At 43.0% G+C, this 72,089-nt stretch overlaps 1 protein-coding gene and 1 pseudogene across 1 annotated transcript; one reads left to right on the top strand and one right to left on the bottom strand.

Moving 5' to 3' along the window:
- Positions 1–25,281: 25,281 nt before the first annotated feature.
- Positions 25,282–25,911, bottom strand: LOC102141598 (peptidyl-prolyl cis-trans isomerase FKBP1A). Its single transcript, XM_045392963.3, has one exon. The coding sequence runs from the start codon at positions 25,854–25,856 to the stop codon at positions 25,530–25,532; it is 327 nt and encodes a 108-aa protein (XP_045248898.2). The 5' UTR covers positions 25,857–25,911; the 3' UTR covers positions 25,282–25,529.
- A 24,130-nt stretch (positions 25,912–50,041) lies between these two features.
- Positions 50,042–51,711, top strand: LOC123573484 (uncharacterized protein C11orf24 pseudogene; annotated as a pseudogene).
- Positions 51,712–72,089: the final 20,378 nt, after the last annotated feature.

Genomic DNA, 72,089 nt, shown 5'->3' on the forward strand with positions numbered 1-72,089 from the left:
TGGAAAGCCCGTCAATGCTTCTGGCCGCCATCTTGGCTTAGCAGTAAAGTAAGGGAGCTCAGATATTGGAAAAGATGGAGGATGCCTGGAAGACTTCCTCCTCACCCATCGTGTAATCCCGTATCACCACAATGAAAAATTCTGCTGCAGGCTAACCATTTCCTTTATTTCCCTACACATTTCTCCCTGCCGAGGCACATTTTCCTTTGGAACTAAGTTTACTCTCACTGAGCTGGAGCTCACTATTGAGACTTCATGATTTGAACTCACCAGTGGGTAGATAGTAATAATTCTCTGCATATCTAGAGCTGTGCTTATGTGGAAGTCTGCTATAGACAAGTTACATGAATGAAGTTAAAAATAAACTTTTTGCAGTTCCTGGGTCCACCACATTTTCCCCAGAAAATGTTTCTATTTTTCCTTCCCATTTATCCAAATGTAGAATAGAATCACACTTGTCTTCTGTGTATCAGCTAGGGTGAAACAGATTCCTATCTCATAAAGTTTTTTTTGAGACATAGCATATATACAATGAGGAGCACAGATTTCAGTGAAATTTTGTACAACACATGCACACACAGAAGGGTATATACTTGACCTCCCAGATCAAAATGTAAAATATTTCCAACATCCCAGAAGCTTCCTAATGCTTTTGAGTGCTCCTTCCCTGTTAATAGCAACTGTTTCCCCAGACAAAATGACTTTAATGGTTTCTGTCAGTGTGGATGAATTTTGTCTGTTCTTGAAATGCATATAAATGGAATCATAGAGTATATGCTTGAGATATATATGTGTGCGTGTGTGTGTGTGTATATATATATATCTATTTTTTTCCCCTGCCATTATTTGTAAATTTTTTCTGTCAATTTATTGTGTGTGACTATTGTGAGCCTGGATTTATTATTTATTTACTTATTCCTTTATTTTTCTTTCTTTCATTGAGTGCCTCTATGGCCTAACTAGCAAGGACAACATTATTGATATCATTAGTAGTGCTATATTTAGACTTATGCCTGTCATCTTATTTAGTAGTTTTTATTTATCATGTTTTTTTCTTTCCTTTCCTCTTTTAGATTGATTGTGTTTTCTTTATTCCTTGTTCCTTTTTACAAAAAGGAGTTTCCCTTTTAAATTTTAAAGTTTTATGTTGACTTTCCAACAAATGTGTTAACCGTTTATTTATTCATCATTACTTTTTGCATCCCATACTTTCTTTTGGCTTTAATTTTTTTTTTTTTTTTTTTTTTGCTGATGTCCGTAATTGAGTAGTTCTTTAACTGATAATCTATAACTAGTAAACTCTCTAAATCTTTGTATGTCTGAAAATGCCTTCATTTTCTTTCAGGTTTGAATGATACTTTAGCTGGTATAGAATTCTAATTCAAAAAATAATTTTCTTCTCTTTTTGAAAAATAAAATTTTATGTTTCCTAGAACACATTATCTCTGATTAAAAAAATCAACTGTCATTCTAATTGTCTTTCTTAAAAAATACTTCCTTAACTCTTTAGTAATTTTTATAATTTTTGTGTGTGTGTTTTGAAGTTTCAACATTATGTGTTCACATGAGAAATTTGTTATTTATTCAGCACACAACACAGATATTCTCTCAATTTGAGAATACTTGTCATTCTTTAACTCTGGAATATACTCAGCTATTTGAACATTATTTCTTTTCCATCCTCTCCTTTGAAACATGTAAGAGCTTTTCAGTATAGACTCTTGGTCTCCTCTCTCCATCTCTATGCTACATTCTGGGTGATTTTCTCAAATTTATCTTCAAAGTGAATAATTTTCTTTTAGAGGGCATCGAGTCAATTGTTCCACTTTGTCCATTTATGTTTGTATATCAACATATTGGGCATATGGCTTGGACTTCCCTCTCTATGTATGAGTTAAAACCTCAGCCTCCAGTGGTTAAAGCTGTTTTTAAGTTTTTACACCCCATGAGCCATTATGTTTCAACTCTTGTTCTGGCTTTGAGATCTCACTTTATTTCCAGAAGCTTCAATGTATTAGATATCTATTTAAGCTGATAATAGTTCAGAATTTATTGGTGTTTGAAATGGTAGAGTAGATATTTCTCTGTCAGTCCAGTTTGCCAGCCATATTGACTGAAAGTGTGTAAGTGAGTGTGTGTGTAGAGTTAAGACACCAGGAAGGTAGCAATGGAACCAGAGAATGGTTTGGATATAGAAGCCAGGAGAGGAAACAGCTTCGAGGAGACACTATGATCATTGGTTGCCATTAAGGGGAACAAAACGGAAAAATTAATGAAGACTAGATGTGAACACCGGGTGAGTGACCCAGAGAGTGCTGGCTCATCTGGCTGCAGGAGCAAGAGGGAATGGTGGTGGGGAAATTGAAGCAGTGGAGTCTATACCTCCTAGTTGAAAGTTTGATAGTGACATGAAGGAAAGAATTACAATGATCATTTCAGGTAACATTGGATTGTATGGATTTGTCTTTCGGAGTAAGGGAGACCTCAAACTAGAGCCAATAATCCGCTTCCCCATCTGGCTATCCTATCTGTCTAGCCTTATCACTCCTATTCTTCTAATCATCCGACTTTTGTTTTTGTTTCCTCTATAGAAAAGTAATGTTTCTTTTTCATTTGATAAGTTCTTCCAGCCCAGGGTGGCTTTCACAAAACCTTCTTTTCTAGAATCTCCTTGAGCCTCATGGTTTGAATTTGGCCTCATTAACCCGAGAGTTCTGATTTTGAGTCTGGGTCTTATCTTCTTGGTGAGGTAGATAGATGTGATTGATTGGGGTAAAGGCAAATTCAATCATATCAAAGCTAAGGAAGTGCCACAGTAAAATGAGACCATAAACAATAGGAGGAGTAGGGGTGAGGGGAGATGGGGAGTTGTAGTAGAGTAACAGATGGAAGTGAAGAAAGAGGGCGGGGAAGAGGGAAAGGGCAGGAAGAGGAGAGACAGAAGTGAGAGAGGAGAGGGCATGGCTATGGTTGATTAATTGAAGAAGGTGATTGCAGAACTCATTACACTTGAACTTCTGAGAGGCTACTGAGATATCCTCTTCCCAGTCCAACCTACTGTCAGTCATTCACCTTCACCTTTGGTGTATCTAGTTGTTGTGCCCTTCAAGTGAATCTTTTCAAACTAAATGTAGCTGGTGTTTGCGGGAGTATAACGCTTGCAGCGTTCCCTCAGCCAGAAGAAATCCTCACTTCCAAATATAGGAATTGCCCTTAATTTTCTCTTTCTTGGACTGAGAGCCCCTGGGTTTATATTTCCTCCCTGATATTGCTCCTTGGTGGTTTCACCCTTGAGGTTTTATTGGGTAATCCTCCCGCAAGGCTCTTAAATTGACTCACTTTGAAACATTTTAGTTGAGTTGTAATGCCCTCCAAGTGCAAACTGAGTTGAGTGAGCAGAATGAATGTTGATGTGGTTGTTGAGAGAAGTGGCTATAGGAGTGGAGGTGGGACAAGTTCTCTGAGCTGAGAACAGCCTTTACAACCAGGTCCTTGAGCAGAAATAGTGGTAGAAGCCCAGTTGGTGGTCAAAATCCTTAGTTACAGCTAAGCTGCAGAAAACGGAGACCAGCAAAACAACTGAGCAGCTCTCCTAAGCTGCTGGTCTCACAGACAGCCTAGTCAATATTAAAACAAGAAAGAATAAAGCTGAACACTGTGGAGAACAACCTCAGTAAAGCTTTTTAGTAATTGAAGTTGGACGGAAGCACTAAAATCACTCTGAAAATCTTCCAAAATTAATTAACTGCTTGGCTGAAACTAACAAAGAGAAAGCTTGAGAGGAGGGACTCCATGTGTCTGTCTACTCATGCTGGTAGACTTTAAAAGGCAGACTCAAAAGAAACTGAGGGTCCAGAATAGTAGGGTAGATAGAACTGAGCTGGTGTCCCTACTGCCCAATGTTAGCCTTCGTTTGGGTTGGGCTCCTACTGTAGAGCCCTGCCAAAGAAGAGATGTGCTTGTTGAAATCACCACTTGCTGCTTCAGACCTTGCTAGGAGTCGCCTCCTTCAGGAAGCCTTCTTTGTCCCCCGCATGCACCCCTTCCCCAATCCCACCATACGTGGGTTGGGCTATAGCTATCCCCTGCGTTCCCATGTGTCCTGTGCATACGTCCGTTATGGCACAAATCACTTTGTGCTGTGATTGGTTGTTCTCCTGTCAATCTTTGCCAATTAACCATACGCTTCTTTGTGAGGAGGTATATCTTAGCTGTCCGTATACTCTAGCTTCTATCCCATGGTTCATCTTGTAATAGTGCTCAATGTGTTTGGAACTGAATTGACATTAGAAACCTATTGAGATGATGTTTTGGGAGGTTGAGATGGGAGGATCACTTGAGGTCAGGAGTTTGAGATCAGCCTGGGCAACATAGCAAGACCCTGTCTCTACAAATAATTTTAAAAAACTAGTTGGGCATGGTGGTGCACACCTGTAGTCCCAGCTACTCGGGAGGCTGAGGTGGGAGGACTGCCTGAGCCCAGGAGCTTGAGACTGCAGTGAGCTATGAGATGTTTACATGGTTTATTTTGGTATTATTGTATTATTGTAATTAGTTGCCACAAAAGCCCCTAAAGGCGGGAACTGGTTGTGCACTGCGTGTATTTTAATGCTGCTTAACACATTGTCTATTACTGCCTTAATGAGCATCTGGGCTCACTAGAACCCACAAGCTGAGCAGGTGTTAGTATTTCCAAAGCTAACCAAAAACCCTGGCACAGCAATGAGGTGCAAGCTCTGCTTGTCTCTGCTTCCTTGCAACTGGGCTGCAAGTGGCTCGAACTCAGTTAGACTGGAGCTCTTCAGTAAGGGTTTCTCATTTGGGGTTTACCCCGAATAGCTCCACTCTGGGAATCTAGGTATTGTAAAAATAGAACACCGGGGGGATTTGAATTTACCATTACACAAAGAGTTCTTGGGGAGTTTTTCGTTTTTGTTTTTGTTGTTTGTTTTTTCCCTTGCCAAAATGTTCTTTCTCTCAGAAGATCTGCAAGGTGAGGATTCTCAGCAGAGGTGAGCAGTCATGGGGATCGTGGGCTCCACAGTCTCACACAGCCCCCGTGCTGGGCAGGCACACCCCACACAAGCAACGCCTGCCATTCTCTCTGGCCACCACCTGTCTTCTTTCTTTTCTTTTCTTTTTTCTTTTCTTTTATTTCTTCTTTCCTCCTTCTTTCTTTTCATTTTTCTTTCATCTTTCTGAAAGGGTCTCACTCTGTCGCCCAGCCTGGTCTCGAACTCCTGGGTTCAAGCGATCCTCCTGCCTCAGCCAACCAAGTCACTGGGATTACAGGTATGAGCCACTGTGCCTGGCTACACCCTTCTTTCTTGATTATTTTAATCCACTGGGGGGAAAAAGTGAGTCTGGCTGAGAAGAGGTCACATTTGAAGCTTATCAGCAGCTAACACCTTATACTTATCAGTTAGTGCTCAGCTAGGATGAGTCAATGATCTGGAAGGAGGCTGCCCAGGGATGGGCAGGGTGACAAGTAGAAACTGCAGAGAGATGGGAAGTGCCGAAGATACACCACCTCTGCTTTAATGATTATGTGATTTTATGACTCCTCAAAATTACTTCATAATGTTTTGGTATATGTGCCCCACGCTGCCAACTTCTTCCCTTGAAGACTGGAGAGCAGGGTCGCCTCAATTCCCTGAGGATCCTTTCTCTTTGCAGAGACAAGGAACTGGGACTACAAACAAACAAATAAATAAATGAAATAAGCCAGGACAGATGGGCTACAGTTGCCAGATGAAACACAGGACACCTAGTTAAATCTGAATTTTAGATAAATAATGAACTATTACTTTTTAGTGTAAGCATGTCTCAAATGTTGACTAGGACATACTACATTTAAAATTTTTGTGTTGTGGCCAGGTGCAGTAGCTCACTCCTATAATCCCAACACTTTGGGAAGCCGAGGAGGGTGGATCACTTGAGGCCAGAAGTTTGAGACCAGCCTGGGCAACATGGAGAGACCTCGTCCCTACGAAAAATACAAAAGTTAGCTGAGTGTGGTAATGCATGCCTGTAGTCCCAGCTACTTAGGAGGCTGAGGTGGGAGAATCACCTGAGCCCAGGAGGTTGAGGCTGCTGCAGTGAGCTATGATCTTAGCCACTGCACTGCAGCCTGAGTGACAGAGAAAGACCTCATCTAAAAAAAAAACACATTATTTATTGTTATATGAATACACTCAGTGCTACTAAACTATAATACAGTTAAAAGTGGCTAAGATGGTTAAAAAAAAAAAAAATCTGGGAGTCTAATTTAACTGAGTGTCCTGTATTTTTATTTGCTAAATCTGGCAACTCTAAAATGAGGGCTAAGAACTTTCCTTCCCTTTTCCCTTCACTCCAAGTGAAGGTGTGACCTTAAGGTAGGTGTGACCGTAAGAATTCTTCTGGGCTCAGAAATTCAACTCCTGAGGCTTCTCCTGACGTGACTTGAGGTACAGACAGTCTGGGATGAAGGACGGGGTTCCACATGCAGAGCCTCACTCCTTCCTGGGAGAGGACTGGTTAGGATGCCACATAGGAACCCCAGGTTTCAGGGGCCCACTGACTGCCCTCCAGGGAGGGAAGAGACCGAGTCCCAGGTACCAAAAATCCTGCAAGACAGGCCCTGACAGAAGTCAGAAATCAATGGGCCTAATATGCCTGTCATCACTTCATCTCGCACTGATGGTCACACCCAGGTCTTTCAGCGGCAAAGACGTGCCTCGGTGCACTCGACTGTAAGCGAAGTCAATTCCACCTATAAAAATCTATATTTACCAAAAATACCATAGTGAGTGATTATTTTATCCTGTTGGCAACAAGATGATCATAGGCTTTCTTTACTTATTAAGCTCCCCTCATGCATTTAACATAAGATTCCATTTGGAAGGAGAAAAAAAGAAGGATTGGCCAGGGGCTTGCAAAAGCAAGTTATTCCTGTATGAGGGACGGGCCACTGGCAGATATCTTCAGGGAGCAGGGACAACAGGTGTGCGTGTGGCAGGTTTGGTGGGTGTGTGAAGAGTGGCTGCACAGAAGCAAGTCACTTCCCCAGGAGGTTTGCAGAGCCAGTCTCATTATGTTCTAGGCGCACTGCAAACCTGTAAGGTCAGGCTGCTGTCTGCTTCCATTTGCAATGTCCCCCCTCCCCTGGCTATGGTGGGAAGAAGTCGGAGAAATGCTGACGATGACGTGGAGAGCAGTGAGGGTGAGGGAGCTCCTGTGGCGGAGAGGAGTAATTTGCTCTGGCCAAGGAGTGCCTTGGACCGATGGATGGGAGCAGCCGGTGGAAGCCTGTGCGAGCACTGCTCATGAAACTGCCATTCAGTTGGCATTTGGTGATGGTCTGATAGTGCAGGGTGCTAAGTTGGTTAGGAGGAGAAAAATAATGAGGCCGGGCATGGTGGCTCACGCCTGTAATCCCAGCACTTTGGGAGGTTGCAGCAGAAGGATCGCCAGAGCCCAGGAGTTCAAGACCAGACTGGGCACCATGGTGAAAACATTTCTATTTTAAAAAGAAAGAAAGAAAAATAATGAAAAGAGTAACAATAGCCATAACAACAGACAAAATCTTATCTTCTTATCTTCCAGGTAATGAGTTGAATTGTGTCCCCCAAAATAAGATTTGTTGAAGTCCTAAGCTTCAGTACTTCAAAATATGACTATTTAAAAATAGGGTTGTTGTTAAAAAGTGAACATGAAAAGAGATTTCTCAAAAGAAGACATTCATGCAGTCGACAAACATATGGAAAAAACCTCAGCATCACTGATCATTAGAGAAATGCAAATCAAAACCACAATGAGATACCATCTCACATCAATCAGAATGGTATTATTAAAAAGTCAAGAAACAGATGCTGGGGAGGTTGCAGAGAAAAAGGAACGCTTTTTTTTTTTTTTATTTTACTTTAAGTTCTAAGGTGCATGTGCACAATGTGCTGGTTTGTTACATATGCATACATATGCCATGTTGGTGTGCTGTACCCATTAACTCGTCATTTACATTACGTATATCTCCTAATGCTATCCCTCCTCCCTCCCCCCACCCCACAATAGGCCCGGGTGTGTGATGTTCCCCACCCTGTGTCCAAGTATTGTTCAGTTCCCACTTATGAGTGAGAACATGCGGTGTTTGGTTTTCTGTCCTTGCGATAGTTTGCTCAGAATGATGGTTTCCAGCTTCATCCATGTCCCCATAAAGGACATGAACTCATCGAAAAAAGAATGCTTTTACACTGTTGATGGGAGTGTAAATTAGTTCAACCATTGTGGAAGACAGTGTGGCGATTCCTCAAAGATCTAGAAGTAGAAATACCATTTGACCCAGTAATTCCATTACTGAGTAAACCAGCAATTCCATTACTGAGTAAACACCCAAAGGGATATACATCATTCTATTATAAAGATACATGCACACATATGTTCATTGCAGCACTATTCACAATAGCAAAGACACAGAATCAACCCAAATTCCCATAACTGATAGACTGAATACAGAAAATGTGGTCATATACACCATGGAATACTATGAAGCCATAAAAAGGAAGGAGACCATTCTCAGCAAACTAACACAGGAACAGAAAACCAAACACTGAATGTTGTCACTTACTAAGTGGGAGCTGAATGATGAGAACACATAAACACATGGGGGGAACAACACACACTGGGGTCTTTCTGGGAGGTTGCAGGAGGGAGGGCATCAGGAAGATGGCTCATGAATGCTGGGTTTAATACATGGGAGAGGAGCCGATCTGTGCAGCAAACCACCATAGCACACGTTTACCTACGTAACAAACCTGCACATCCTGCACATGTACCCCAGAACTTTAAATAAAAGTTGAAGAAAAAAAAGAAAAATATATCCTATATGTTTTTTAGAGAATATTTAGTTTCAAACCAGACAATTTTGTACAAGTCGTATGTAAGGGTCATATCCAATACATGCAAAAAAGAAAATATACAGATTGAAGTATGCCCCAAACATTTATACAGTCTCATATTGCTCACTATGCTGTGCTAATATAGACCAAAAATGGGACAGAGAGCATCTGGCTTACTAAGCAGCTCTATTAGTCAAGGCTTTACAGAAAAACGGAACCAATAGAACACATGTATAGATGCAGATTTTTTAAAAAAAGAAGAAAATCTGAAGATATTTCCAAAATGAATTTAGAGTACGTTCAGGCAACCATTAAGTGACTTATCGTTTCAGATGATGGGTGAATGAGTGACCTAGAATTTGTGTGAACATTCAGCTATACCTCAAGAAGTCCTAGATTAAAGCTGCTGGTGCAGTTGTCCCTGAGTAACCTTGAGGCTGTGGCCGGGGATGCACTTCCCATGTCACCTGGCCATATGGCACAGGAGAGACAGCTCTTGCCTGCAATAAAGCCCTCAGGGCAAAAGATGACATCTGCAGAGCTTCAGCTTGAAAAGTATGAGCACATAAAAATATGCATAACCATTTGCTTTTTTTCTTTTAAAGTGAATATGGTATAGTCTAGTAATTGGCTTATATGTTATTTTTTCCTAGTGCCATTCACTTAAATGATTTTCTATATTATAAAATATTTCTTCAAAATATTTATTGAAGAAAACATGTTTATTGAGGGAAATCCATGTTTATTAAGAAAAAATAGAGATAAGCAAAAAAAAAAAAAAAAGAAAGAAAGAAAAGAAAGTTGTTGCAAATGGAATTAGTTCAGATGAGGTCATGCTGGAGTGGGAAAGGGGAGCCCCAATCTGATATAACTGGTGTTGTCATAAGAAGACACATGAAGACAGACACAGGGGGAACACTGTGCGATGACAGAGGCCAAGATGGGGTGCTGCAGCCACAGCCCGGGAGCACCAAGGACCGGCAGCCACCACCAGAAACTAGGAGGGAGGCCCAGAACAGACCCTCCCTCCCAAGCCTCAGAAGGTACCAACCCTGATGACACCTTGACTTTGAACTTCAAGCTTCAACCAGGAGACAACACATTTCTGTAGTCTAAGTCATCTAGTTTGTGTGCTTTATTATGGCAGCTGTAGTCAACTAATACACACCGGAAGAACCATCGCCACCCACTGAGCCAGTACTATGTGGTTTACACACATTCTATCACTTATTCCTCAGCACAGCCCTATGAGAAAGGAACTATTATTATCCCCACATCACAGTCTGGGAAAGGGAAGTTTGGAGAGGCCTGAGGTCACCTGAGGTTGAGTCGAGGAAAGGGAAGCTTGGCAAGGCCTGAGGGCTCAACTCCAGAGATGTCTAAGATCAAGCCTGTGCAAGCCACAGAGACAGTAATGCCAGGCCAAGGTCTCAACAAGTGCCATGCAGAAGGCACTAAAACCTAGGAGGTTTTAACTCTTCAAAGAGGACTAAAGGGAGTAGGCGATCTATAATTTTAAAAAAAAAGGTGGAAGGGGGCAAGTACAATGGCTCACGCCTGTAATCCTGGCACTTTGGGAAGTCAAGGTGGGAGGATAGTTGGAGGCCAGGAGTTCAAGACTACCCTGGGCAACATAGTAAGACCCCATCTCTACAAAAAAAATTTAAAACTTAGCTAGACATGGTGGTGCATGCCTGTAGTCCCAGCTGCTTGAGAGACTGAGGCAGGTAGATTGCCTGAGCCCAGGAGTTCCAAGCGACAGTGAGCAAGGATTTCACCACTGTACTCCAACCTGGGTGACAGAATGAGACTCTGCAGGAGAACAACAGCAACAACAACAAAGAAAAAAAAGACACAAAATACTTTAGGCAAAATACTTTAGGTAGAAACTTAGACAACAAAGAGAGGAATATTTTGGGACAATAACCTACTTCATCCAGGTGTTAGGTTGGCCCTACTCAGCACTCAGAGGGAAAAAAGTTTAAATGGGTAAAGTCCTGGTATGAGTCAGGATAGCCTAGGCTCTGCTGCCGCAGCAAATGAACCTTGAAATCCAGTCTCTGGAAGTCTCCACCTCATTCATTTACAAGGTAAAGTACGTGAAGTGTCAAATGCAAGCAGCGACTGAAAAGAAGGGCAATGAGAGCAAATTATTTGGGGGAGATTTAGATTTCTGACTTTTTAGTTACAATGTTGTTAACAGAAAAAAAAAAAAACCTATGCTAGCGGCTAAACTATGTTTAAGTTCGTCACAGATTCCATGTGTCAGGGATAAATATGATACCCATTTAAAACTTTTGTTTTATGTTGTTCACTTTTGAAATATTCAGATCCTTTATCCCGAATAAGTAACCATTACATCAACAAAATATTTATCCTTACTTAGTGTCTGCCCAATGACTAAATGAAATGCATGTTAGGAGTTTATAGTATGACGTGAAATATAGGTAAACTAATCACAGAAGAAGATATAGGCCACAAAACATCCCTTGGAAGGTTTTTCTCCCCTGAAGTTTGAGTTTTCATGAGCCAGTAGAATTGGAAAAAAAAAAAAAAATGAACAAGTTCGCCAGTAAGAACATTAAAAACAATGGCAACAATGATCACCTATCAAACATCACCTGTCAATAAAGTGAATCAAAGCATCAGGCCTAACCTGGAATTAGAATAAGAACAATCTTTACATTCAATTCATTTACCTTGTGAAAATCTCACTACACTGCTACCTTAAAAACAAACACTACCTTATTTTTCTCATTTTGTCAATGCAAAATGCACTAATCAGGCTAACTGTCCCCCCTCCATGCATCTCCCTCCAGAACTGTGACAAACAGAGCCCCAGGGCAGCAGGGCCCGGACTCAAACGGGACTGAGGAGAGTTGCTGCCCAGCTTATTTGGGGGAGGTGTGCTTTCAGGGACAGTGCGCTGCCTGATTCCTGGCTGTCTCCCAGCCTACCCACGACCCTCTCCCACTGGGTGAGGCGGTGGCATTAGCTGTCTCATGGGGCAGCCCAGGGCCCTGGCTCCTGGACTCCTGCCCTCGCTCCCCCCAGAGAAAGTTTCTCACAGGGATTAGCCTGAAGCCCAGTCTCCCCGTCTCTCACGGCAAAGTGCACATTTCCCTTCCTAGCTCTCTGCACCCACCTGGAAAGGCAGCCCGCCTTGCTGCCACCTGCCAGCCTCCTGGCCCGCCTGGTCCTGTGGCTGTCCGTGGAGCTTTCTGGAGCAAAGAGGCTGAAGAAAACAGCGGCACAGGGCCCAAAGCTGGCTTCTAGGGGCTAGGCCATGTCTCTCAGATCTTGGTCCTCTCCTCTCAGCTTGTTCTTGAGGCCTCAGCTGCCTTCAGCCTCCCGTGGAGCCGTGGGAAGGGCTCCTGCTGACAGCAGGATTTCAGGGTCTCGGGGACATGCAGGCTCCAGGCAGGAGCTCCCTTGGGTTGGGAGATGCACCCCCCAGTACTGGTCATAAGAAAGAGATGCAAAGATGATTACAACTGACATGTATAAGAATTTTCACCTTTATTTGCACACAGGGATGACATGCAAAGTAACCTGGGAGGCAGCAGACACTTTTTAATTAGTTTGATGACGTGGCCATGTGGACAGCTGGGAAGACAGGTCGATGTAATCATTGATACGTCTTATTGCTTTACAGGGCAATAAACTAAGGAAACGGGACCCAGTCTGTGGTTTTCTCCTTTTACCTGGGCTCTCGTTTGTGTATATGTGTGTGTTTATCCAAGTTTAAACTTTCAGAGTTATATAACCGGTCCCCTTGGCTTATAATCAAACTTCCAGATTAGCTGGAGGTGCCCTGCACAAGTTAGGAGCTGGTGTGGGGGTGAGCCACGTGACCGAGTCTGTCTTCCTGGTTGGAGCTGCTCGCTAAGCAGAGGTGTTAGGTGGCAGGTCTGGGAAAAGCATTGTCTGGAGATCCTGGTACCCGTTCTTGAGGCTTTGGGGACAATGCCCTGAGCATCTCCTGTTCTCCAAAACTGTAGCTACATAAAGTTAGAAATCCTATCAAGCTTTGTTCCTTGTAAAGAATGTCCAGTGCATTGAGATGTCTATACTGGCAGGAACCACTTGAAAGGAAGTCAACATTTCCAGTTATTCAGGTTCTTATCAAAGTGGTGCTCTCTGGGTTGAAACAACACGATTCTTGGAAGGACCATCTTATAAGGCTCTGATTCCAAATGTTTCCTTTCTTCTCTTGCTTGCCTCCTTCTTTTAACTGAGTTACTACTACCTCCTAGATGCTGATTCCAATGAAACTTATGTCTGTGTTTGTAGGATTTGTCAGTGTGGTGAGAGACAGATTATGAGTGGGGCTAAACATTTCAAACTTCTTTTGGTAGAACACCCATCACCCAAACATCTGTGTGATAATTAATTTTATACATCAACTTGGCTGGGCCACAGTGTCCAGATATTTGGTGAAACCTTATTCTGGGTGTTTCCATAAAGGTGACTTTGGATAATACTAACATTTAAATAAGTAGACTTTGGGTGAAGCAGAGTACCGTCCCTATCACAGGTGGGCCTCATCCCATCAGCTGAAGGCCTTATAGGAATAAAGACTGACCTCCCAGTATAACAAGCAAACTGCCAGCAGGCTGCCTTTGGACTCCAACTGCAACTCTTCCCTGGATTTCCAGCCTGCCAGCCTACGCTGCAGACTTTGGACTTGCACCTCCACAATCATGTGAGCCAACTCCTTAAAATCTCTCTCTTTCTCTATGTGTACACACACACACACACACACACACACACACACACACATTTGCCCTTCAATATCCATGAGTGATTAGTTCTAGGACCCCCACAGATACCAACCATGAATGCTGAAGTCCCTGATATAAAATGATGTATTATTGGCATATATCTTACACACATCTTTCCATGAACTTTAAATCATCTCTAGATTACTTATAATACCTCATACAACATAAATGCTATGTAAATAGTTGTTATACTATACTGGTTAGCAAATAATGACGTAACAAGAAAAAAGTCTGTATGTGTTCAGTTAGACGCTTTTCTTAAAAAATATTTTTTAGCCCCAGTTAGTTGAATCCACAGATGTGGAGGTTCCAGATGCAGAGGACCCAGTATAAATATATGCACATCCTGTTGGTGCTGTGTCTCTAGAGAAGCCTGACTAATACAAACAGTATATGGATTGTTGGTAGAGCCTATGTCTCCCCTAAAACCCAGACCAACTTGTGCCTTCCTACCTCTCATAGGCCTCCAGAGTTTGAGATGAGGATTAGTGGCTCAGGTGAGCGCAGTGGCTCACACCTGTAATCCCAGCACTTTGGGAGGCCAAGGTGGGCAGATCACTTGAGCCCAGGAGTTCGAGACCAGCCTGGGCAACATAGCGAAACCCTATCTCTGCAAAAAATACAAAAATTAGCTGAGTGTGGTGGCACACACCTGTAGTCCCAGCTACCAGGGAGGCTGAGGCAGGAGGATCACTTGAGCCTGGGAGGTAGAGGCTGCAGTGAACCATGATTGTGCCACTGCACTGCAGCCTGGGTGACAGAGTGAGACTCTGTCTCAAAACAAAAGAAAGAAAAGAAAAAGAAACGGGTTAGTGGCTCCCAAGTCTTAAATCCCTAGTGAAAGGCCTGTAAAATTGCAACGCCCCAACCCAGCCAGAATTCCCCACACAGAAATAACAAGCTGGAGTCTTGAGGACCCCCAGACATGATCTCCTGCTCTGTGGCCCTCTGGAGGGGGCCTAAAAGGGAGGTACATCCCCCAGCAGCTAAGGGAAGGCAAACACTGAGTCCAAGCAAAGGATCTCAGTCCTTTGCACCATCTATGGTGCAGAGAAGGCCTTCCAGTCACCGTGCTGCGCCTCTTGAGTGTGCCACTCCGTAAACTCAGCAAAGCATGAGTCACTTTGAGTTCCAAAGGTCCCCCCATCCCCCAATTCTTTCCTTCTCAGTTTGGTTTGCAATTTCAGTGGGAGGTTCAGAGGATAAGCTGGAAAGACAGCAAGCAGCATAGGAGTGTGACACGGTGGCCTGTGACTAATACAGGTCCCCTGACCTTTTATTTTTCACAAGAGACTAATGTTTTTTTTTTTAATCATAAAAATGATGTATTACTTATTGGAAAAAAAAATCCAATACTGAGGAAAGTCTTAAAAAGAAAGCCAAACTCTACCACTCTGAGATAACCACTGTTCCACTTTGGCGAATATTTTTCCAGGTATCTGTGTTGGTGTGTGTATGTGTTGGTGTGTGTATGTGTTGGTGTGTGTATGTGTTGGTGTGTGTGTGTATGTGTTGGTGTGTGTATGTATGTGTTGGTGTGTGTATGGTTGGTGTGTGTATGTGTTGGTGTGTGTATGTGTTGGTGTGTGTATGGTTGGTGTGTGTATGTGTTGGTGTGTGTATGTGTTGGTGTGTGTGTGTGTTGGTGTGTGTGTGTGTTGGTGTGTGTGTGTGTTGGTGTGTGTATGTGTTGGTGTGTGTATTAGTTTGCTAGGGCTACCATGACAAAGTACCACAAACTGGGTGGCTTAGACAGCAGAAACTTGCTCTCTCACAGTTCTAGAGGGTAGAGGTCTGAGCTCAAGGTGTCAACGGGTCTGGTTTCTTCTGACGCCCCTCTCCTTGGCTTGTAGAGCACTTTCTCCCTGACACTTCACGTGGTCTTTTCCCTCTCGATCATGTCTCTTTCCACATGTCTTCTTCTTACAAGGAACACCAGTCGTATTGGACTAGGGTCCCTCTAAAAAACTCATTTTCACTTAATTAGTTCTTTAAAGACCCTATTTCCAAATACAAACACGTCCCAAGGAGATAAAACTTTAACATAGGAATTTTAAGGAGACACATATCAGCCTGTAATAGTTTGTATATGTGCACCTACAAGTAGATTTACAACAAGATGTTGCCCTTTTTTTTTGTAACTGCTTTTTTTACTCATCCATGTATCTTTCTAACGCGATAAATAGAACCATTTCTCGTGACCACTTAGTATTCTGTTGTATGTATCATAATTTATTAACCACCTGTGTTTTGATATAAATTTTTTCCTAATAGTTCACTATTATCAACGATGTTGCAATGGACATCCTTTGGATATTTGGCTGGTTATTTACTTAAAGGGAAATGTTTACAAGTTACATTGCTGGATCAAAAATAAGTTTATTTTAAATTTTGGTACAAATACAATAGTATAGAAGCCTTTGATTTTTAAAGAGGTCAAATTTATTAGTATTTTGAGGGCCTATGCATAAAAATGTTAGAATTATGACATAATTATTAGTACAGTGTTAAGTTTTGCCTAAAGCTGCCTCCTTACGTATTTTAAGCTCGATCTAAAGGTTTCTCCTTGCATGGTGAACTCTAACCTTACTGGATGTGTTAACAGACTATGATCTGCTCTTGTAACAAGTAGCCGAGTTTCAGCCAATCACAGCAGCCGTACTTCAACCACTCACAGGCAGTCAACTATTCCAACTATGTTCCAATAAGGCAAACGCAGAGCTGTAACCATTCCTGCTGATTCTGTATTTCACTTCCATTTTCTGCATCTCACTTTCCTTGTTTCCTCCCTAAATTCTCTCCAACCATGTGGCAGCGCTGGAGTCTCTCTGAACCTATGCTGGTTCCTGGCATTGCCCGACTCATGAACGGTTGTTTGCTCAATTAAACTCCATTAAATGTAATTTGTTAATATAGTTTGGATGTGTGTCCCTGCCCAAATCTCATACTGAACTATAATCCCCCGTGTTGGAGGTGGGGCCTGGTGGGAGGTGATTGGATCATGGGGGAGAATTTCTCATGGACGGTTTAGTGCCATCTCCCTGGTACTGTTCTCATGACAATGAGTGAGTTCTCACAAGATCTGGTCATTTAAAAGTGTGTGGCAGCTCCCCGCCTTGCCCATGCTTCGCCATGTGATGTGCCTGCTCCCCCTTTGTCTGCTGCCATGATTGGAAGCTTCCTGAGGCCTCTCTGGAAGCAGATGTCTCTAAGCTTCCTGTACAGCCTGCAGAACCATGAGCCAATTAAGCCTCTTTTCTTATAAATTAATCAGTCTCAGGTCTTGTCTTTCTTTCTTTCTTTCCTTCTCTCTCTCTCTCTTTCTTTCTTTCTTTCTTTCTTTCTTTTCTTTTCTTTCTTTCTTTCTGTCTCTCTCTCTCTCTCTTTCTTTCGTTCTTTCCTTTCTCTCTTTCTTTCTTTCCTTTCTCTCTCTCTTTCTTTCTTTCATTTCTCTCTTTCTCTCTTTCTTTCTTTCTTTCTTTTTTTGAGACAGAGTCTCACTCTGTCACCCAGGCTGGAGTGCAGTGGCTCAATCTCGGCTCACTGCAGCCTCTGCCTCCCAGGATCAAGCAATTCTCCTGCCTCAGCCTCCCAAGTAGCTGGGATTACAGGCACCTGCCACGACCCCCAAAGTTTGTATTTTTAGTAGAGATGAGGTTTCATCATGTTGGTCATGCCAGTCCTGAACTCCTGACCTCAGGTGATCCACCACCCTCGGTCTCCCAAAGTGCTGGCATTATAGGCGTGAGCCACCGAGCGCCCAGCCCAGTCTCAGGTATTTCTTTATAGCAATGTGAGAATGACCTGATACATTTGTCTTACATTTTTCTTTTAACAATGGAACAGTTATAGTTCATTTTAAATTGCAAATCTTAGCTCTAACGGAATTTCCTTTTGTGTACAAGGCATATTTTAGGCTCTTTGACACCCAAATAATTGACCAATTGCTTCAGTATTGTTTACGGATAATTTATCTTTTCCCCTTTGATTTGAAATGCCTCGTTGACCACATATTAAATTCTCATTTATTACATGGTTCTGGTTTTTGTTTTGTTTTGTTTTTAGAGTCAGGGTCTGGCTGTGTCTCCCAGGCTGGAGTGCAGTGGTGCTATCATAGTTTCTGCAGCCTCAAACTCCCGGGCTCACACGAGCCTCCCACCCCAGCCTTCTGAGTAGCACCTTAGTATGTGTCCCCATGCCTGGCTACGTTTTTTATTTTTTATAGAGACGGGGTCTCACTTTGTTGCCCTGGCTGGTTGTTTTTTAGACTCTTTTTTGTCCATTGATTTAATTGTCTATGTCTGTGCTAGCAACCACACTTTTTAAATAGTTGTATAATGTATTTTGATATCAGATAAGTACCCATTCATTTCTAGGAAAAAAAAAAAATCTTGGCTATTTTTATGTGTTCTACTTTGACTTTATTTTTAAAGTAATTTTTGTTGTTGATTTAGTAGAAGCATATAGAAAAGCACACAAGTCAAAGTTCGTGGCTTGATCAATATTCAAAAGAGAAAACACTCATGTTCCCACTACCCAGGTCAGGAAATAGAACCTTCCCAGAACCTCCAAACCCCCTCATGTGTCCCTCCCGGTTACTAGGGCCTCCCCAGAGGTAACCACTATACTGATGTCAGTCACCACATCCATTTGCCTTTGTCTACATATATTTAAAATTTTTTTAATTGTGGTTAAAAACGCACAACATAAAATTTAGCACCTTGACCCTTTTTAACTTACAACCCAGTGATGTTGAGAAAATTCACATTGCTGTGCAACCAATCTCCGTAACTCTTCTCACCTTGCATAACTAAAACTCCACATCTAATAAACACTACTCCCCATTGCCCCTTCCCGTAGCCCCTAGCAACCACCATGATACCTTCTGTCTCTATGAATTTGGCTATTCCAGGTACCTCATAGAAGTGAAATCATACAGAAGTTTTATTTGTTTGTGACTGGTTCATTTCACTTAGCATAATTTCTTCAAGGTTCATCCATGTTGTAGCATGTGTAAGAACTTTATTTCTTTTTAAGGCTGAATAATATTCTACTGTGTGTATATTCTACATTTTATTTGTCCATAGGCACTTGGGTTGCTTCAACCTTTTCACTATTGTGAATAATGCTGCTATAAACTTGGGTGTACAAACATCTCTTCAAGACCCTGCTTTCAATTCAATTCTTTTGAATATATATATCCAGAGGTGGAATTGCTGGATCAATAGTAATTCTATTTTTAACTTTTTCAGGAACTGCCATTGTATTAGTCCGTTTTCACGGTGCTAATAAAGACATACCAGAGACTGCGCAATTTACAAAAGAAAGAGGTTTAATGCACTTACAGTTCCAAGTGACTGGGAAGGCCTCACAATCATGGCAGAAGGGGAAAGGCACGTCTCACATGGCAGCAGACAAGAAAAGAGAGTTTGTGCAGGGAAATTTCCGTTTTTAAAACCATCAGATCTCGTGAGACTTGTTCACTATCACAAGAACAGCCTTGGCTACTGGCCGGGTGTGGTGGCTCAAGCCTGTAATCCCAGCACTTTGGGAGGCCAAGATGGGCGGATCACGAGGTCAGGAGATCGAGACCATCCTGGCTAACATGGTGAAACCCCATCTCTATTAAAAAAATACCAAAAAGCTAGCCAGGCGAGGTGGCGGGCACCTGTAGTCCCAGCTACTCGGGAGGCTAAGGCAGGAGAATGGCGTAAACCCAGGAGGCAGAGCTTGCAGTGAGCTGAGATCCCAGCTACTCGGGAGGCTGAGGCAGGAGAATGGCGTAAACCCGGGAGGCGGAGCTTGCAGTGAGCTGAGATCCGGCCACTGCACTCCAGCCTGGCCACAGAGTGAGACTCCATCTCAAAAAAAAAAAAAAAAAAGAACAGCCTGGGAAAGACCTGCCCCCATGATTCAATTACATCCCACCGGGTCCCTCCCACAACACGTGGGAATTCAAGATGAGATTTGGGTGGGGACACAGTCAAACTGTATCAGCCATACTGTTTTCCAAAGCACCTGCACCATTTTTATGCCCACCAATGGGGCACAAGAGTTTCAAACTCTCCACATCCTTGCCAACACTGGTTATTTTCTGAATTGTTATTGTTGTTTTATTTTTGCTTTTGTTTAATAACAGCCAGCCACCTAATGACTGTGAGGTGGTTCACTTTGTTGTTGAACTTTACATAAATTGAATCACTCAATACATATTATTTTGTTTCTAGCCTATTTTGCTTAATATTATTTTGTGAGAATCATCCATGTTATTGCATAGAGCAATATTTAATTTTCAATGCTTTATAATATTTCATTAAGCAAATTTATTATCATTTACTTATATAACAAATTATAAATATTGAAGGACATTTGTGTTGTTTCTTGTTTTTATTATGAATAGTACTCCTATAAAGTTTTTCACATGTCTTTTTATGTACACATGCATGCATTTCTGTTGACTATATACCTAGGAGTAGAATTTCTGAGTCACAGGTATGCATATGTTCAGCTTTAGCAGATGCTGCCAAACAGTTTTCCAAAGTTGTACCAGTCTGCATACCCACCAACAGAGTATGAGACTTCTAGTTGTTCCACATCCTCACCAATACTGAATTGTTTACTATTGGCCATTCTGGTAAGTTAAAAAATGGTATTTAATTGTGGTTGACATTTGCATTTTCTTGATGAATAGTTAGACTGACTACCTTTTCAGATGCATATTGGCCATCTGGATAATCTCTTGTGATGTACATGCTAAGTCTCTTGCCCATTTTTTAAATAGTTTTCTTTCCTGTTTTTTTTTTTTTTTTTTCCTCTCAGTAACTTAAAGGACTTCTTTATTCACTCTGAATGAGTCCTTTGTTAGAAATATATATTGCATATCTCTTCTTTCAGTTTCTGGCTTGCTTCCCTTTTTACTCTCTTAAAATGGTATCTATTGATGAACAGAAATTCTTTATTTTAAATAGTCTAATTTACAAATGTTTTCTCTTCTGGTTAGTGATTTTCATGTCCTGCTTAAGAAATCTTTGCATACCTTACTATCATAAAGAGATCTCCTGTGTTATCTTTTAAATTATAATTGTTTCACTTTTCACATTTTAGATCTACTATCCAGCTGGATTTTCTTTAATGATGTGAGATAGATTAAGATGAGGTTTTTTCCATTCGCATATCTATTGGCCCAGAACCACTCATTAAGCAGACTGTCCTTTCCCTTCTGTACAATACCATCTTTGTTATAAATCAAGTGTCAGTCTAGTTTTTGTACTCTATTCTGTTCCATTGATCTACTTGTCTCTCTTTCTGCCAATACCACAGTAACTAAATTATCCAGCATTCTTATTACTTGTGTTATCTAGTGTAAGTGTTTCAGTGTTGTTCTTCAAGATTGTCCTAAACACTCTTGGTCCTTTGTATTCCACATGCAAACAAAACAAAATAAGCCTTTTGAGGTCTATATTGAATCTATGGATGAATTTGAAGGGAAATTGACATTTTTACACTATGTGTTCCAATCCACAAGTATTATTTAGATTTATTTAGATTTTCTTTAATGTTGCAAACTGTTTAGTTTCTGTATAGAGATCTTTTTCTTGTCTGTTGAATTTATTCCTAAATGTTTGGTTCTATTAATGCTATTGTAAATGGCATCAAGTTTTAAAATTAGCTTTCTAGTTATTTGTTGTGGATATTTCGAAATATAATTGATTTTTATGTATTGACTTTATAGCCAGCAAATTTGTTGAATTTATTAATTCAAAAAGCTCAGCTGTAGATTCTATTGGACTTTTGAAAATAAAAATGATGGTTTTATTTCTTCTTTCCCAATTCTTTTACATTTTTTTCTTGCCTTCTTGCACTGGCTAAAGCCTCTGAAATGATGCTGAAAAAGTGGTAATGGGGGCATCTTTGTGTTATTACCAATCTCAGGGAAAAGATTTTAATATTGGATGATTAAATATGATGTTTGCTATAGATTTTCTTGTAGACATCTTTTATCAGATTAAGCAAGTTCCCTTCTATTTTGTCATCAATGTATATTGAATTTAATCAAATGCTTTTTCTGCATCTATTATGTATTAGTCTGTTCTCACACTGCTAATAAAGACATACCCGAAACTAGGTAATTTATAAAGGAAAGAGGTTTAACTGACTCACAGTTCCACATGGTTGGGAGGCCTCAAAATCATGGTGGAAGATGAAGGAAGAGCAAAGGGACTTCTTACATGGTGGCAGGCAAGAGGGAATGACAGCCAAGATAAAATTATCAGATCTTGTGAGACTTATTCACTACCGTGGGAACAGTATGAGGGAAACCACCCTTATGATTCAGTTATCTCCCACTGGGTCCCTCCCACAACACGTGGGAATTATGGGAGCTACAGTTCAAGATGAGATTTGGGTGGGGATCCAGCCAAACCATAGCATATTAAGATTATTATATGATAGTTCTCTTTTATTCTACTAATATAGAGATTTAAACTTATTGATCTTTGAATATTAATCAAACTTTGAATTCTTAGGATAAAACTGATTTAGCTATATTTCCTTCTTTACACATCACTGATTTTAATTTGCTGATATCTTGCTTAGAATTTCAACATCTATGTTCATAAGAGAAATCAGCTTATACTTTTACTTTAACTATCTTGTCAGATTTTGTTACCAAGGTTATACTAGCCTCATGAAACAGGTTGGGAAGTATTCCCTCTTTTTCTATTCTCTAGAAAAGTTTGTGTGTTATGATAGAGGTTATTTTCCTGAAAATGTTTGGAAGAATTTAGTCATAAAAACAAGTAGTATAGAAATTTTTACTGTAGGAAGATTTTTAACAGATTCAGTTTTTATAAATGGAAAGTTATTCAGATTTTAAAATTTTTATAGATTTTATTAAGTTGTGTTTTCCTAGGAATTTATTTTACCTACATTTTAGTGACATAAAGATGTTCATAATTTTCCCATATTATACTTTTAATACTTTAAAAATCTATAGTGATGTCACCTTTTTGATTCCTCATATACTACTATGCATCTTTTTTTTTCTCATCAGCCTTGGCTTTGTTGATTTTTTCTATTGTTTTGTTATTTTCTAATTCCTTAATTTCTGCTTTTTTCTTTATTATTTCTGTGTGCTTTCTTGGGGTTTAACAAGTAAGTTAGACAATTTAATTCTTGAACTAGATGGGTCATTAACTTTCAATTTTTCTTCTTTTCTAAACTATCCATTTTAAGCTATACATTTTCCTCTGAGTATGGTTTTAGCTGCACCCCATATGTTTTGTAATGTAGTATTTATATTATAATTTAGTTAAAACATTTTATAATTCCATTAAGAATGCATTTTTGATCCATGGGTTATTTAGCAGTGCATTACTTAATATCCTAATATTAAGGAAGTATTAATTATTTTTTCTGATTGATTTCTTGCTTGCTTCCATTGTGATCATAGACATAATCTGTACAATTTCAATACTTTGAAGTTTTAAATTTTGTTTGATGGCCCCATATAAGGTCAGTTTTGATAAATGGTCCACGTGAACATTAAAAAATGTCCATTGTGCAGTTGTTTGCAGTATTTTGAAAATTTCGGTTAAGACAAGTTTGCAAACTTTGTGTTTCAAATCTTCCATATTCTTAATGAGTATTTTTTCTTTTTGTTTGCTTTTGTTTACTTTTTCCCTTTATTTTTTAGAGAAGTGTGTTACAATTTCCCACCCAGATCATGGACTTGTCTATTTCTTCTCTTGGATATGCCAATTTTTGTATTATATATTTTTGGACCTTTGTTATTAAGAACATAAAATTGAGAACCGTTATATCTGCTGAATAATGTTGCATTATATAGACATACCACAGTTTATTTAATGGGCTATTGAAGAATATCTTGGTTGCTTCCAAGTTTTTGCAATTGTGAAAAAACTGCTATAAACACCCATGTGCTGGTTTCTGTGTGGATTCAACTCCTTTGAATAAACACCAAGTATTCAACTCCTTTGAATAAACTCCAAGAATCATGATTGCTGGATCATATGGTAAGAACATGTTGAGTTTTGTAAAAAACTGCCAAACTGTCTTCCAAAGTGGCTGTACAATTTTGCATTTCCACCTGCAATGAATGAGAGTTCCTGTTACTCCACATCCTTGCCAGCACTTGGTGTTACCAGTGTTTCAGATTTTGGATATTCTAATAGGTGTATAGTGGTAGCCCTTATTGTTTTAATTCAAATTTCTCCAGTGACCTATGATACATAGCATCTTTCCCCATGCTTATTTGCCATCTATATACTTTTAAGATTTTTTCTTTGTTTTGTTTTCTTGTGTTTTGTCTCACTATATTATGCCTATATATAGTCTTTTTTAATTTATTCTGCTTCAGGTTGCTGAGTTTGAAGCTATCGCTTAGTGTGTTTTGCCATTTTTGGAAAGTACTCAGATGTTGTCGTCAGATATTGTTTCTGCTCCATGCTCTCTCTTCTCCCCTTCTGGAACTCCAGTTACATACTTTTGAGATATTTTTACACTGTGTTCAATGTGTCTCTCATATTCTTCCCTGCATTTTCTAATCTTTTTGATCTCCTTCCTTCAGTTTTGATATTTTCTTCTGAACTCTGCTCTAGATTACTAATCCCCTCTTCAGGTGTATCTAATTTGCTATTAAATTCATCAACTAATTTCAGTTATTATATTTTCCAGTTCTTTTTTTTTTTTTTTTTTTTTTTGAGAAAAGCCGGCATAAAGCACTTTTATTGCAATAATAAAACTTGAGACTCATATATGGTGCTGGGGGGAGGGGGCAGCAACGATTTCTCTCACCAAATCACTACACAGGACAGCAAAGGGGTGAGAAGGGGCTGAGGGAGGAAAAGCCAGGAAACTCTGAGATCAGCAGAGGGAGCCAAGCATCAAAAAACAGGAGATGCTGAAGCTGCGATGACCAGCATCATTTTCTTAAGAGAACATTCAAGGATTTGTCATGATGGCTGGGCTTTCACTGGGTGTTAAGTCTACAAACAGCACCTTCAATTGAAACTGTCAATTAAAGTTCTTAAGATTTAGGGAGTGGTGGAGCTTGGAAAGTTATTAGATTACAAAATTCCTGAAAGTCCATTAGAAAAACCACAGGACGAAAAAAAATAAAAACAAAAAAATAATCCAGGCCACAAAGAAGGCTTCAGAGGTCCCTGCTGGCCCAGGAACAGATACCTGTAGTGTCCAGCATCGCAGTGAACATGATCTGCTTTCAAAGGCAGAGGGTTTAAGGGGAGGATGGGGTGGGAATGGTGGAGGCAAAGGCTCTCCCCATCCCCACCTCAGTTTTAGGCAGGGCTTTTAATTTAACCCAAGGACATCTCCCAACTTGGAGAATAATTCAGTCCTCAACAGCGCCTCAAATCTGCTATGGCTTTGCAGCGCAGCAGCAAGAATGTTTAATATATAATAGATAAAAATTTCATCCAAAAAATTAAAATAAAATATTCTTGCAACCCCCCCAACACCAATTCCTATTCTAACGTTAACCTATCACTTGTGCTGTTAATACTTGACCATGTACTTAACTGGAAATCTATATCCAAAAGACTGAAACTGAATCTTCACCCCAAAATGAAAACAAAATAAAATGAATAACTTGAGGTTTATGGTATATAGTTTAGGTAAACACACATACGAGGAGAAAGGGGAAGAGGAAACCGAGGTGTCAGAAGCAAAGCTGAGTGACAGAACACATTCAGTCAGGGCAGATGTCTATACAGAGTGGAGTGGAACACCAGGAAAAGCTCCACATGGATTCATGTGCACACTTCTGGAGGCATCAGATCCCTCCATGGCAGATCCAAGAACAGGGAGCTAAGGGAGGAGGCCATTCCTGTCATTCCAGTTTTAGAAGCTCCACATCGAAGACGAGAGTGGCATGTGGTGGGATGATGCCTGGGTGCCCAGTGGCACCATAGGCATAATCTGGAGATATAGTCAGTTTGGCTCTCTGACCCACACTCATCTGGGCAACCCCTTCTTCCCAGCCTCGGATCACCTCCTGCTTGCCTAGCATAAACTTAAAGGGCTTGTTTCTGTCCCGGGAGGAATCAAATTTCTTTCCATCTTCAAGCATCCCCGTGTAGTGCACCACGCAGGTCTGGCCGCGCTTCGGGAAGGTGCGCCCGTCTCCTGGGGAGATGGTTTCCACCTGCACTCCCATGGCGGCGGCGGACGCTGAGCGGGCGGGCAGCGCGACGGGCGGCGTGGAGCGACAGCGACCTGGCGATATATTTTCTGGTTCTATCATTTCCATTTGGTTACTTTTTTAATATAGATTCCAAATCTCTAGTAAAATTCTCCATATTGTCTCCTATTTTCTTGATCATATTGATTACAGTTAAAGTCCCTGTGTGATAATGCCTATGTTTGGATGACCTGTGAATCTGTTTTTATTGCTTTTTTTTCTCCTAGTTCTATCTTTCTGTTTAACTTTTAATGTTTGGTTGAATGTCAGATATTGTATATAAAAGTGCTAGTTACTCTGGATAATGTTATCTTCCTCCAGAGACAATTGCTTTAGCTTCCTTTAGGTAGTTAGAGTAACAGCAGATCATCTTAATCCAATCAGAGACTGACTTTTATTTGAAGCTGGATTTTATTCATTCTTTGTAAAAGGCCTGGCCCATTTCTAATTGTTCTAACTCCAAAACATACTCCTTTTGGAGCTCCATTTAAAAACATAGAGTGCTTACCTTGACCACCCCTCCTTAGCAGATCCTAACCTCCAATTTTGACCTTCTCAGACTTACTGAGACCATCAATAGTTCTATTTTTAGTCTCTTAGCAGCCAATTTCTCCTTGCTTTCTGCACCTTTAAGTTCTGTGCTCTTTAAGAATTGACAAATGCCTTTAGGAGAAAAGCTGCTCAAATTGTTGGGCTAAATTCTCTTGCTTCTTTTCTATTCTGACATGTCCTCAAATTCTAACCACCTTCAGAGCCTTGAAAGCCTCAAACTCTAATTTCTGTCTCCTCAGTCCAATGTGACTACTGAAAGCTCTATTCAGCTTTCTTGTCTTTTTATTTGTGCTACTTATGAACGGCAAATGCCATGAGGAGGGAAATTAGGAGAAATTTAAACTCATCACATCTCTTGATCCTCATGTCCTCACGTTCTTGGTCCTCATGTTCTGGCTTTCTTTATAGCTCTTGGATGACTTCAAATAAATTGTGTGTGTGTGTGTTGTGTGTGTGTGTGTTGTTTGTGTGTGTGCATGTGTGTGTAATTGTGCTCAATGAGAACTGATGGCTACTGGCTGCTTTGTCATACCCAAGAGTGGAAATTTATCTTTAACTTTTAAACTTTGTTTTGTTCTCTTATGGTCCCATTTAACCTTCCACTTCAGTAGACCCCTATTTCAATGATGCCATTAATTACACAATATCTGGTTGCCAATTTCTAACCTGAGTAATTCCAACTTCTCTCTCTCCTCATATTCACTTTCTTTGCTTCTGAATACTCCTGAAGAAGGTCACCAAATTATACTAATTGGGTCTGCTACAAATCCATGTAGCAAATTTTAGGCCTTATTCTAGCCATCTAATCCATCTCTCTTTAACTATTTTATATTCTTCACAACAGCTAACTATTTCTCACACTCTCAAATGTTCAATCCCATTCCTGCCTCACACACTGTTAGCTGATGATCTAGATCTCTGAATTTATTAGGGGCTGAATTTATTGATGTTTCCACTTCAAGAGTTCTCTATTTTCTCATCTATCATCTCCTTCACTCCTGACTCGGAGGAAGACACATCTCTCCTCTTTTTCAAAGAATCTCTACCCTTGATCTCATCTCACTTAATTCCTACTGTATTTCCCTATCACTTATTACTCCTCTTTCTTAAATCTCTTAATATTCTGTTCCTTTATATTTTGTCAGTAAATATCTTCTCTTGCTACTGTCTTCTAAGCAATGCAACCAACTTAACAAAAAAGTAATCTTTATTTATTGTCTCAACTTACTCAACACCCATTCACTCCTTGCAATTTATTTTCTATCCCCATTACTGTATAGAAACTATTCAAAAGCCTCCTTTGACTTAAATCCTAAGTCCAATGGCCTCTTCCCAGCATTATTTTTCCTTGGACCTTCTACTTCTTTAACAAGTTCTTCTCTCTCCCTTGCTACATCGTCTTCCTTCATTCACTCTTTCAGTGTAATTATTCTCCAAGTCCCTGTTCTGAGCCTTCTCCTTTTCTGCTTTCCCTACTCTTCTCCCATTGGCAGCCACATTCAATTCACAACTTATATTATTACCTTAAGGAAGGTAACACCACAAAATTTATTTGCAGTTGAATTTTCACTCTTCACTCATAATTCCAGCTACCTCCTGGATACCTATCTCTGGATGTCCTGCCAACATCTCAAACTCAAGATGTCCAAAAGTGAGTTACTTTCTCCTCAAATCTGCTATTTTTCCTTACTATTCTTTCTCTGTTAAAGATATCAAGAAGCTCCCAGTAACTTGGGCCTAAAAAGTCATGGTCATCATTGACTCCTTTTCTTGTTCCACCCTCCAACAAATCAGACATTATATTCTGTTAAGCTCTAGATATTTGTTACATGTTCCCCTTCTTTTCATCATTATCACTCAAGTTACTGCTTTTACAGTAACAAGGTGCTTTGTTCCTGTTTCTACATCTTCTAATCTATTTGGCTTGCTGCCACCAGACTAATGTTGCTTAATATTGGTTGAATGAAGAACTGAAGCATAGTCTTAATCATGTTACCTGCTGGTTACCTCCCTCTTGTTGACTAAATACAATTCAGACTTCTCAGCTTAGTTCTAAGCCCTTTGAATCTGGTTCTAGACTCTATCTGTACTTGTTCAGCTTTAAACCTTTCATACACCCTATATTTCAGTCGAATACAAATCATTTCCAAGTTGTGTTCTGCCATACAATAGAGCCCTTCAGGAGGCTAATACTATTTCTTGAATAAAAATGTTCTGTGGTAATTAAATTTAACCAAAGTCAGACAGCTTTCTTGTGCAATCTCTCAAAGCCTTTACTATTCTAATATACGTTGTGAGCCTCCAATTGAGGGGAAAAGTATGTGGTATTTCTCAATGCTATTTGACCATGAATCCTGTTTAAGGGACTATCGCTTATCTCACAAGACACTAATGTTCCAAGAAATACATTTTCAAACAGGCTGATACAGATGCCTCTTTATTCCCCAAACATACTCTCTTTCTCACATCATCCTCTTAGATTAGAACAGTGGTTCTTAACCAAGGTTACCCTCCAATGGAAATTCAGCAATGTCTGGAGACATTTTTGGTTGTCACGGCTGGGAGCTGTATCTAGCAAGTAGGGGCCAGAGATGCTGCTAAATATTCTACAATACACAGGAGAGCCCCCACAGCAAAGTATTATCCACCCAAAATATCAATAGTGCCAAGGGAGGGGGAAACTCTGAGCTAGACAATTCTCTTCTCACTTCTTCTCCCTGCCATTCAAAGCTCTATCCATTTCTTAAAGTCCAGATCAAATATTTTCTTTTCAGTGAATGCTTGATTTTACCACTTAGATTTTTCTCCTTCTAATCTTCTACAGGACTGTATATGTTGCTTTTATACCATTTATCTAATTGTTTCCTATATTATACATATTAATGTATATTTATAATATCTTATACTCAACTATAATGTTATGAATGCAGGGACAATATTACAGCATTTGTTCTCTCTTCAAAGAGCTGGCATGGTAGTAAGTTCTTGCTTAAAGAATAAAATGAAGCTTTATTTAACTCTTCTTTTTTAGTCACCTCCCAAATTTAATTGCTCACCCAGTCTTGTCAGTTTTTCCTTCATGTTTTCCTCACATCTTTCTTAATCTTTCCACATCTTGTGCAGGTGTCCTGGCTCCATGCCCCACTCTAGCAACAGGGAGGGAAAATGGTGTGTTGGAGAGAGCCTCATCTCACATCTGATAGGCCTCCATTTGACACCCCCCACCCCCTTGCCTTCCCTGGGAACTGCAGTTCTTCAAACCATAGTAAAGGTGTTTGTATCTGCCTTGCAGGGTTCTGTAAAGATTAGAGTGAACACAATGGGTGTTCAATAATGGGCTCTAATAGTCAGTAGCCTGAAGGGCTCTTCCTACCTCAGCTCCAAAACTTTCTCAGATCCTCCATCACCCACGCATGCCAAGCTGCTGGAATTCAGGGCTCTAGGCCACTGTGATCAACTTACTCAAAGAAATTTACCCCTAATTCTCCTTTCCAAACCCTCAAACTCTTGATGAACCGGTCCTTTCACTATAGTATTCTAAGAGGCCCGAGCATTATCATCTCCATGTTCTGATTCATGGGTTCTTCCCTCTTGGAAACTCCCGTCTTCTATCTCAAATCCTGCCCAAATCCCACCCAGCCTTACTTTTTGGTTCAGTAAAGTCTCCTCAGTCCATTTAGCCTACAGGGATCCTTTCCTTTTCTGGACATTTAGAGTCCTTATAGTCTGTTTCACTAACAGGCAATAAATTTCTATTACCTGATGATGTTTCTCACCCGGAGAACTATGCAAATACACCTCCTAGGACTGTCTAACCTTTTGTGCTTTCTCACTTTAGGTGTTAAGCTGCTTGAGGACAATGACCATGTCTCATTCTTCTTCACCAAAGTTACCTTGCATATACTAGAGGCTCCCGAAATATTCAACCCAAATATCCTGTCTTCTTTCACCTTGGAGTGTGTCTTAAATGCCCTTTTCATTTTAGGCCTCATGCCCACCTTTGGAGGGTTCCTCAGGCACAGGCAGAAATGAAGGTGCTATCAAGGCCCTGGGTTTCACTTGGGTTAGATGGAAGTGTGGAGACAGAGGTGCCACACACCAGGATCTGAGAGAATTCTTATAAACAGAGAATAATGGCAATCAGACACTAACATTTTAATTAACAATTTTAATGACTTATCCAAAATAATCCTCCTGATTTAGAAGGATTAAATTCCACTTGATAAAACTACCAATCCATGTGGAAAGAAGTCTCACGTGCTGCTCTTGTAGTTACAGCAGGGCCTGGTGGGGCAGGAGGAGTTGTCCAGCAAAGTGCATAGCTGGTGGGAGCTGCTATTCCCAGGCAAGGAAGGGGAAAAAGCCCTTGTGCTAGCACCAGCATCATAAAACCAACAACAATAGTTTGAAATGTATGGAGGAGTTATAAGAATTGGAATAGTAAGTAGTATACATACTTTATATGTTTATTTATTTATATGGTGTATAAACAGCATACACACTTTTGTCAGATTCACCTTTTTGTCCCATTTTATTATTTGTGCTCATTATCTCTCTCCTCCTCCCTGTATCTCTCCCTCTACCATTCTCTTGCTCTATCTAGCTATTTTTTGAACCATTTGAGGGTGACATATTACAAAGCTCTCTGCCTCTAAATATTTCTGTGTATATTTACTAAAAATAATGCTATTCCCTTGCAGAACTACAATGGAGTTATCAACTTCAGGAAACTAAATAGTGATACTATTCTTTTATCTAATCTATCAATTTGTTCTGCAATTTTGTTAATTGTTCAAATAATGTCCCTTACCATTTTTACCTGCTCCAATATGGGATGCAGTCTAGGATCAGGTAGTCCATTTAGATCTTGTGCTTATTTAGTCTTCTTTATTCTGAAACAGTTCCATAATTTTTCTTATTTTTTAATAATTTCAACATTTGCAAAGAGCAGGGTTCTTTTTTAAAAAATAAAACATTCATAGGTGGAAAACTCTAAAGATCACACGCACACACACACACACAGCTATAACTAATAAATGAATCCCATAAAGTTGTTGGAGACAAAATCAACACACAAAAATCAGTTGCATTTCTATATTCTACCAACAATTCAAAAGGGAAATTAAGAAAGCAATCCCACTTACAATAGCATCGAAACGAATAATACATGTACGAATAATACACGTAGGAAAGACTTCCGCACTGAAAACTATGGAACATTGCTAAAGGAGATTAAAGAAAACACAAATAAATGAAAAGACATCCCATGTTCATGGAGTAAAAGAATTAATATTGTTAAAATGGCCATACTACCCAAAGTGATCTACAGATTTACGTAATTGCTATCAAAATCTTTACCATGATGACTTTACAATGATGATTTTTCCAACATGAAAAAGTTTCAAACGTTTTCAACAATGATTTCCTCCACATTCACTGGCTGGCACTTGATATCCTGCTGCAAGTAAAGCCCTTTCTTTTCCTCTATTTATTTACAGATGATCCCCAACATATTTATCAACTGATTTATCAACTTTACGATGGTATGAAAGTGATACGCTTTCAGCAGAAACCGTATTTCGAGCACCCATACAACCATTCCGTTTTTCACTTTTCAAATTACATGAGATATTCAACACTTTCCTATAAAATGGGATCTGTATGAAATGATTTTGCCCAGCTGTAGGCTAATGTAAGCACTCTGAGCATGTTTAAAGTAAGTTAGGCTAAGTTACGATGTTCGGTAGGTTAGGTGCATTAAATGGATTTTTAACATGATATTTTCAACTTACAATGGGTTTATTATGATATAATCCCATCGTAACTCAAAGAGCATCTGTATTTGTTGGTTGGTTTGTTCATTTATTTTTTATGTATTTACCGGTATAGACCCACAGATTTCCATTTTTAATAATTTATTAATATAATTTGTTACTGCCCCCACCTCATTATTTTGTGCTCAAATGGCTCCAGAATTGCCTAGAAGGAGCCCCTTCCAGCTGCTCCTGTGTCCTTGTGTGACGTCATTTTTTTGAACATTTTCCTACTTTCTCTAAGATGTTTGGTATCTTTTAAAATCTCAGTAAAATTAGGAAAGAGAAAGAAGGAAAGGAAAGAAGGTTAAAAAAAATTAGAAAACTGGATCGGGGAGTGGAGGCAATGGACAGAAGTTAAATAAGGAGGGGCATTGAGGGGATATTGCCAGCACAGATTCAGATCCATTGGCCCCTCTGGGAGAGGCAGTCCATCTCCTGCTGCCCCAGAGGCAGAGCAGGTTATATGAGAGCCCGTGGTGGACTCTGTATGCTGAGCCTTTGGGGCTGATGGGCTTTGCGTATTGGTCATGACTCTGTCTGTTGCAAATGATGGAAACCTAACCCAAAATGGAAAAGAGAGAGATACATAATTTACTGACTTCTATGACTGAAAAATATAGTATCGATTTTAAACAAAGTTGGGTCTAGACGTTTGAATGGATGCCAGGAATCTCACCCCAACCTCCCACCCCCTACCCACCTCTCAGCTCTGTTTGGCTTTGTTCTGTGTGTCTTTATTCTTGGTCAACCTCTTTTCCCAATTTGGCAGAGGTGCCCCTGGCCCCTCTAGATTAATCCTACTAGTCTAGCAACTCTAGCAGAAATAAAGCACCCCTTTCCCAATGACTGTGACCAAAATCCCAAGATTCTCCCCAATCGGTCCATGCCTGGGAAGGGCAGTATTCTCATTGGCCAGGCTGGGCTACAAGCTCCCTGACAGGGCTCATCTGGTCTGGGCTGGGAATGGAGGAATGAGTGGTTCCCCAGGAGGATGTAGAAGTGCTCTTACCAAAATGGGGAAAGAGATGTTGGAAATGCTCACACAAAACTTCACTGCATGTGGATCATAAGAGCACTTGAGGGTGTCAGAATTTTGACTTTGAGATGCACAAATAAACCACAACCCAGCCACTTTGTCATGACAGCTTCTCTCCCCTTCACACAGAAACACTTACAAGGAAAAAAACTCGAAGTCTCCTGGCCTAAGTCTGAAGCCTCTGTCCATCTGACCTTCCCTTGGCCTGGGAAGTGTGGGTGGACACCAGGTGCCCTCCCAAAGGAAGGAGAGGAAGGAATTGCCCTGGGACCACAGAGGAAGTGAACAAGCCCCGAGCACTTTGTGGGGTGGCTCTCCCTTCATGTAGACAGGTTCTTGTTTCATCATTTCTCCGGTGGCCCAGCAGGCCCAACAGGGACATGTCCATCACGGTGGTGTGTTACATCATGTCAGATGGCAATCAAATGCGCTGTTAGCGTAAGCTGACAGGAAGGCTCTAGCAATCTGCTTATCTGGATGCCACCCTTGCTGAGTAAAGGGTCATTATCAGAATTATTCACACAGAATTATAGCAGTTGGAAGTCTGCAGATTATTTATTACATCACCCTCATTTTAGTCACTCAGCACAGATGGAACCACCTCAAAGGAGCCTGACTCCCGTCTCCCCCTTTCCCTCTCCCCCTCCCTCCCTCCCTTTTCCTGCCACATTAGAGGCTTACCCCAGTACCAGTAGCAGCAGAAGCAGCCAGGAGTGTGAAGCTACCTTAGGTCAGCCTCAGGTATGGCTTTTTCTGTGCCCAGGATCCCTTTTCTGAGTTCTGGCACCTGTGTGAGCAGCTACACACCAGGAGGCGTCTGGATAAGGAGGGCTTGGGATGCTTCCCAATTAGACCCATTCCTGGAGTGGTCTGGCCAACCTTGGTAACAAAATGTCAAAACAAGGTATTTAATTGACCTGTTAAATTTCAAATCTGGCTTCCACAGCTGTTGCCTGTTTCATAGACATCTTGCAAAGGAAAAGATACTTTCCTTTCCAAGATACTATGAAAAGTATTCGTAGGAGAAGGCACCTGCAGGAATCCATAGACCCTCCAGAATGTCCCCAGCTTGCTATCATGTGTCAACCTTGGTCTCCACCCTCACCACTCCCCTCCTGCACCTCTTCATCCAACAAGCCTACACCTGCAATCCAAATACACTCAGAGTTCACCAAACACATGCCTATTCCCAGGCAAAACCCAACACAATTGATGGTAGCAGCTGTGGAATGAGGCAGTAATACAGAATGTGATTAGCAAGGTGCATTCAAACACATGGTCTTCTTTATTACTACCATCCAATAATAGCACATACGAACAACGCACCCTGAACCTGAAGGCCAGCATGGCTGGAGGAGGACCAAGGTTTGTAAGGAAAGAGAACTCTTTTTTTTTTTTTTTTTCTTTGTTAAATTTAATTCTTTTTTTAATTATTATTATACTTTAAGTTCTAGGGTACATGTGCATAACGTGCAGGTTTTTTACATATGTATACTTGTGCCATGTTGGTGTGCTGCAGCCATCAACTCATCAGCACCCATCAACTTGTCATTTACATCAGGTATAACTCCCAATGCAATCCCTCCCTCCTCCCCCCTCCCCGTGATAGGCCCTGGTGTGTGATGTTCCCCTTCCCGAGTCCAAGTGATCTCATTGTTCAGTTCTCACCTATGAGTGAGAACATGCGGTGTTTGGTTTTCTGTTCTTGTGATAGTTTGCTGAGAATGATGGTTTCCAGCTGCATCCATGTCCCTACAAAGGACACAAACTCATCCTTTTTCATGGCTGCATAGTATTCCATGGTGTATATGTGCCACATTTTCTTAATCCAGTCTGTCACTGATGGACATTTGGGTTGATTCCAAGTCTTTGCTATTGTGAATAGTGCCGCAATAAACATACGTGTGCATGTGTCTTTATAGCAGCATGATTTATAATCCTTTGGGTATATACCCAGTAATGGGATGGCTGGGTCATATGGTACTTCTAGTTTTAGATCCTTGAGGAATCGCCATACTGTTTTCCATAATGGTTGAACTAGTTTACAATCCCACCAACAGTGTAAAAGTGTTCCTATTTCTCCACATCATCTCCGGCACCTGTTGTTTCCTGACTTTTTAATGATTGCCATTCTAACTGGTGTGAGATGGTATCTCATTGTGGTTTTGATTTGCATTTCTCTGATGGCCATTGATGATGAGCATTTTTTCATGTGTCTGTTGGCTATATGAATGTCCTCTTTTGAGAAATGTCTGTTCATATCCTTTGCCCACTTTTTGATGGGGTTGTTTTTTTCTTGTAAATTTGTTTGAGTTCTTTGTAGGTTCTGGATATTAGCCCTTTGTCTGATGAGTAGATTGCAAAATTTTCTCCCATTCTGTAGGTTGCCTGTTCACTCTGATGGTCGTTTCTTTTGCTGTGCAGAAGCTCTTTAGTTTAATTAGATCCTGTTTGTCAATTTTGGCTTTTGTTGCCGTTGCTTTTGGTGTTTTAGACATGAAGTCCTTGCCCATGCCTATGTCCTGAACGGTATTACCTAGGTTTTCTTCTAGGGTGTTTATGGTATTAGGTCTAACATTTAAGTCTCTAATCCATCTTGAATTAATTTTCGTATAAAGAGTAAGGAAAGGATCCAGTTTCAGCTTTCTACTTATGGCTAGCCAATTTTCCCAGCACCATTTATTAAATAGGGAATCCTTTCCCGACTTCTTGTTTCTCTCAGGTTTATCAAAGATCAGACGGCTGTAGATGTGTGATATTATTCCTGAGGACTCTGTTCTGTTCCATTGGTCTATATCTCTGTTTTGGTACCAGTACCATGCTGTTTTGGTTACTGTAGCCTTGTAGTATAGGAAAGAGAACTCTTTAACTGATTTACTGATTTATTTTAAATGAGTTTCAAATTCTAGCTCTATACTATTTTAAACAATGCTTCAGAACCAGGCAGTAATTCCCAGCCTGTCTCTGGGCTCTGCTGCTCCAGAAAATGATGCCTTTGGAATGTGGTGATTTGGGTTGTGTTGCACAAAAGGAGGACTCAGTTTGTCAACTCTTTAGGTTCTGAGGGGGCCAGATGTTCCCCCTTGTTATTCCAGGCCTGGAGGCCAGAAAGTCAGAGAGTGTTGGGCTGCAAGGGATTCTGAATGTGTCTGGTTGAACTTCTAATTATCCAGAGTGGTGGAGGTCTATGCAGACATAGACCTTGTGTATGCTATTGTGAGGGCTGCCATCATGAAATAGCACACCCTGCTGGCTTAAACAGCAGCGATGTCTTGCCTCTTAGTTCTGGAGGATACCAGTCCAAGGGTGCTGCCTCCTGAGGGTTATGAGGGGACTGTCTCCTTGGCTTATGGATGGACAACTTCATGCTCACATGGCATTCTTCCTGTAAATTTCCCCTTTTACAAGGGCATCAGTCAAGTTGGACTAGGGCCCCCCTCATGACCTCTTTTTAACTTCATTACCTCTGTAAAGACTCTATGTCCAAAGAGTCCCATTTTGAGGGCTGAGCTACTAGAAAGCCGATATATATATCTGGGGGGGACACAAGTCAACCCACCATACTCTGGTTCTCCTGACCTCTCATCCAGTTGTGTTTCTGCTCCCAAGGTGGGGCCTCGGTACCACCATCTCATAATTTTTCTGTCAAACCTTTCCAGTGGCTGAGTACATTTGACGAACTCTCGCTTCCATGGCTAAGGGGGAGTACTTGACATTTGAGAAGTCATGAGGTCAGACGGGGGAGGGAGTCCTGAACCGGCCCCAGGTAAAGGAGTGCTCCGCGGTGCGGGGTCTTCCCCTTGTCCTCTCTCTAAGCCAGTCTGTGGCAGTGGCCTCTGCATTCCAGAAGGCTGCAGCACAGCAAGTGGCCCCCAGGATCCCCCCTGAGGATGCCTCTTCTTGGGCACTTAGAGGTTATTCCAACAAAAACAAACAAACGAAATGGTCCTGCAGTGCCCTGGGTGTAACTCTGCTCTTTCTCCTTATGAGCTGGAGTCCAGCTGCATTCGGCCTCTTGAAACAGCAAACTGATGAGTGGTGCCATCCTTTGACTTTTGCAAATGGGGATTCATTGGTGACCCCTGTAGCATTAAATATGATGTCCAGGCAAGTGAGTGATAGGGAGTTGTCCTCCTTTCTCCCCTTGCTAGCCGCAAACAAGGAAACCCAAACCAATTCGTGCTGAGAGAACTTTTCCTCTCCGTGGCACCCATTCCTTCCTCCACACCCTGGCCCCCTCCCGCACCAGCTTACTCCTGATCTGTGAGGTGAACAACTCCTCTGAGCTGGGTTCCTGTTTCATCTTCTTCCTGTTAATTAGTGTGAACTGCCCGTTTCGGAGAAGTGCCCAACTATTTATTTCAGACCAGGCAAGTCTAAACACAGCTCTACCAACCACAGCAGGAGACAGAAGTGGTAAAGTTTCTTCGTTCATGCAGACGAGAGCCATGGGCACGGGGCCGGCACCAGGAAGAAGCACATTCATTCCTCGGGTGTGAAGCTCAGGGTCTTAGGGCTCCTCTCTGTAGGGCCAGCCTTACCAGCAGGCAAAACCGTGGCTCTCCACAGTTGAGGGGCTTCAAGCAGCGTCTACTGCCCAGAGCCACGTGTCACAACTTGTCACCCCCTCCCCAGATGACACGATTGGAAACTCTATCCTTTGGCTCCTACAGGTTTTACAGAGCCCCTCCCCGGTAATGTGGAAATCCTCTGAAAGAGTATTTCATCCGAGCAAGCAAGGCTTTCCAGAATTGAGACACGCCCCCACACCTGGGTCAGGATGGGCCATGGCCCTCCGGGGAGAGAAGCGGGTGAAGGGGATGGAGTGGGGAGGAGGGACTCCAGGGAAGAACTTCACTCAGTTGGGAATTTTGCTCAGGGATGGCCTTGCTCTGTGGCTGCTGATTGAAAAATGTCAAGTTGGGGTCACTTTAGTCATTGCCATCTGTCAGGGAGGACAAAGGCCAGTCTGTGGTCAGGGAGCCCAAGGGGAGAGGTTGCACTTGGGGAAGGGTGAGTCTGTAATGCACTTGTCTGGTAAAAATGGTCTTTAGTCAATGAAGAAGGTTTTAAATGAGAAAAGAAACCGGCCAGGCAGGATCTTTATATGTTTTCTATGTACTGCAGAAAATTCATGAGGAAAAAAAATAGGATTTCTTGGGCATTTTTTCCTTTCAAGAACCTTCTAAAATGTTACAGCCCAAACAGCTCTTTCTTTATCTCAAGCTGTGAAGACCTCAGGGGGTGCTCCCTCTCTGGGCTTCGTGGTCAGGATGTTATAAAACTTGGGGCTGAGGACTTTACACTGGGACAAGCCTTTAAAAGAGGCCCGCCGTGCTGTGGAAGTTTGGGTGTTCTCCAGCTTTCCCAAGTCAGGCAGACTGCTTCCCTGCAGCCTACAGATCAGGAGGCAGGGCTCCTTTGTGTGAGGAATTTGCATCTGAGGGAAAGATTTATAGTAAACGGCCACCAGATGGTGCCTTAGTCCTCCTCAAGCTAATAATCTGGCTTGCTTTGTTCTCTTTGCTGATGAAAGCTGACATTTCACGGGAAGAACAGTCAATCCCTGGGAAGATGCTGGGACCAAAGGAGCCACAAGTATTATTTTATTTGTTCAGCCTGACAAGACTCCAAGCTCATAAATGTGGGGGAGCCACAGTCATTGACCTAGAGCTAACATAAGTGCTTATTTCTTCACACAGTGGGATGCAACGATTAAGACCGTATCAGCTCCCAACATGCAGGAGGACCTGACTCAGTGCTAATTGCTCCCAACAAGCGTATAGCTGACTTCTAGCTCTCAGAGGGTTTGGGTGACCTTGCTATAGGGGGAGATAAATGCTTCATTCTTTACACTGGCTTTCTAAATAAATCATTTCAGTTTAATTTTTTTTTTTTAATTATCTTTTGGAGACCAATATTGGGTTTTTTTTCTCTTTCACTAAGAAAACAAGAATTTAATTTGGAAAACTCAGTTGTAAATGAACATAGTGACCTTTATAATTTTCTTTTCCTTAGCAAACTTCTTTTACTGCTTTTCCGAAAGCCTGAAGTTAGCCAGGATTATGACAGTTATAATTTCTCACTCCATGAGAGTTTAATGAAATGACTTGAACTCCCCACAGACGTTTCCAAAATCTGGAGAGCGGCTGTGAGTTTACATTGCAGTATGGGGAGAGGTAAGAACAATGCCTTTGGAATTTGGAATCCTTGTACCCCAGTGAAATAGTCCTGCTCACCTCCCTGCATTTCACTTTCTCTCCATGGCAACGTTTGATGTGGGCTGTCACCCAGTTTTATTATTTAGTCTGCATGCACACACACACTCACACACTCACCCGTAGGGAGAGGACTAGGATAGAAGAATCCATCGCCACTTTTACCCTTCATCTCCCAAGTCCTGAGGCATCACTGTCTCATTTCCACCCTCAGGGTTTATCTCAGAGTGTGGGAACGAGGCAGGCCACTGCTGGGGTGACCAGGATGTCCCTGACCCCACCAGCAGGGAAAAGTGAACACACCAAGGACAGCCCCTGCTCCTTCTCATTGGCTGAGGTTGTCAGAGCATGCATGTGGCCAGACCATCCATGGTTCCGCGACGTCTCCCTGAAGATGCCATCTGTAGGCTCAAAAGCTGGATCTATGGGAAGCCAGTCCTGGGCTGTGCATCTGTCACAAACTGTGTCTTCATTTTGCCAGGCTAAGTTCAGTTCATTCTTATTTTCACACATCCAGTTGGGTGCTACCAGTGAGAGGCCTCACTGGGGCTTCACGGAGTGGGTTTGGGTTGCTATTTGCAGCAGTTCAGTCTTTCGCTGGTCACGAACATCCACCTTGGGATGCCATGCACCTACTTCTTTACCTGTAGTTACTTTGAATGTTGGTTCCAACACACCATTTGCAGGAACAGAGCCTCCAGGAACTGGTGGTGTGAGACCCCAGGGTCTCCTGTGTTACTTGTCAACTAAGCAGTACAGCTGCAGCTGATGGAAATACATGCCCATAGGCATTCGACCAACTGGTTAAACTCTTGACTCTGCCACCTTAGAAGTTTTGTGGCTCTACACCAATTACTACTGGGAACAAGTTTCCACTCCATTCCCACGCCACAGTCAGACAGGGTTGAGGGGGATAATAGGTCTTCGCCCTGCAGCCCGAGCAACCCGGTTGCACCGCTGGCTGCCCGCCACCTTGTGGTAGACGGAGGTAAAGCAGCCCCCTGAGGAGAATTGCCTGAGTTTGGTGCAGGAGGGACTTTTTAAGTGATTCAATCTTGTGCTGTCATTTTCACTGGAGGAAATTCAGGCTTAGAGACGATGGCAGGCTTGTCTGAGCTCTCACAGTGGTAGAGTCCGGTGGTTAAGAGCAAGCATTCTGGCGTCTTAGTGTCTGAATCCTGCCTTGGCAGTCAGGAGCTAGTGTAACCTTGGAGGAATTTCGTAACTTCTCAGTAATCACTTTTCTTATCTATGAAATGAAGGAAATCATGCTCATTACCTCAAGGGTTTTTAAGCAGATTAAATTAGGCGGCGCATGTGGAAGTGCTTAGTCCTGTGCCTGACCCCGGTAAGGGACACATCTCTAGAGGACTGTCTTCACCCTCGAGCTATTTACCTGTATTTGTAATGCCCCCTACGATGGGTGACACTGCATACATTCCCCATTTAGATCTGAAAGTAGGAGTGAGGAATCCAAAGACCACTGAAGAAAGCAGTGAAAGATATTTTGCGTTTGAATGGAACTTTAGACTTTGGTTATGGAGTGAAGGAAGAGTGCAAATGACATTTTAATGCCAACATGGCTCAAATTCATTGTCATAGATTGAAGGTGTTGGGTATTCTGAAAATGTTTGTTAGATGAAGAAAGGGGAAGGGGCCTGAGCAGAGGGCCTGTGGTCAGGAGTGGTCCCTATCTCAGGAGAGAGAGGCTGGAAGGGAAACTCAGAGAAAGTCTCATTTTACACTATCCACAGTTGCCCAGAAGACCAGCTGGGAACCCTTGCAGTAGAAATCTACCTGGCTGCCTCTATTTTTGTAACAATGACATTTAGAAAGACCAGGTACTTATTCCTATAGATGCCGTATTCTTTAAGCAAGTGTGGACACCTTTATCCTGTTTGAGACTGGACCGGCAGTTCTGTTGAAAATAGGACAGGTGAGCCTTGCCAGGAGCTAGGGAAACAAGGAGGGAGAAAAAGAAACAAATACCTTGACTTTCTCCCCCTTCTCTCTAATTTACTAACAGTGTGTGTCCCACAGTCATGATCTAAGTCAGAGCTAGCGGGTAAGGAGCCCGACTGAAGCAGATTATGGATGCCTTCCTCCCAGAGCACAGAGCAGGGCAGAACTGGATTTCAGAACATAGAGGAACACGCACAGCCAATGGCTTATACATATGCATCCGAAAATATTTGGGTGACTTATATTCAACTCTACTTCTCTCAATTTGAAGAGGTTCCTCATTTGTAATACTGTATTTCTAATGATATTACCAAAAACATTGTGGGTTTTTTTGTTGTTACTTTTTCTCCTCTCCTCTCCCAACCCCGTCTCTGCTCTTCTTCACCTTTTTGTGGCGGTTCTCACTCAATATCCAATATGACTGGGGTTAATAGAAACGCGGATGGATGTAAAGAGACAAACACAACTTTCTGGAACTTTCCCCTTCCTATGCTATTGCCCAACCCCAGCATGTTCTCATGCCTGCTGACGATGCTGATGCCTATGGTGAGTTGCGGAGGAAAAGGGAGAGTCACGGAGAGAGAAGATGGCTTGATGGTGTCTGGACCTGCCGTTGGCATCATAGGTATGATGCCTTCACTCCCTTTCTTCCTGGCTGTAGATCCATTTAATCGATAATACGTATTAAGCATATAATTTGTGCCAGACACCGTGTCAAGCACTGATGAATCACAGCCCTGCCCACAGGGATCTTACAGTCTATATTCTCCAGGTGCTTATGATGAACTGCAGTGTTTATGATGCACTGCAGTTCACATTGACCACACAGTGAGATAAACTCAGCACAGAGGCACTCCCAGGCACAGAGAGAGGTGGAAAAGTCAGGGAAGGCCTCCTGGGTTACTGACTCTTAGCCACAGAGTTAGAGGCCAAGAGATTAACAAGTGAACAGAGAGGAGGGCAGGCAGAATGCACTTGGCAGAAAGAGATCTTGGCAAAGGGATAAAAATCATGATGTGTTTGGGGTTCATTCTGGATGAGTGAGGCAAGGAAATGTGTAGGCAGCTGCCAGAGGAGGTTTGGAGAAGTGGGCAGGCCTCAGAGCAGGGAGGACGTGAGGGCTTAAGAGGAGTTCAATTTTATTCCGAAGGCCATGGGATGGTGTCAAGAGTTTTTGTAAGAGACTAGCTAGGCCAACACCATGTCTAGAGCAATCGTAGTGGCAATAGTATGGAGTCTGAAGGGGTTGGAGAAATGGAAGAAGGTTCTTCCAGTAAACTGGGCAGTCAGTGACAAAATCCTGACCTGAGCTAGCAGCAGGAAGAGATGAAGCGGGGTGTTGCAGTCTATAAAGAGAGGCCAACGATAGGTGGCGTCCTGGAACATCAGCCTCAGGTTCTGCCTCACGTAATGTGCTTTTCCAACTGTACTACTTTGTGAATTTTGCTACCTGTTTCAGTTAAATGCAACATGCAGAGGGGAGAAAACTCTTTCTGGATGAATGTCTATTCTTTTCAGAACACAGAGCCTCTATTATCTACTTTCTACACAAATTTCTACTGGATATCAAAGAAGCCTTTCAGAGCTAGTTCTGGGAGATGCTAAGTCCCAAAAAACCTCGCTGGAATGAAATGTAGAAGCAGCACCGAGAGGGACCGGTGCAGCAGGCTCAGGTCTAGGGTATGGCACGTTCCCTACATATGCCCTAGCTATGCCCTAGGTATACCATACATATGCTCTACATGAACCCTACATATGCCCTAGATATGCCCTAGATGCACCCTACATATGCCCTAGATATACCCTACATATGCCCTAGATATGCCCTAGGTATACCATACATAGGCTCTACATAAGCCCTATGTATACCCTACATATGCCCTAGATAGGCTTTAGGTATACCATACATGTACTCTACATAAACCCTACATATACCCTACATATGTCCTAGATACGTTCTAGGTATGCCTTACGTATACCCTACCTATGCCCTACATATACCCTATGTATGCCCTAGATATACCCTAGATATGCCCTACATATGCCCTATATATACCCTATGTATGCCCTAGATATGCCCTAGGTATATAATACATAGGCTGTACATAAGCCCTATGTATACCCTACATATGCCCTAGATAGGCCCTGGATATACCATACATAGGTTCTACATAAACCCTACATATACCCTACATATACCCTACATATACCCTAGATATATCCTAGGTATACCTTACATATGACCTAGTATTCCCTATGTATGCCCTAGATATACCCTACATATACCCTACATATGCCCTATATATACCCTATGTATGCCCTAGATATGCCCTACATATGCCCTAGATATACCCTAGATATACCACACATATGTTCTACATAAACCCTATATATGCCCTAGGTATGCCCTAGATACATTCTAGTTATGTCCTACATTTGAACTAGTATGCCCTATGTATGTCCTAGATATACCCTACATATGCCCTGCATATACTCTACATCTGTCCTAGATATACCCTATCTATACCCTAAACATATCTTAGATAAACCTTATATATGCCCTACATACACCCTAGATATACCCTATATATGCCCTAGATATGCTCTGCATATGCCCAGATGCTTTTGAGTGTGGGGATCAATGCAGATCATCTCCTTAAGTGTGGCAGAAGGGACCCTGGTTCCTTTTTGTTTTTACTACCTCCCATCTTTAACTAGACGACTTTCTTTTTAGGTTCTTCCTGTGAGTTGACGTGGAAAGCTAAGATGAACGCATTTTGCACAAACTGACTCGACAAGCTCACCTGGTTTATCATTGAGTGGCTGGGTGTCAAACTCTTGGCTTACGCCCCGGAGATTGGATGCTGTTTTCATTTATAGAAAAGAACTGTTTGGAAATGAGGGCTGAGGCTCCTGGTCATTTTCTTTGGCTGCTTCTTCCCAAATATGATGAGATGCCTCAGCTGGACAGTTTTGGAGCTACCTACAGCCTGTACACAGGAGGGCTTACCACATCTGTAAATTTTGAATCTGAGTTAAAATTGGCTGACCTCTGAATCAGAAAGTTTTGTTTTGGAAGTACTGACTTAATTTCTGTTCCAGTTATAAATAGCAAGATTAAAGCTATATCTGAGGATTCTGGCAGTACATGTTTTTAAAAACCTAAGTGACAATGAAATAGCTTAATGAACTAGTAAATTTCTTTGCAGGAAGTGTAAGACTTGTAAAATCATTGAAGAAAAGCTTTAAGATAGCATATAAATACATTATGCATTGTTAAAGTGTGTTTAATTATGCCAGTAGATTGTTATTTTAAAGCAATTCCAAAGACAGTTATATAGGTTACTCATAATAAAGGTAATTACAATACTTATGCTTTGAAATAAGAAGTGTTATGTTTTTTAAGAGTGTAATTATGTTCCTGAATGAGCCTATGTAGAGAAAGGCAAAAGAACATAAGGGCCTCTACTTGAAGCCTTCAGCTGCTGAGTTAGAATTTGCAAGTCAAAATATATTTGCACCTGATTCTCGGAACACACAAAAAAGTCACGAAAGCTTACTTTAAGGAGAAATTCTAAAGATTATTAGCAATTTTTTTAGAGTAAACCAGGGGGAAGGAAAACAAAGCAGGGAAACCAAGTGAGACTTGCAATTTTGTCTACCACATGTAAATGTGCAGATGGTTGACATATCTAAAGCAATCCTGGCAGAGGTCTTGCATGCATCATCCCAGTAAGCACATTTATAACAGGCAGCCCATGTACCTGGCTCGACACAGGATGCAAAACATGTATTAGACGTGGCTCATTCCAGACCTGGTCCCTGGCTTCAAGCTAATTCACCATGCAGTTGGCAATATAAGACACACACCCGACAAGTGGACACACAAGTGCAGGCATACAATTAACGCCACCGAGCAGCCTTGCCTGTGATCTGAATACACCCCTTTCCTCTTTGGGAACTGAAACCACATGATGAAGCATTTCAGGCGCAACAAATGGGTGACAGAGGCATAATAGGCCTGACTTTAAAGTTATCTTAAAACACCTTCTGTATTTCGGCTTCATCTTTCATAAAGGCAGAATCAGAACACTTTCCACTACATATGTCTTCTCTTTGCTTTCTCTTAGTGTGGACAATGATGCTGGCTGAACTTAGAGGGGTTTGGAGACAACGAATCTCTGGTTAAGCAAGGTCACAAATAAGGGTTGTTACAGTTGAGGAAAGAGAGGTGATCAGTTTTGGCTAAACCCAAAACAGCAGCGGTCTCATGTAAAAGAAGACTGAAGGCAGGTAGTCTACGCCCATGCTTCAAGGACCAAAGCTGCTTCTCTCCTGCTGTTCCACCAACCCTCACCATGAGGCTTCCACCTCATTGCTTCAAGATGGCTGCATGGGCTCCAACCATTATGTCTGGATTTTAGCCAGCAGGAAAGAGGGTGGAGAGAAGAAGGGCATGCCCCTCACTTTAAGGTTGCTTCTTAAAAGTCTCACACAGTTCCACCTGCATCCCGTTAGCCAGAAATTAGTTGTATGACTCACCTAGTTGCAAGGGAGGCTAGAAAATGTGGTCTTTATTCTGGGCAGCCACGTGCCCAGCTACACACCAGGGGCTCTGTTGTGAAGCAACAAGGGGAGAACAGATATTAGGGGGTCTCTGTCATAAGGAATTAGCCAAAGGTACGAATGCATGAAGGAGCCTGGGCACTGTTATTTGAATTGGCACACTTTCTCTGCTTGTCTAGAAAAGGAAGTTGCACCTGTGTTAGCAGAGGGCAAAGACCAGCAATGCTCACCTGGCGCCAACCAGTACAGGAAAACAGCTCCCCTATGGCGCCAGCCAGCCTCCTGTCTGGCTCGATAGGTTTGCAATTATGTCTTTATTAAGGAAGAGCCAAATTCTGATGTCTATTCTCACTTTTTCTTCCACAGATCACTTATAAATCCTATTCTCAGTGATTTCATTCCAGACCAGAACCCACTGGAAACCTCCAGGTGCTGCAGCGAGGAGGAGCTGGAACCCTTCTCCTCCAGGTGCTGGCTCATGCTGCTGTAGTTCTCGTCTGTAGAGGACGTGGACCATCCAGGGAATCACCTGCAGCTGACAGAGGAAACCCTGAAGCCCACCAGGCCTGTAGAGACTGGGGAAACACCAGTGCCTGAGGATAGTGGCTTAACTGCCAGAGAACATGGGGCTGAGGTGGAGCCTGGATGACTCTTCTGCCTCTGAGCAATGCTGCTTGCCCTGCTCACAACAACAGTGTCTTAACATCTGCTGAGTTCCCAGGTCCTCTTAGCAGCAGGCAGAGGCATTCAGAGTCCAGACCCCAAAGACACGCTGATCTGGTTTAAATCTGACAGTGCTACTCATCACCCAGGGGACCTAGGCAGGTTAATCGTCTTTTTGTGCCTCCGTTTCCTCATCTACAGGATAGGGGTATTCTAGTTTCCTGTGATTGCTGTAACAAATTTACAACCTTTATAACAAATTACCACAAATTTGGTGGCTTCAAACGACAGAAATTTATTCTGTCACAAACCTGGAGACCAAAAGTCTGAAGTCTCTATCACTGGACTGAAATAAAGGTGCAGGTGGGGCCGGGCGCGTTGGCTCACGCCTGTAATCTCAGCACTTTGGGAGGCCCAGGAGGGCGGATCATGAGGTTAGGAGTTTGAGACCAGCCTGGCCAATATGGTGAAACCCCGTCTCTACTAAAAATACGAAATTAGCCAGGTGTGGTAGCACATGCCTGTAATCCCAGCTACTGGGGAGGCTGAGGCAGAAGAATAGTTTGAACCTGGGAGGCGGAGGTTGCAGTGAGCTGAGATGGTGCCTCTGTACTCCAGCCTAGGCAACAAGAGCGAAACTCCCTCTCAAAAAAAAAAAAAAAAAAAAGTGCCGGTGGGGCCACACTCCCTGCGGAGTCGCTAAGGGGAGAATCCTTGCCTTGCCTGGCCCAGCTTCCAGCTGAGCCAGCATTCCTTGGCTCTTGGCTTAGGCTGCAGCCCTCCAGTCTCTGCCTCCACGGTCACATTGCATTCTCCTCCTCTGTGCATCCATAATGCCCCACATTTCTCTTATAAGGACACTCTTGATGGCATTTAGGGCCCACCTGGATAACTCAGGGTAACACCCCTACCTTAAGATTTTTAAATTAATAACACTTGCAAAGATCCTTTTTCCAGATAAGGTCACATTTGACAGGTTCTAGGAATTTGGATCTGATCTCTTTGGAGACAGTTACTTAAGTCTACTCCGACAGTTAATAATAGTACCAACTTCAAAGGGTTTTGGGGAGGCTCAAATGAGCCAGTATACATAAAAACTGTGCATGGTGTCAGGCCCATTGAAATCACTGTGGAAGTGTTGGATTTTATTATTGCCTTTTATTTATCTATTTATTTATTTATTTATTTATTTATTTATTTATTTATTTATTTTTGAGACAGAGTAATGCTCTGTTGCCCAAGCTGGAGTGCAGTGGTGTGATCTCAGCTCACGGCAACCTCCGCCTCCTGGGTTCAAATGATTCTCCTGCCTCAGCCTCCTAAGTAGCTGGGATTACAGGCGCCCACCACCACGCGCGGCTAATTTTTATATTTTTAGTAGAGACGGGGTTTCACCATGTTGGCCAGGCTGGCCTCAAACTCCTGACCTCAGGTGATCTGCCCGCCTCAACCTCCCAAAGTGCTGGGATTACAGGTGTGAGCCACCATGCTGGGCATTATTATCTCCTTTAAAAGGTAAATGGTACAGAAAGGATAGAGGCAGGGAACTCGGGTCTGCAGATAGCTGGTGCAGAGACCTTTCCACTAATTCTCCAGTCTTGCTACAACACCTACTTCTGCACTCCAGCTTCCCACTGAAAAGACCTCAGAATCAACATGACTGTCAACTCTTGCAAATCAGCACTCCCAAAATGCTCAGGCGTCCTTTCAAAATGCTTGCCCTTTGGCTGTGCTTTCATTCCATCTCCATTCTCCCTCTCCACGTTTTCACCTCGGTCTGCATTGATGTTTATCTCTTCCCCACAAAGAAAACTAGATCTAGTCATAGCCAGTAGAGACAGTGTTGTGAGAAAGTAATTACAAGACCTGAAAGATGTATATGTTTTCCTAAACTTTGGAAATGCAGAGGGATGACAGAGGAAGAGTGTATATGTGTGTTGTATATATGTGTTTTGATAAATATAATTTTCTGAATTATCAGAATAGGCTAGATTAAATAGACTAGATTAAGTTACTTATCCAAGCTCATACAATTTCAAATTGACCTCCAAATTTCAGTGACTCATTACAGTAGTTTTTTCTTGTTCATGCCCCTGCCAATGTGGGCTGTGGGTAGAGAAGTCCTTTGCTTCGTATGGTCACTCAGGAGTCCAGGCTGATGGAGCACTGCTGGTCACTGTGGCAGAGAGACAATGCCCTTTGTCCAAGAGCACACAGCACATTGTCACTGTATTCACAGCACATTGTCCATGCCTAACTGCAAGGGGGCTAGGAAGTCGGGGAGGGCACATGGCTGTTTGGTGAGCCAGAAATATCTCTGCTACGGTGACATAGAGAATTGAAATGTATTCCTTTTCTGTCCTAGAATAGCTTCACAGGGGAAAAAGGGTCTGAGCCATAGGAATTCAGAGCTGCAGAAATATGAATGAACTGCTTCCATTCATATTTGTGTCCATTCATTAAGTATAAAGGATATTATCAGACTTGCATTGCCTTTTATGTTTCTACCGTAAGTACTTCCACCTATATTCTGACAGATTTTTAAAAATCAAGAAGATACCTTTTCTCCTTAATTTTTCCTGAAACAACAGGCAGACTTTATCCTAATTAGGACAAGCAATAGGTGAAAGCTAAAGTTTCCTCCTGTGCCACGCTCTGGGGGTGGGGGTAGAGATCGTCCGCACTTGTTCACCATTGTGTCACTCCTACCCTCCCCTGCTCTCCTCAGCCAGCCGCTCCCTCCCCACAGCTGTCCCTTAGCATGTATTCAGTCCTGGCTGAAGTCTGATAACTGGGTTTGCAATTCGTTTTTTGAATGGAAGGTACAAAAAGCACTAAACCTGAAACCTAGAAGTAAAAGAGACTTTTTTTGTATGCCACCACGAACTGCTTGAAATCATGTCCCCAGATCCTCTTTTCCCTCCAGTTTGCAGAGTCCCAGTTAAAGCATGGCCCCTCTGAGCACTGAGGACTTGGTAAAAGGACTCTCAGAGGCAGTGGAGAGAGTTCCGCTCTGCATCTAATTTGGGCCAAAGGAGTCAAGTGTCTGTGACCTTAACGCTGGGGATGGGGTGTGGAGTTATTTCCCAGGACTCCTGATTCCCTATAAACCCCAGTCATACCTTCCACTGAATAAATGATAGCACAACCCTCATGTGGGGCCCTGCAAGACGTTTTGATGTTTGGGCTAGAAATTGCTGAATTTAGAATGGCGGGTTTCCAGATCTGTGATTCTAAAAGAGAAAAGAGTCAAGAAAAAAAAAAAGGGAGCTTCTCAGAAATAAAATTCCAAGCAGGGAAATATGAACGAGTCGGGGGCCCGAGCAGGGCGCGCTGCCGGAGCTGCCTAGGTTGCGCTGCCGGCCACGTCCCCGCGCCGGGCCGCGGGCTCCTTTCTACAGTCCTAGGGCCGCCGGGCCGCCGCGGGCCTGCTGAGCCCGAATGCGTCTGTTACCAGAGTGGAGAGTCTGCCTTCGTCTCACATGTGCCACAAAGGATGGCATGGCCCGGGAGTGCCCCACCACGTGGCTTTCACCCCCTGCAAAGCCGGACCTCGCCCGGTGACACAGTGTCAAGCCCGCAGCACTCCAAGGAGGAAGACGGCCCAGGCTGGGGGCATGCCTTCAGCCGCGGCCTCTGATCCCTTGGCCAAGCAGGAGAGAACTAGTAGCAGCCTGAGGAGCTGGCTGGCTGGGAGCCTCAGGGAATCGCACAACCTTGCTCCCAGCTCACGCGCAAGATGTGGACAGCTCTTGTGGTCATTTGGATTTTCTCCTTGTCCTTATCAGAAAGTCATGCGGCATCCAAGGATCCACGCAACTTTGTCCCTAACAAAATGTGGAATGGATTAGTCAAGAGGAATGCATCTGTGGAAACAGCTGATAATAAAACGTCGGAGCAATAAAACTTCTGCCTAACCACTGCAGCAACTTCTCCTGTCACGTTGACCAAAGGGACTTCGGCAGCCCACCTCAACTCTGCGGAAGTCACAACAGAGCACACAAGCAGGACAGACTTGAGTGAACCAGCAACTTCAGGAAGTGCAGCTGATGGTGCGGCCTCCAGTGCTCCCACGACTGAGGCCTCCAGTACGACTGCGGCCTCCAATGCTCCCACGACTGCCGCCTCCAGCACTCCCGCGACACTCGTACCCGTCACGCCCATATCCACATCCGCTACCGCCACTGGGCATCCATCTCTCAGCACAGCCCTCGCACAAGTGCCAAATAGCAGCACGGTGCCAAGAACAGCAACCCTGGCCACGTTGGCCACACATGCTCAGACTGTGGCCACCACAGCAAACATGGGCAGCCCCATGAGCACTCGGCCAAGTCCTTCCAAGCACATGCCCAGTGACACCACGGCAAGCCCTGCAGCCCCTACGCATCCCCAAGCACAAGGTCTCATTAGCCAGGTGTCAGTGGACCAGCCTGTGGTTAACACAACCCCAGAGCCCACCCCCAACCTCACAGTGGTGACCACCACCAAGGCACAAGCCAAGTAGCCAACTGCCAGCCCAGTGCCAGTGCCTCACACCAGCCGAATCCCTGAGGTGGAGGCCACATCCCCCACGACACAGCCAAGCCCCACGCCATACACCCAGAGAGCCGCTGGGCCAAGTACACCCCAGGCACCGGAGCAGGTAGCGACTGAAGCCACACCAAGTACTGATTCCACTGGGCCAACACCCAGGAGCTCAGGGGGCCCTAAGATGCTAGCCACGGACTCCTGCCAGCCCAGCACCCAAGGCCAGTACCTGGTGGTCACCACCGAGCCCCTCACCCAGGCCGTGGTGGACAAAACTATCCTCCTGGTGGTGCTGTTACTCGGGGTGACCCTTTTCATCACAGTCTTGGTTTTGTTTGCCCTGCAGGCCTATGAGAGCTACAAGAAGAAGGACTACACCCAGGTGGACTACTTAATCAATGAGATGTATGCGGACTCGGAAATGTGAGGGGGCGGGGCCTGGCCGGAAGCCGGGCCCCTTCCTTGTCCTTTCCTTTTGCCTTTGAGACCAAACCAAGTACTTCCAAATTCTTTTGGTGCAATTTAGGAGATATGCCAGATGCTTAAACACATTTAATTGCTGTCAGGTTAATTCCATGATCACTAAAGAGTTGCTGCTTTTTTCAAAAAAAAAAAAAAAGAAATATGAATGAGTCTATTGTTGGGGAAAGGGCACCTTTGGAAGCCGACGTGCGTCCTGCTGGTTCTGCCCTGTGGTCTCTCTTTCTTGGATCAGGCCTGCTTCCTCTTGGTGTTCCGCAGGCCTGGAGTGAGGTCCTGTTCCGGTCCTCATCAGACCTACACCCGCCATGCTTTTGGTTTCTCTCTTCTCCAAATCCCTGGCTGAGTTGGACAGTCCTGAGGCTCAATTTTTTTCCTGCCATTCCTACAAATCTGCATCCAACCCCTTGGGCATAAGGTATTTTATTGGCAATTCACTGAGAAAAACAGAAGAGGGTCAGACATATGCAATGATGGAGAAATCCCAGAGGCGGCCAACATCTCGGGGCCTCAGAGCAGCCATTCCCAGAGGGGACAGCAAGGTCGGCTGCCCCCTGTCCCTGCCCCCTCCTTTATTGTCCCGTTTGCTCCACCACAGCCTCCCCCTGCTCCAGCACCTGGGTGGCTCTCCTCGGGATGGGAGTGGCTGTCCAGGTGTGGAAGGCAGTAGTGAAAGCACAGGTGCTGTTGGAGTGTCCCAGATGATGATTCACATCCCAGGGAACTTCGGATGAGAGGTTTAACTTCAATGAAAGATTTTTCTCCCCAAAGGAAAGTCACCTTCAGGTGCTTCCTCATAGGACCTTAATGGATAGATACACGCTACAGAGGGCCCATCAGGGAGCTCACATTTTAAAGGTGGGAGGAGGGAGGCAGAACAGAACAGCACGATAAAGAGGCCATGGGACCTTCAGCCTAAGTGGTACTTGCTAACTCAGATGCCCAGAGCAGGCCAGGCAACAAGACAGAGCTGCCCTGGGTCCATATGGCATCTCTGTGTCATTGATGCAATGGGGACGTTCTTCTGGGACAGGCATCCCCATGTTCGGGCCACTGCTCAGCAAGCAGAGCCTAAGCACCTTCCAGGCCCCGGTACCATGGCAAGGAGCCTCGCACGTGACACACCTGCTCTCTGTGTGCGGTGCCCGGGTATGGCAGCAGGGAGGACCGTGGAGTTTGCTTTCACTGGGGCTGTCACTCAGCCACATGCCCTATAGGCCTGACGTTGTCAGATCTTTCCATTCTGCAAGAGACACTAAGGTTCAGACTGTAATAGGAACTCTCCTGATTTATAAACATAGGCGGCTGTTTAAAATATTTTAAACATCACGTGGGCCCAATGAAACAATGAGTAGCTTCCGAAGCAGAAGGTCAGGAAGTCCAGGCCCCAAGTGTGCTCAGGCTTGAGGGAAAGCCCTTAAGGTGACAGCGGTGGGATTCTAGAGTGTGAGGCAGAGTAGAAAGGCAAGCGAAGAAGCTCTAGGCCTTTCACTCGGGGTGGACCACGAGGAAAATGAACTGTGGGAATGCTCTGCTTTTTCTTGTTTCTGTGCCTTCTGTTATGAGAAAGGCAGGAGGCTGGGCCTGGTGGCACACGCCTGTAATCTCAGCACTTTGGGAGACTGAGATGGGAGGATTGCTTGAGCCCAAGAGTTCAAGATAAGGCTGAGCAACATAGCAAGACCATATACAGAATAGATAGGCATGGTGGCACACACCTGTAGTACTAGCTACTCGAAGGCTGAGGTGGGAGGATTGCTTGAATCCAGGAGTTTGAGGCTACAGTGAGCTGTGATCACATCACTGCACTCCAGCCTGGGAGACAGAGCAAGACTCCATCTCTAAAAAAGAAAATTAAAAAGGAGGAGAGCTGGAGAGGGTGGAACAGGCTAAGAGGGAAAGGAAGGCTCACACTGAAGTAGCACTCAGCTTCTGCAACAGTTCAGACTTCTGGCCTAGCAAGGCCATCATAAGAGCTGACACATTAGTGTAGACAAAACGGCAGACACCATTTCAGGCATTTCAACTCATTTAATCCCATCAACATCCCTATTCAACAGGTCTTGGTATAATCCTCACTTAACAGATTAGTATATTGAGACACAGAGAGGTTAAATCACTTGCCCAAGGTCACACAGCTGGCAAACGGCAGAGCTGGGATTTGCACCCAGGCAGCCTGGCTCCAGAGCTCATGTTCTTAGCCACTACCTCCGCTCAGCATGAGAAACATGGCAGACAACACTCAGCTTCAGGGGACATGGCAGACAACATTTATCTTTGAGAATCCCGGGGAAACAGAGGGAACCAGAAGACTGCAGAGAGACGTGATATGTCCTGATTTTTTATTTTGAAAAGCTTTAAATAAGGTATATTCATACAAAAATACAGACAATAAAACAATGACATACCTGTGTACCCACCGCCCAGATTAAGACGTAAACGTTTCAGTTATTTGTTGCCTGTGGCCATTCTACACCCATTTGCTCCCTCCTCACTTCCCTGCCTGTTTGTACAATTTTGCCACATCTGTGTATATTCATAAATGGCATATCGAATAGTTGTGCAAGTTTTAAAACTTTATATAAATGGTACTACACACACACACACACACACACACACACATTTTTTGGGACAGGGTCTCAGTCTGTCACCCAGCAGACTGGATGCAGTGGTATGCTCACAGTTCACTCCAGCCTCAACCTCCAGGGCTCAAGTGATCCTCCCACCTCAGCCTCCCCAGCACCGAGACTACAAGCACGCACTACCACGCCCAGCTAATTTTAACATTTTTTATACCTAGTTTTGCCATGTTGCACAGGCTAGTCTCAAACTCCTGGGCTCAAGCAATCCACCCACTTACCTCAACCTCTTGAGTAGCTGGGACCACAGGCTCACACCACCACATCCAGCTAATTTTTAATGTTGTTGTTGAGATGGGGGTCTCATTATGTTTCCCAAGCTGGTCTCAAACTTCTGGGCTCAAGTGATCCTCCCACTTCGGCCTCTCAAAGTGCTGGGATTACAGGTGTGAGCCACCATGCTCACCTATACTATATTTTATGTAACTCATTTAATCCCTTCAGCAACATATGTAACTGATTTATGCCTTCAGCAACATGTTTTTTGAACCCTGTGGTTTTGAGATTCATCTATGTGACACATGAATTTTACATTCACTTATTTTTGTACACTTTTTTATTAGAGCATAATATCCATTAATAAAATTCACAAATCTTAAAGGTGCAGCTTAAGGAATTTTTTAAAGTGGTTACACCCATGGAACCATTATTTGTTTTAAAAAATTAAGCAGTTGGTTACCAGGACTTAGAAGCTTTCCTTCCACCCTCTTTCATGTTCATTCACTTAAATTGCTAAGTAGTATTCCATTGCATAAACATATTATGATTTCTTAATCCGTTTTTAAATTATAAACATGTAAGTTGTTTGCACCATTTCTCTTAATAAACAACGCCGTTGGAACATTTGAGCTTATCTCAGGTGTGTACCTGGGCGTTGTCTCGCTGAGGGGTGGGGTCTGCGCTTCACTTGCTGTTGTTCGCCAGAAAGTCCCGATTCTCACTCCACTGCAGTGTGTAAGGGTTCCCTTCCTCCACATTCTCACAGCCCTCAGAACTGTCAGACTTACAGAGTTCCTAAAATAAAGGGTGTGAAATTGTTGCTCACCATGATTTTGATTCATGCTTCCCTGATTACAGATGAAGTTGAGCATGGTTTTGAATTTTTATGGGCCATTCAGTTTTCCTCTTCTGGGAATTGCTTATTCATGTCCTTTGCCAGTTTTTCTATTGGGTTGTTTATCTTTTTCCGCTTGATTTACAGGAGTTCTCTACATAATCTGGGTACTACTACTCTCACATCAGTTATAGATCAAGGTGTGGTGCTTTACTTCAGTTTCCCAAAGAGGGAAGAGGATTAGTTTTATGAGCTACAAGCCATTGAGCTTGTAATAAATTTCTAGCAAAATTCTAGAACAGATTATTAAGTGGATGATTTGTGAGCACTGAGAATGGAAAGTTGTGATCATGGGGGAGACCCACATGACAAGAAACAAGTCATTCCGGACTCTCAGCCTTGCCTTGGTAGGATTTCAACTTCTAACCACCACCATTTGGGTGACACTCTTAAATTATGAGCCACAAAGTGCTTTACATACATCATCTCACAGCAGCCTCTGAGACTGCCATCATCCTCATCTTTATTTTACAGACAAGAAGAGTGAGGCTCTCAGTTAATCAGCAGCACGGTGAATGAGGAAGCAGCCTGGCCTGGCAGACCAGGGAGTGCTGATGTATCTGTGCTGCAGTTTCAGCAAGGCCTTGGACCTTGGCGTTGTCGACATATGGAGAATTGTGGACTGAATCATAGACATCAGATGGGCACAGTTACTGTGTTCTGTGAGTGTTGGTCTTACAAGAATTTTCTAGAGACCTGCACCTGGGCTCTGTTCTGATCTAGTCAATAAGTTCACCAATGTCTTCTTAGAAAGCAGAGGCAAGGCTGGGCGCAGTGGTTGACACCTGTAATCCCAGTACTTTGGGAGGCCAGGGCAGGAGGATTGCTTTAGCCCAGGAGTTTCAGACCAGGTTGGGCAGCATAGTAAGAACCCCTCTGTACAAAAAAAAAAAAAAAAAAAAAAAAATTAGTAGGGTATGGTGGCACATGCCTGTGGTCCCAACTACTTGGGACACTGAGTTGGGATGATCACTTGAGCCCAGGAGGTTAAGACAACAGTGAGCCACGATTGTGCTGCTGTACTCCAACCTGAGTGACAGAGTGAGGCCCTATCTCAAAAACAAAAGGGGAGTTGGGGATAAAACAGGATGACTGAAAGAAGCAACTAGTGTGTGCCACTATCATGAGGAGAAATAGGCGGGAGGAGTAAATACAGCACCTACAACTGAAACACCCAGGTACATGCATTTGAATTCGTCATGAAAACAACTCAACCCATGGAGAACAGAGAAAACCAATGCAAGATGACAGCACAGCCAGGAACAACATGGAGCCAGGGGAGCCTCCCCTGCCTAGGGAAGTGGTGAGTGAATGAGCAACCCCAGGGATCCACGCTTTGCCCATGGATCTTTGCAACCCTAAGATCAGAAGATCCCCTTGTGAACCCACTCCACCAGGGCCTGGAGTCTGACATGTGGAGCTATGTGGGGTCTTGGGAGAGCAGCTGCCCAAGCACATGTGGAGCCCCAGGAGCTTTAGATACCTGGGTTTCCTGGCAAAAGTGACTATAGCCCCAGCAAAATGGGAGGTTAGAACCTGGTACGTACCCCTCAGAAAGGGGCTGAATCCAGAGGGCTGAGCAGTGATGGTTTGCAGACCCTGCTTCCATTGCACCTTGCAGGAATAACACCCACTAGTTTGGAACTCCAGCCAGCCATGGGTAGCAACATTACATCTCCCTGGGATGGAGCTCCCAGGGAGAGGGGTGGCAGCCATCTTAGCTGTTTAGCAGCCTTAGCTGTTCTTGCCTTCGGGCTTTGGAGAGTCTGAGGCAACTGGGGCTGGTGCAGGCCCCCAGCACAGCACAGCTGTTCTACGAAAATGTGGCCAGACTGCTTTTTTACACAGGTCTCCATGCAATTTTATGAAAATTAAACGACTGGCTCCTGAATGACTTTTGGGTAAATAATGAAATTAAGGCAGAAATCAAGAAGTTTTTTGGAATTAAGGAGAACAAAGATACAACATACCAGAATCTCTGGGACACAGCTAAGGCACTGATAAGAGGGAAATCTGTAGTATTAAATGCTCACATCAAAAAGTTAACAACCTAATATCACAACTAAAACAACTAGAGAAGCAAGAGCAAACCAACCCCAAAGCCAGCAGAAGACAAGAAATAACCAAAATCAAAGCTGAACCAAAGGAGATCAAGACACAAGAAACCATTCAAAAGATCAACAAACCCAAGCTGTTTTTTTGAAAAAATTAATAAGACAGGCCGTTAGCTAGATTAATAAAGAAGAAAAGAGAGAAGATCCAAATGAACACATTGAGAAATGACAAAGGGGATGTTACCACTGACCCCACAGAAAATACAAACAGCCATCAGACTGCTACAAACACCTCTAGGTACACAAACTAGAAAACCTAGAAGAGATGGATAAATTTCTGGACACAGAGACCTTCCCAAGACTGAGCCAGGAAGGAATTGATTCACTGAATAGACCAATAATGAACTCTGAAATTGAATCAGTAATAAATAGCCTACCAACTCAAAAAAGCCCAAAACCAAATGGATTCACAGACAAATTCTACCAGATATACAAAGATGAGCTGGCAGCGTTCCTACTGAAACTATTCCAAAAAATTGAGGAGGAGAGGCTCCTCCCCCAACTCATTCTACGAGGTCAGCATCATCCTGATACCAAAAGCTGGCAGAGACACAACAAAAAAAGAAAACTTCAGATCTTGATGAACATCGATGTACATATCCTTGAGGAATGTTGATGTAAAACTCTTCAACAAAATACTTGCCAACTGAATCCAGCAGCACATTAAAAACCTAATCCACCACAATCAAGTAGGCTTTATCCCTGGGATGCAAGGTTGGTTCAACTTACACAAATCAATAAATGTGATTCATCACATAAACACAACTAAACACAAAAACCACATGATTATCTCAATAAATGCAGAAAAAGCTTTCGATAAAATTCAACATTCCTTCGTGTTAAAAACTCTCAATAAACTATGTATTGAAGGAACATACCTCAAAATAATAAAAGCCATCTATGACAAACCCACAACCAACACCATACTAAATAAGCAAAAGCTGGAAGCATTCCCCTTGAAAACCTGCACAAGACAAGGATGCCCTCTCTCACCACTCCTATTCAACATAGTATTGGAAGTCCTGGCCAGAGCAATCAGGCAAGAGAAAGAAATAAAGGGCATTCAAACAGGGAGAAAGTCAAACTATCCCTGTTTGCAGATGACATGATCCTGTATCTAGAAAACCCCATTGTTTCAGCCCAAAAGCTTTTTAAAAAACATTTTCCATAAGTTATTGGGGTACAGGTGGTGTTTGGTTACATGATTAAGTTCTTTAGTGGTAATCTGTGAGATTTTGGTGCACCCATCACCCAAGCAGTATACACTACACCATATTTATAGTCTTTTATCCCTTGCCCCACTTCACGTCCTTCCCACAAATCCCCAAAGTCCATTGTATCATTCTTATGCATTTGCGTCCTCATAGCTTAGCTCCCACATATCAGTGAGAACATATGGTGTTTGGTTTTCCATTCCTGAGTTGCTTCACTTAGAATAATAGTCTCCAGTCTCATCCAGGTCACTGCAAATGCTGTTAATCCATTCCTTTTTATGGTTGAGTAGTATTCCATCGTGTGTGTGTGTGTGTGTGTGTGTGTGTGTGTGTGTGTGTATATATATATCCACTTGTTGATTGATGGGCATTTGGGTTGGTTCCACGACTTTGCAATTGCAAGTTGTGCTGCTGTAAACATGAATGAAGTATCTTTTTTCTACTTTTAGTTCTTTAAGGAATCTCCACACTGTTTTCCATAGTGGCTGTACTAGTCAACACCAACATCTACTGTTTTCTGATATTTTGATTATGGCCATTCTTGCAGCATTAAGGTGATATAGCATTGTGGTTTTGATTTGCATTTCCCTGATCATTAGTAATGTTGAGCATTTTTTCATATGTTTGTTGGCCATTTGTGTATCTTCTTTTGAGAATTGTCTATTCATTTCCTCAGCCCACTTTTTGGTGGGATTGTTTGTTCTTTTCTTACTGATTTGTTTGAGTTTGTTGTAGATTCTGGATATTAGTCCTTTGTCAGATGTAGAGATTGTGAAGATTTTCTCCCACTCTGTCAGTTGTCTGTTTACTCTGCTGACTGTTCCTTTTGCTGCGCAAAAGCTCTTTCATTTAATTAGGTCCCAGCTATTTATCTTTGTTTTTATTGCATTTGTTTTTGGGTTGTTGTTCACGAAATCCTTGTCTAAGCCATTGTCTAGAAGGGTTAGACAATGTTATCTTCTAGAATTTTTATAGTTTCAGGTCTTAGATTTAAGTCCTTAATCCATCTTGAGTTCATTTTTGCATAAGGTGAGAGATGAGGATCCAGTTTCATTCTCCTACATGTGGCTAGCCAATTATCCCAGTACCATTTGTTGAAAAGGGTGCCCTTTCCTTACTTCATGTTTTGTTTGCTTTGTCAAAGATCAGTTGGCTGTAAGTATTTGGTTTTATTTCTGGATTCTCTATTCTGTTCCATTGGTCTATGTGCTTATTTTTATACCAGTACCATGCTGTTTTGGTGATGTCTTATAGTATAGTTTGAAATCAGGTAATGTGATTTGATTCTGTGCTTGATTGTTGTTGGTGTATAGAAGAGCTACTGATTTGTGTAATCTTATATCCAGAAACTTTGCTCAATTCTTTTATCAGTTCTAGGAGTTTTCTGGAGGAGTCTTTCGAGTTTTTGAGGTAAATGATCATGTCATCAGCAAATAGTGACAGTTTGACTTCCTCTTTACCAATTTGGATGCCCTTTATTTCTTTCTCTTGTCTGATTGCCCTGACTAGGACTTTCAGTACTATGTTGAAGAGGAGTGGTGACAGTGGGCATCCTTGCTTTGTTCCAGTTCTCAGGGAGAAGGTTTTCAACTTTTCTCCATTCAGTATTATGTTGGCTGTGGGTTTGTCACAGATGGCTTTTAATACATTAAGGTATATCCTCGTATGCTGATTTTGCTGAGAGTTTTAATCATAAAGGGATGCTGGATTTTGTCTAATGCTTTTTCTGCATCTATTGAGATGGTCATGTGATTTTTGTTTTTGATTCTGTTTATGTGGTGTATCACATTTATTGGCTTGTGCATGTTAAACCATCCCTGCATCCCCAGTATGAAACCCACTTGATCATGGTGGATTATCTTTTTGATATGTTGTTGGATTCAATTAGCTAGTATTTTGTTAAGGATTTTAGCATCTGTGTTTATTAGGGATATCAGTCTGTAGTTTTCATTTTTGGTTATGTCCTTTCCTGGTTTTGGTATTAGGATGATGCTGGCTTCATAGAATGAATTAAGGAGGGTTCCCTCTTTCTCTATTTTGTGGAATAGTATCAGTAGGATTAGTACCAATTCTTCTTTGAATGTCTGGTAGAATTCTGCTGTGAATCCATCTGGTCATGGACTTTTGGTTGGTAATTTTTTAATTACCATTTCAATCTTGTGGCTTGTTATTGGTCTTTTCAGGGTACCTAATTCTTCCTGATTTAAGGTAGGAGGGTTGCATTTTTCCAGGAATTTATCCATCTCTTCTTGATTTTCTAGTTTATGTGCATAAAGGTGTTCATAGAAGCCTTGAATGATCTTTTGTATTTCAGTGGTGTCAGTTGTAATATCTCCTGTTTTAGCTCTTATTGAGGTTATTTGGATTTTCTCTCTTCTTTTCTTGGTTAATCATGCTAATGGTCTATCAATTTTATTTATCTCTTCAAAAACCAGCTTTTGTTTCGTTTATCTTTTTGAATTTTTTTTTGTGTATGTGTGTTGTTGTTGTTGTTTCTGTTTCATTTAGTTCTGCTCTGATCTTGGTTATTTCCTTTCCTCAGCTGGGTTTGGGTTTGGTTTGTTCTTGTTTCTCTAGTTCCTTAAGGTGTGACCTTAGATTGTCTGTTTGTTTTCTTTCAGACTTTTTGATGTAGGCGTTTTAGGGCTATAAACTTTCCTCTTAACACCACCTTTGCTGTATCCCAGAGGTTTTGATAGGTTATATTACTGTAGTCTTTCAGTTTAAATAATTTTTAAATTTCTATCTTGATTTCGTTTTTGACCCAGTGATTATTCCAGAGCAGGTTATTTAATTTTCAAGTATTTGCATGGTTTTCAAGGTTCCTTTTGGGGTTGATTTCCAGTTTTATTCCACTGTGGTCGGAGAGAGTGCTTGATATAATTTCAATTTTCTTAAATCTATTGAGGCTTGTTTTGTGGCCTATCATGTGGTTTATCTAGGAGAAAGTTCTATGCACTGTTGAATCGAAGGTGTATTCTGTGGTTGTTGGATGAAATGTTCTGTATGTATTTGTTAAGTCCATTTGTTCCAAGGTGTAGTTTAAATTCATTACTTTTTGTTGACTTTCTGTCTTGATGACCTGTCTAGTGCCATGAGTGGAGTATTGAAGTACCCCCATTATTATGTTGCTGTCTATCTCATTTCTTAGTAATTATTAGTAATTGTTTCATAAATTTGGGAGCTCCAGTATTAAGTGCATATATGTTTAGGATTATGATATTTTTCTGCTGGACAAGGCCTTTTACTGTTATATAATGTCCTCTTTGTCTTTTTTAACTGCTGTTGCTTTCAAGTTTGTTTTGTCTGATATAAGAGTGGCTACCCCTGCTTGGTTTTGGTGTCCATTTGCATGAAATGCCTTTTTCCACCCCTTTACTTTATCTGAGTCCTGATGTGTTAGGTGAGTCTCTTGAAGGCAGCAGATAGTTGGTTGGTGAATTCTTATCCATTCTGCAGTTCTATATCTTTTAAGTGGAGCATTTAGGCCATTTACATTTAATGTTAGCATTGAGATATGAGGTACCATTCCATTCATCATACTATTTGTTGCCTGTGTACCTTTTGCTTTTTAAATTGTATTTCATTTTATAGGTCCTGCGAGATTTATGCTTTAAAGAGGTCCTGTTTTGATGTGTTTCCAAGATTTGTTTCAAGATTTAGAGCTCCTTTTAACAGTTCTTGTAGTGGTGGCTTGGTAATATCAAATTCTCTCAGCATTTGTTTGTCTGAAAAAGACTGTATCTTTCCTTCATATGTGATGCTTAGTTTGCTGGATACAAAATTCTTGGCTGATAATTGTTTTATTTGACAAGGCTGAAGATAGCGCCCCAATCCCTTCTAGCCTGTAGGATTTCTGCTGAGAAATCTGTTGTTAATCTGATAGGTTTTCCTTTATAGGTTACCTGGTGCTTTGGTCTTACAGCTCTTAAGATTCATTTCTTTGTCTTAACTTCAGATAACCTGATAACAATGTGCCTAGGCAATGATCTTTTTGCGATGAATTTCCCAGGTGTTCTTTTTGCTTCTTGTATTTGGATGTCTAGGTCTTTAGCAAGGCCAGGGAAGTTTTACTCCATTATTCCCCCAAAATATGTTTCCCAAACTTTTAGACTTCTCTTCTTTCTCAGAAGCCCTGATTATTCTTAGGCTTGGTCATTTAACATAATCCCAGACTTCTTGGAGGCTTTGTTCATATTTTCTTATTCTTTTTTCTTTGTCTTTGTTGGATTGGGTTAATTTGAAGACCTTGTCTTCAAGCTCTGCATTTCTTTCTTCTACTTGTTCAATTCTATTGCTGAGACTTCCAGTACATTTTGTATTTCTACAAGTGTGTCCAATGTTTCCTGAAGTTTTTATTGTTTTTTCTTTAGGCTATTTATTTCCTTGAATATTTCTCCCTTCACTTCTTGTATCACTTTTGGGATTTCTTTCCACTGGGCTTTGCCTTTCTCTGGTGCCTCCCTGTTTAACTTAATAACTAACCTCTTGAATTCTTTTTCAGGTAAATCAGGGATTTCTTCTTGGTTTGGCTCCATTGCTGGTGAGCCAGTGTGATTTTTTTAGGGGTGTTAAAGAGCTTGTTTTGCCACATTGCCAAAGTTGGTTCTCTGGTTTCTTCTCATTTGGGTTGGCTCTGTCAGAGGGAAGGTTTAAGGCTGAAGGCTGTTGTTCAGATTCTTGTGCCCCATGGGGTGTTCTCTTGATGTGTAGTACTCTCCCCCTTTGCCTATGGATGTGGCTTCCTGAGAGTTAAGCTGTAGTGGTTGTTATTTCTCTTCTGAGTCTAGCTACCCAGTAAGTCTACCAGGCTCTGGGCTGGTACTGGCGTTTGTCTGCACAGATTCCTGTGATGTGAACCATCTATGGGTCTCTCAGCCATGGATACCAGCATCTGTTCTGGTGGAGGTGGCAGGGAAGTAAAATGGATTCTGTGAGGGTTCTTAGCTTTTGTGGTTTAATACTCTATTTTTGTGCTGCTTGGCTTCCTGCTGGGAGATGGCACTTTCCAGAGAGCATCTGCTGTGGTAGTGCAGCGAGGGCTCAGCAGTATGCAGAGTCCTGGAACTCCCAGGAGTATATGCCCTTTGTCTTCAGCTACCAGGGTGGGACCATCAAGTGGGGGCAGGGCTAGGCAAGTCTGAGCTCAGTCTCTCCTTGGGTGGGTCTTGCTGCAGCAGCTGTGGGGGATGAGGGTGAGGTTCCCAGGTCAACGGAGTTGTGAACCTAGGAGGATTATGGCTGCCTCTGCTGAGTCCTGCAGGTTATCAGGGAAGTGGAAAAAGCCAGCAGTCACAGGCCTCACCCAGCTCCCACACAATTCAAAGGGCCAGTCTCACTTCCATCATGTCCCCCTCAGCAGCGTAAGTCTGTTTCCAGGCAGTGGGCAAGCAGAGCTGAGAACTTGCCTCAGGCTACACACGTCCCGGATGCAGAAGAAAAAGGCTTTATTTAGTTCACACCAACCCCACCAGCCTCCCACCAGAGTCTACACACCAGATTCATGCTCTCCCCCGAGTTCTGGCCAGGAGGCTTCTCAACCGGTTCCAGTTGTTACAATTGCTCCCTGTGGCATTTTCCCTGCACTGCTGGCCACCCTCCCAAAGGATCCCTGTGGTGCCAGGCAGGAACGGCCTGCCTGGGACCCAGCGAGCTCCCAGGGCCTTTCCCACTGCTTCCTCCACCCTTGTATTTCACTGGGCTCTCTAAGATGACTCAGCTCCAGGTGTGTTCGGAATCTTCTCCTGCAAACGAGACCTTCAGTTTCCCCAGTGGGGGTGTGTGTTCAGGAGAGGAGGATCTCCCTTTCCCACTTCCACAGTTTGGGCGCTCACAGTATTTAGAGTGCCTCCTGGGTCCTGCAGGAGCAGTCTGTTTCCTTTAGAGGGTCTGTGAGTCCTCTCAAGATTCCTGGTTTATTCCTGCAGTTCTTCTGGAGCTAAAATTCACGATGTGAGCCTCCTCATGCTGCTCTGTCCATCCAAGTCAAAGCTGCAATCTAGTCCTGCCTCCCACCGCCATGATGATCCTGGATGTCTGAGCATTCCCAAAAGCTTCCTAAGCTGATGAACAACTTCCGCAAAGTTTCAGTATACAAAACCGATGTGCAAAAATTACTAACGTTCCTATACACAACAACAGACAAGCCAAGAGCCAAATCAGGAACACTATCCCATTCACAATTGCCACAGAAAGAATAAAATACCCAGGATGACAGCTAATCAGGGAGGTGAAAGATACAATGAGAATTACAAAACACCACTCAGAGAAATCAGAGATAACACAAACAAATGGAAAACATTCCATGCTCATGGATAGGGAGAATCAATATTATTAAAATGGCCATACTGCCCAAAGCAATTTACAGATTCAATGCTATTCCTGTCAAACTACCAATGACATTCTTCACAGAACTAGAAAAAAAGTATTTTAAAATTCATGTGAAACCAAAAAAGAGCCCAAATAGCCAAGGCAATCCCAAACAAAAGAAATAAAGCTGGAGGCATCACGCTACTTGACTTCAAACTGTGCTACATGGATACAGTAACCAAAACAGCATGGTACAGGTACAAAAACAGATACATAGATCAATGGAATAGAACAGAGAGCCCAGAAATAAGGTCACATACCTACAAGTATCTGATCTTTGACAAAGCTAACAAAAACAAGCAATAGGGAAAGTACTCCTTATTCAATAAAAGGTGCTGGGATAACTAACTAGACATATGCAGATTTCTTACACCATATACAAAAATCATCTCAAGATGGATAAAAGGCTTAAATGTAAAACCCAAAACTTAAAAATCCTGGAAGACAACCTAGGCAATACCATTCTGCACATAGGAATGGGCAGAGATTTCACAATGAAGAGGCCAAAAGCAATCACAACAAAAGCAAAAATTGACAAATGGGCTCTAATTAAACTTAAGAGCTTCTATACAGCAAAAGGAACTATCAACAGAATAAGGAGACAACCTACAAAATGGGAGAAAATATTTGCAAACTATGTATCTGACAAAAGTCTAATATCCAGCATCTATAAGGAACTTAAACCTACAAGACAAAAAACATTAAAAAGTAGGCAAAGGAGGCCGGGCACAGTGGCTTATACCTGTAATCCCAGCACTGTGGGAGGCCGCCAGTTCGAGACCAGCCTAGTCAACATGGTGAAACCCCATCTCTACTAACAACAAAAAACAAAACAAAACAAAAAACCCAAAAAGTAGCCAGGTGTGGTGGCACACACCTGTAATACCAGCTACTTGGGAAGTTGAGGCATGAGAATCTCTTGAACCTGGGAGGTGAAGGTTGAAGCGAGCCAAGATCACACCATTGCACTCCAGCCTGGGCGACAGAGTCAGACTGTCAAAAAAAAGAGAGACAGAGAGAAAAAGTGGGCAAAGGACATGACACGTTTCAAAAGAAGACATACATATGGCCAACAAGCATATAAAACAAAGTTCAACTTCACTGATCATTAGAGAAATGCAAATCAAGACCACAATAAGATGCTATCTTATACAAGTCAGAATGGCTATTATTAAAAGGTCAAAAAATAACACATGATGGCAAGGTTGCAGAGAAAAGGGAATACTTATACGTTGTTGGTGGGAATGTAAATTAGTTCAGCCTTTGTGTAAAGCAGTGTGGTGATTCCTCAGAAAGCTAAAAACAGAACTACTGTTCAGTCAGCAATCTCATTACTGGGTATGCACCCAGAGAAACATAAATCATTCTACTGTAAAGATACATGCATGTGAATGCTCATTGCAGCACTACTCACAATAAAAAAGACACGGAATCAACCTAAATATCTATCAATGATAGACTGGATAAAGAAAATGTGATACATATACACCATGGCATACTATGCAGCCATAAGAAAGAATGAGATCATATTCTTTGCAGGAACATAGATGGAGCTGGAATCCATTATCCTTAGCAAACTAACGCAAGAACAGAAAACCAAATACTACATGTTCGCACTTATAAGTGGGAGCTAAATGATGAGAACACATGGACCCAAAGAGGGGAACAACAGACACTGGGGCCTACTTGAGGTTGAAGGGTGAGAGAAGGGAGAGGAGCAGAAAAAACAGCTATTGGGTACTACTCTTAGTACCTGGGTGACAAAATAATCTGTACAACAAACCCCGTGACATAAGTTTAGCTATGTAGCAAACCTACGCATATACCCTGAACCTAAAATAAAAGTTAAAAAAAAGTAGAGATAACATGCAAACATATTCATAAATGACTTGAAACCAATTAAGATTTTAAAAGTTTTTGAGGTAGGTCAGTTTGAACTGAATGCAAATTCCTGGAGCAACATAAGAAGTTGTCCGTCCAAATCTTCCCTGTTCATCTCCCTGATTCCAAAGACCAATCGGGGAGGAGGTGAAATAGACAGTCCCAAGGGGTCCAAGAGAGGCTGGGGCATCCTGTGGGGGTAGGATGGAGCAGAAGGAGTCAGAGACTCAGGATGAACCCAAGGGAGCAAAACAAGTTAATACCGGCTGAGTCCCAAGAACAGGGGAAGTGCCAGAAAGGGCATCTGAGGCCAGGGATCAGGAGGAGATGGGGGAGCTGGAGAGGAGTGGGGGGTGCTGGGCAGGAGGGGAGGGCCCAGTGGTTCACCGCACTACCCACCGAGGAGCAGCCAGAGGAATGATGGCTGAGTGCCCTGGACACCCTTAAAGGTACCAGGTGAAGCCCAGAAATCTTAGAAGAAGAAAAAAAGCTGCACACATGGTGGGTGTCACACCCAAAAAGCAACAGACCTTGTCCAGGAGGTCACTTATCTAGGACACTGTAGAAAAGATTCTCTGACCCAGGCTTGGCCAGATGAGCACGCAGTCATTCCAAGCCCAGATCCTTGGATTCGGTGTTGGGAGGACAGTTAGGGCTCATACTGGAGAATCACCTGCCTTGAGCGGGGCAGAGCGCAGGGTTGGGAAGGGAGCCGGGAGATGAGAAGGCTGAGCTGGAGGGGGATGGGGTCTCACACCTACTAGGAGCCAGAGGCAACCATGAGAATCTCTGCAAATACTCCTCTCAGAGAGAGGGGGAACAAGTATTTGAGAAGCATGTTAGGACCAATTTTCTTCCTTTTTTTCTTCGGATCATAAAAATGACAGACATTCATCATCCTTTTGGAAAATACAGTAAAGTAGGAAGAACATACAGATTTCCCTTACTCATATCCACACAGGACTGTTGTTCTTTTCATGTATAGTCTATTTCCAGGTGTAAGTATGCCTATGGACAAACGTTTGTTCATTAGTTAGCTGGGTTGGGATCATCTTGGAGGTTTTTTGCATTTAACTACCTGCTATAGTTAGAACATTTGCGTCCCCACCACATTCATGTGTTGAAACATAACCCCCAAGGTGGTGGTATTAAGAGGGGTGCTACTGGGCGGTGATTAGGTCATGAGGACAGAGCTCTCAAGCTTGCGTTTAGTGTCCCTCGAGAGGAGGTCCTGGAGAGCACCTGGCCCCTTCCACCAGGTGAGGACACAAGGAGAAGGTGTCACCTGTGAACGAGGAAAAAGGTCCTCACTAGACACTGAATCAGCCAACACCTTGATCTTGGCCCCCACCCCTTCCAAAACTGTCAAAAATAAATTTCTGTTGTTTATAAGCCACCTTGTTTATGGCACGGTGTCATGGCAGCCGCCCGAACAGACCAAGACACTACCTGTTGTGAGCATTTTCCCGTGTTTTTCAACCGCATAATTTGTAATGGTTGCATAGCCTTCTATCATATGAATGTATCGTAATTTATTTAACAGATTGCTTATTGTTAGACATGCATTAATATAAATCCTGAGATATAATCTGGACATCAATCTAAACAAACAAGCTCCAAAGCTTTAGTTTAGCTCTGCCCTTGGGGCAGTATCAGAAGCTGTAAAGGCAGCTGCGAGCTGGAGCAGTCCCCAGGCACCTGCATGCAGGTGTGCTGGGAAAGCATGTGGCGGCCCCAAATGTGTCCTCAGCTGTCAGAGGGAGTAGCTTTCAAGGGCCAACAATCAAGCTTCGTGCCAGGAAGCGCAGCCCCTGCACATGGCCCACAGCCCTCCCAGGACAGAAGAACTGGGTGCACAAGCCTCACACGCCTACTTGTGGGGTCCCAGGAGAGGTCCTATAGCTTCCGGCCAGCTGTCTCCACACCCTGCTCCATTCTGCTCTCTCCATACTCCCACCCCGTGGAGCATAGCCCCTACTCACCACACCCGGCCCTGCTGTGGTCCGTATGCTCCCACATCTTCAGCCTCTTCCTTGCGTGTCCCTAGTGTCTGTGTGGACTGAAGGCCAACTGTCCCCTGGGACCCTGCTCACCTTGGAGCCCCCACCCCTACTGCCATTTCCAAATCTCTTTCTTTTTTCTCTAGAACCTGCAGCTTATGTGAAGCTGTGCCATCCAGCTCCACCACATCCTGCCTTTCCTCATCACGGTCCTTACCAACCTCTGATTATCCCATTAATTAAAAACTCTAGTTCTCCCTCACTGCCTTCTCCTCCACATTTCCTGATTTTTACATCCCATCCATGTGGAGGAGCCGATCAGCACTAGAGCTTCTGAGTCCCAGTAGCAGTTTTCTAGGTCTGCTGAAACAAATTACTTCAAACCGGTGGCTCAGCATAACAGAAATTGATTCTCTCACAGATCTAGAGGCTGGAAATCCAAAATCAAGGTACGGACCGGGCCACAGTGCCTCTGGAGGCTTAGGGCGAACGCTTCCTGGCCTCTTCCAGTTTCTGGTGGTTCCTTGGCCTCTGATTGTATAACTCCAGTCTCTTCACTTGGTCTTCTCCTGTGTCTGTGTGTCTGTCTCCCCTTCTTTCTATTACAAGGACACTTACTGGATTTAGGGCCCATGTGGCTAATCCAGGATGATCTCACCCGTAGATCTTTAACTGAATTATATCTGCAAAGACTCTCTCCAAATAAGGTTATAGTCACAGCGTCACAAGTTCCAGGACACTGATACGTCTTTTTGGAGCCCACCATTCAACTGAACTCAGTACCTTATCCTGTTTCCTACCTGAGCCCCTCCAGTCTCATGGTCACACATGACCTTGTCGTGGTAAGCATCTCAGCCACCGTTAAATTACCGATCTCAGACATCTTCCCAGCTCTCTTGTGCTCTAGCACTCTAGCCCAAGGGGTCTCATTCACTGATGTCCCTGCCTGTGCCTTTTCTGTCATTCCTTCCCTCATTGCTGCCCTCCTTACTCAGCTCAGACTGCAAGATGCCTCATTACCACCTCTCCCTGGCAGAATTCCTCAACCCCTTGCTTCTCTCTTCTCTAAGTCATACTTATCCTGCAGAACTTCAACCTCGGCTGATTCTAGTACTGACCCGGGTGCACAGTTGACCACGACAGGAAAAGAATTACACCATCGGGCTGCCTGGTTTCACTTTAAGTTCATGGCCACAAACCTCCAATGGGCACTGCTTAGCTACCCCGTCCATTTCCATTGTGAGTTTACTTTCCCTGGCAGCGTCTCTCTCTTCACATCTCCCGTGGTGAACGCATGGCCTGCCCCACATGGAGCTGAGTAAATACACATATCAGAGGGGAGCGCAATTCTCTTCTCATCTCCAAATGCGCAGGTAGGCTCACAGCTACATCTGTCTTGTCACACCCCAAGCACCCTGCTCCCCCACCTGAACTCACTCCAGCACAGGTGCTTTTGAGAGAGGCAGCCTTGCCCAGGACACTTGGTATTCTGTGGCTCACACCCAGACGATGCCTGGCATGGGAAACTCTTGGTGTTGGTTGAATGAAGGAGGACTTCCTTCCTCCAGTTATCTCCTCCTGCACCCTCGATGTCCTGTCCACTGAATCATTCCCACTCACACACAAAGACACGCTGGAAACTCTCATCATTCGAAGAAAAGTCTTTCTGTGGCTCGACAGACTCTCACTGTTCCCTCGCATTCCCCATCCTGCTTCATAGCAAAACTTCTCCCACAAGTGGTCTGCACGCTAACATCTCGGCTCCACCCACCCTTCCTTCTGCTTCTTCACCTACTTTTCAGTCTCTTCCAGTCTGGCTTCCGGCTTCTCCACTCCCCCAAAACTCCTTTTGTCAAGGGCATCAGTGACCTCTGTGTTTGTCAAAGGCAGCGATAAGCTCCATGCTGTCAAACCCAACTTTGTCTATTTATAAAAACACCTAGAAAAAAGAAATTGACAGAGAAGGCTGCAAGGTGAAACACAGCTGCCCACCCCCTCTTCTTGGACCACTCTCCTCTCTCATTGCCCATGATACAGCAAACAGATTTTTCTCTTATCCCACCAGACACTTCTAATCAGCCTTCCTCACTAGGTCCCCCTCTCCCTGACCTCTAGATACAACCTCTCATTCTTCTCTATCAATATCTTTTTCATTCACAGCTTTAAACACCATCCATTTGCTGATGAATTCCAAATTATTTTTTCATTTGAATCTAGACTCTTAAACCCTCCATATACTTCCTTGGTGCCTTCTTTAGGTGTTTCAGGGGCATCTGAAATTTAACGTTTCCTAAGTGTCACCATTGATCTCCCCCACCCCCTCCCCACTACCCAACTGATTCCCTCCATCAGTCCTCAGAAAATGGTGCCACTGTCTCACTTGCAGTCATGCCCAACAGCTAGCATAGTCCTGGTGGGAGTGTCTCTGGAGATAAAGTCATAGACCAGGAAATTCTGTGCCAAAAGGTGTGTGCCACTTCTCAAAAGTATAGAGAGCTCTGAAGCCCATTCACCCCGATAACAAATGAGGCTTTGAAGCTCCTGGTGTTATCATCTCTGAAGCTGCGGGGATTTTTTTTAAGTGGGTAGTTTGCTTTTCCTGGAACTATTCCCTCCTCTGAGGTGTTGGTGAGTCAGCTGGGGCTCTTAGATATAAACAATGGACACCAAGCTCTGGCTGATACAAGTAGAAGAAATGGACTGAAACAGTACTGGGTAGCTTGCAGGGCCACTGGGAAGACTGAAAAACTGCGGGACTAAAGGGAGCCCTGAGGTCAGCCTCAACCAAAACCATACCTAGAGCCTGTGCACACCAGACTCTGAACATGGTCACTGTCTGCTGCCATCATTGTGCCTGTCCCTGACTGCTCCACTAGAGTCAGTGCCTGTGCCCTGGCTTCCCAGGAGTGGGGAAAGGCAATGGGCCATTTTGACTGCACCCCTAAGACTCATCAAGCGTCACTCTGGGTGGCTGCAGAGATGACCGCCACCCATGGCGCCATCCTGAGGGTCTGTAGGTCTCACTGTTGCTCAGCAAGACAACACTGGACGTGTTGGC

Source organism: Macaca fascicularis, chromosome 5 (assembly GCF_037993035.2).
Source record: "Macaca fascicularis isolate 582-1 chromosome 5, T2T-MFA8v1.1".
NCBI classification, from domain to species: domain Eukaryota; kingdom Metazoa; phylum Chordata; class Mammalia; order Primates; family Cercopithecidae; genus Macaca; species Macaca fascicularis.

Coding starts and splice junctions, on each gene's coding strand:
- LOC102141598 (XM_045392963.3), bottom strand. CDS start 25,856: ATGGGAGTGCAGGTGGAAACCATCTCCCCAGGAGACGGGCGCACCTTC.